The 69,651-nt window shown below is 50.5% G+C and overlaps 4 protein-coding genes and 1 long non-coding RNA gene across 8 annotated transcripts in view; 4 read left to right on the top strand and 1 right to left on the bottom strand.

The window, feature by feature from the left end:
• Positions 1-11,502: 11,502 nt before the first annotated feature.
• ush1g (Usher syndrome 1G (autosomal recessive)) lies at positions 11,503-27,802 on the top strand. Of its 2 annotated transcripts, XM_004918475.4 has the most exons (4): positions 11,503-11,747; positions 21,394-21,777; positions 21,874-22,719; positions 24,336-27,802. In XM_004918475.4, the coding sequence occupies exons 1-4, from the start codon at positions 11,584-11,586 to the stop codon at positions 24,337-24,339; spliced, it is 1,398 nt and encodes a 465-aa protein (XP_004918532.1). In that variant the 5' UTR covers positions 11,503-11,583; the 3' UTR covers positions 24,340-27,802. The 2 variants fall into 2 exon arrangements, with proteins under 2 accessions (XP_004918532.1, XP_012808319.1); XM_012952865.3 differs by lacking the exon at positions 24,336-27,802 and having other exon boundaries at positions 21,874-22,723.
• Positions 27,803-27,863: 61 nt separating this feature from the next.
• Positions 27,864-31,915, top strand: fads6 (fatty acid desaturase 6). Its single transcript, XM_002939561.5, has 6 exons — positions 27,864-28,527; positions 28,648-28,814; positions 30,255-30,435; positions 30,641-30,825; positions 30,914-31,093; positions 31,640-31,915. The coding sequence occupies exons 1-6, from the start codon at positions 28,200-28,202 to the stop codon at positions 31,787-31,789; spliced, it is 1,191 nt and encodes a 396-aa protein (XP_002939607.2). The 5' UTR covers positions 27,864-28,199; the 3' UTR covers positions 31,790-31,915.
• Positions 31,916-35,832: 3,917 nt separating this feature from the next.
• Positions 35,833-46,008, top strand: fdxr (ferredoxin reductase). Of its 2 annotated transcripts, NM_001128055.1 has the most exon segments (12): positions 35,870-35,980; positions 38,886-38,983; positions 40,266-40,361; positions 42,031-42,153; positions 42,233-42,346; positions 43,091-43,192; positions 43,275-43,382; positions 44,480-44,564; positions 44,817-45,016; positions 45,095-45,266; positions 45,335-45,508; positions 45,664-46,008. In NM_001128055.1, coding segments are annotated over 12 exon segments (1,464 nt in total). In that variant the 5' UTR covers positions 35,870-35,919; the 3' UTR covers positions 45,795-46,008.
• A 17,188-nt stretch (positions 46,009-63,196) lies between these two features.
• The window catches only part of grin2c (glutamate receptor, ionotropic, N-methyl D-aspartate 2C), a 19,817-nt gene continuing 13,362 nt past the window's right edge, over positions 63,197-69,651 (top strand). For both annotated transcript variants that reach the window (XM_018089329.2, XM_012952910.3), the window contains exons 1-2: positions 63,197-63,678; positions 66,393-66,801. In XM_018089329.2, coding sequence (XP_017944818.2) covers positions 66,406-66,801 — 396 coding nt within the window. In that variant the 5' untranslated portion in view covers positions 63,197-63,678; positions 66,393-66,405. The remainder of the gene's footprint in view (positions 63,679-66,392; positions 66,802-69,651) is intronic.
• The window catches only part of LOC116407949, a 31,315-nt gene continuing 29,938 nt past the window's right edge, over positions 68,275-69,651 (bottom strand). Inside the window, exon 3 of the long non-coding RNA XR_004220632.1 lies at positions 68,275-68,350. This is a non-coding gene — a long non-coding RNA (uncharacterized LOC116407949). The remainder of the gene's footprint in view (positions 68,351-69,651) is intronic.

Below are 69,651 nucleotides of genomic sequence, written 5' to 3'. Positions count from 1 at the left end.
AACACCTACAGTCACCCACGTTGGGAAATTGACACAGGCTGATTCTTTCGATACGGCGGAAAGGTGGATATGGGATTATACGGGATTATTTCAAATAAAGCCCCACCCACAATTATGATAATAGAATCTAAAAAAAAAGTGTGAAAATAATCCTTTTGGAATAAAAATAAAACTCTGACTAAATGTTGGATAGAATGGACATAATTATTCCACCCTTGCCTGGAGAAGATTCCATCATTAATCCCATAGGAAGGGTTTGGGGTGTGAGAGGGATATTTGGTGCGTGTGGGGAGGGGAAACAGTACAAAGAGGAAGAGGAGGGAAGGCATTTCATACACAAAAAGAAACACAATCGAGAGTTAAAGCGCTGGCAACCAACCAAGGAGAGTATTGACTGGGTAGCAGCGAGGCCATTACACGGACAGCAGAAGGAATGCACAAAGGCCACATTATCCACTTTATATTAATACAGCTCTTCAATTCACTTTTACTCTTTCAAGGAACAATTTAATGGAAACTACTCTCGGGTTGAGCAACGTAACTATGAGCTCAGACGCTTGGCCAATCTCATTTGCCACTTAGGCACACAGTCTCCCAGTTTGCCCATATCCCCCTGCAAATAGGCTGCACCCTGGGTGGAACTAATAGCCCAGTCTCCTGCAATCACTGATACATTACTTACAGTGCTCCCCAAGTCATTAATGAACAAAGGATATCAAATGGGACCCAAGTCAGAAGCCTGTGGCACCCCACTAACATCCCTTCTCCAATTAGAGAATGTTTTGTTGAAAACCACCTTCTGTACATGATCCTTTAGCCAAATCCCTATCCATCTACAAACATTAAATTACCAACGCTAAAGGTCCCCATACACGGGCTGATTGTAGCTGCCGATATTGGTCCCTTAGACAGATTCGGCAGCTAATCGGCCCGTGTAGGGGCACTACCAACGGGCCTGCCCGACTGATATCTGGCCTGAAATTGGCCAGATATCGATCGGGCAGGTTAGAAAATGCAGTCGGATCGGGGACCTCACCGGCTTGTTGATGCGGTCCCCGAACCTACTGCCCCATTGCCGCCATTATAATTCGATCGTTTAATTAACCTACACACTCCCCGATATCGCCCACCCGTAGGTGGGGATATCGGGTGAAGATCCGCTCGATTGGCGACCTCGCCAAGTGAGTGAATCTTAATGTGTATGGGGACCTCAACAGAACATAGAAAGCAGTTGTTTATGTGGCCCTAACAAAAGCCTGATATTGTGGTATATCTGGGTGGAGACAGGGTTCTGTCCAAACGTGGTTGTGCCATGGAGTTGAGCCAATCAGAGAGCAAATTCTGTTAAATGGAAGTTGTCACTAGAGGCTGTAAAATGTAAGTTGGACTGTGAGGTGAGGGTTGTATGGGGCCAGTTGTGAGCATTTTGTTATGGAAAGAGTTTGTGCTGTGCGGGCAGAGGCAATTGTGCGAAGCAGCCACGGTGCATTGAATGGAGCTCCATAAAGCCTACTGTATCGTTCTCCTGTGGGGCAGGGGAAGAAGCTGGAGGTGGCTAGTAAAGGTCAAGAATTGGCCATCATCTACCATGGTCCATTTGAGAAAAGGATTGGCTTAGGTGGCAATAAACAGGCTATTGTGTGGGGGGCAACCAGACTAACCTTTTTGGTCATTTATTGGCCTTGTTAGTCAGGGAGGTTACGCTCATGTATGTGAAGGCAGGTAGGAGGCAGAGGCATGTGTGGCACCGGACTGTGTGCCTCAGGGAATGTACCAGCTGCTGTGTTTGCAAATAACAAAACAAATAACAAATAATTCTAGTATCTGACACAGGGAATCCAAGTCCTAGAACTAAGCAATAATGGATGATAATTGTGTACATTGTTCATCGTATCAGGGGCTGCAAACCGGCACTGATGCCATAACGGGATTATTAACAACAGACTGGGGCACCGGAGGCCTCCAATACAGCACCGAGTGTGAGGGCACAGTAGGGACACGGAGAAGCCATTACTGTCACTCATACAGAGAGGCCAATGCCTGTAGCTGGTAAGTAATGAGGCCTTCTGGGTTTGCTGCAGCGCCGTAACATACAGCTTTGCTGGAACCGCCATCTATCAACTTAATCATCGCAAACTACTGGCGACCATGGGGTTTGTGCTTGTGAGGATCTATCATGGCTGAATTTATAGAGACAGTAAGGAGGACTGGGGAAACCTTGATGCACCTCAACCAGAACCCACATTAACTGCTTTATTACTTAGCACCTTGGGCAGGTTCACCCACGTACAACACTATAGTGCCAGGGGTGTTGGGGGACTGTGTGCCAGGGGTGTTGGGGGACTGTGTGCCAGGGGTGTCGGGGGAATGTGTGCCAGGGGTGTCGGGGGACTGTGTGCCCGGGGTGTCGGGGGACTGTGTGCCAGGGGTGTCGGGGGACTGTGTGCCAGGGGTGTCGGGGGACTGTGTGCCAGGGGTGTCGGGGGACTGTGTGCCCGGGGTGTCGGAAGAATGTGTGCCCGGGGTGTCGGGGGACTGTGTGCCCGAGGTGTCGGGGGACTGTGTGCCAGGGGTGTGGGGGGACTGTGTGCCAGGGGTGTTGGGGGACTGTGTGCCAGGGAAGCGCAGTGAGAAGGGAACTGGTACTGAGAATGGCACCAGGGGCTGCGAGGGACAGGGTACAGGGGACAGGGGAAGAGCCTTCATGTCTTCATAGGAAATCACTGGTGACATTGTGTTTGGCCACTCACCCCAGTTACCCACTCACACCCACTCTCCCCAGTTTCCCATGCACCCCAGTTACCTACTAGTTCCTACTTGCAGGCAATGTAAACATGTAGGCAAGAGACATTGTGGCAGATTCCTGTGTAACTCTCAGTGAATGTTGCTCTAATGGGTGAGGCCTGGGTGTAGAACATGAGAAGCTTGGGAAGCCTCATTGAGTAAAGCTGAGATAGACAATAGCAATAACTGACCCAGTGGCAGGAACTCTTACCCACGGTGCCAGTAATAGGCAAGGAACACTGAATATCATAGTCTTGTTGGGTAGAAGGGTAATAATCCTTCCCCTGCTCTCTTGGGTTGGCTCTGTAATGGTTTAGGTCGGAGATCCCCATGCAGGTTGGGCTTACCCTGTGGGTCGGTTTGTATCCCTATTGGCGCAGGGTTGTTAGGTGGTTTCCCCTCAGGACTCAGTGCAGGAGAGTGGGTGCTGCTGGGAGCCTGGGGCACAGGAGGCCTCAGCAGGAGAAGAGAGAAGGTTGGCACCCAGAGATCATAGGGGTGCTGCTACCACCCTCCGTGTCTCCCTAGGGCCTGGGAATGGGGGTCTTTACGCTGCTGGAGAAGGTGTATCCCGCCATGGCTGAGGAGTGTGTAGGGGCACACAGTGGGGTACAGGGGGCTCCTTTGGGGCAAAACTCGGGGACCTTGTTCTCTGGATCAGAGACCCCTAAATGAGTAGTAACTGTTACCCCTCCCTGTACTGTAACATCGGGTATTCTTATAGCCTGAGAGACCTCCTCATGTGGAATTAGCCTTAAAGGACAAGTCAACCCAAAAAAAAAATTTTGCCTAATAAATGCAACTTTCCATTTTACATTCAATGCAGATTTGGTTTTTAAGTTATTTATATATATAATTGCTATTAAAAGCAGTGTCTGTGCTTCTCTATTCCCTGCCCTGGGGGCTCTGACCGAAACAATGTAACACAAGGAGCAGCCTGACAGATCTGATTCGCTGGAGGAGACCGACCTTTGCAACATTGTTTAAATAGCCATAACCAGGCAAATGCTGCTTTCAGTAGCAATTACATCTACAAATAATGTTTAATAAATTCATATTGGAAAGTTGCTTAGAAATATGTTTTCTTTTATTAGCCAAAAAAAATATTTTGGGGGGTTGACTTGTCCTTTAAAAAGCAATAATGAAATAAAGTAGTTAGGGTTTTGTGTTGGTGTCAGATGTGAGAGAACTGAATTTAGTCGACAGAGAGGTTTTATCTAATAGGAGAAGGAAGTGACAATGTAAAATAATCATCAAATGAATATCAGTAAATAATAGCATACATGGATATAGTCATTTTAGTTTTAAACCCTGTTGGAAGCAGCAGTCCTGCCCTGCTTTATGGCTGAGATTCTAGCTATCTGTATAACAGAGCATTCTGTCACAGTGGCACAGATCCTATCTGATCCCCCCATTGTAAGCAGCAGTCCTGCCCTGCTTTATGGCTGAGATTCTAGCTATCTGTATAACAGAGCATTCTGTCACAGTGGCACAGATCCTATCCCCCCCCATTGTAAGCAGCAGTCCTGCCCTGCTTTATGGCTGAGATTCTAGCTATCTGTATAACAGAGCATTCTGTCACAGTGGCACAGATCCTATCTGATCCCCCCATTGTAAGCAGCAGTCCTGCCCTGCTTTATGGCTGAGATTCTAGCTATCTGTATAACAGAGCATTCTGTCACAGTGGCACAGATCCTATCTGATCCCCCCCCATTGTAAGCAGCAGTCCTGCCCTGCTTTATGGCTGAGATTCTAGCTATCTGTATAACAGAGCATTCTGTCACAGTGGCACAGATCCTATCTGATCCCCCCATTGTAAGCAGCAGTCCTGCCCTGCTTTATGGCTGAGATTCTAGCTATCTGTATAACAGAGCATTCTGTCACAGTGGCACAGATCCTATCTGATCCCCCCATTGTAAGCAGCAGTCCTGCCCTGCTTTATGGCTGAGATTCTAGCTATCTGTATAACAGAGCATTCTGTCACAGTGGCACAGATCCTATCTGATCCCCCCATTGTAAGCAGCAGTCCTGCCCTGCTTTATGGCTGAGATTCTAGCTATCTGTATAACAGAGCATTCTGTCACAGTGGCACAGATCCTATCTGATCCCCCCATTGTAAGCAGCAGTCCTGCCCTGCTTTATGGCTGAGATTCTAGCTATCTGTATAACAGAGCATTCTGTCACAGTGGCACAGATCCTATCTGATCCCCCCATTGTAAGCAGCAGTCCTGCCCTGCTTTATGGCTGAGATTCTAGCTATCTGTATAACAGAGCATTCTGTCACAGTGGCACAGATCCTATCTGATCCCCCCCATTGTAAGCAGCAGTCCTGCCCTGCTTTATGGCTGAGATTCTAGCTATCTGTATAACAGAGCATTCTGTCACAGTGGCACAGATCCTATCTGATCCCCCCATTGTAAGCAGCAGCCCTGCCCTGCTTTATGGCTGAGATTCTAGCTGTCTGTATAACAGAGCATTCTGTCACAGTGGCACAGATCCTATCTGATCCCCCCATTGTAAGCAGCAGTCCTGCCCTGCTTTATGGCTGAGATTCTAGCTATCTGTATAACAGAGCATTCTGTCACAGTGGCACAGATCCTATCTGATCCCCCCATTGTAAGCAGCAGTCCTGCCCTGCTTTATGGCTGAGATTCTAGCTATCTGTATAACAGAGCATTCTGTCACAGTGGCACAGATCCTATCTGATCCCCCCATTGTAAGCAGCAGTCCTGCCCTGCTTTATGGCTGAGATTCTAGCTATCTGTATAACAGAATTGTGTGACAGAAGGCTCTTTTATAACGTAACTAACTAGAAAGAGAGACATAAAGAGAGAAAGGAATGAGAAACAGACACATGGTTACAGAAAATATTTACAAAACTGTATTTAAGAGTTATAAAATTGCATTTATTTGTCATTACGTCTCTACTTTATATACAACTTCACATCCAGACAAAATAAGACCAAACATTACAGTAGAAGTGTATAGAGAAGAGAAACCTATACAGATAGAGTATATAAGGGAGTGCTAAGCCAGGGTAACAGTAACCCTTAGCCATAGCTAAGCAAGTGACAGCTCTCACATCTCAGAGACTGCTCAGGTCCGGGCAGCTTACAGTGTTTGTGCCTAGACAGCAACCATTGCTTTAACCCCCCCAAGTCAGTAGGGACCCCCCAAAGTAACTGCAGACCATAAGGCTATGCACAGACATACAGAACCCCTACCGTTCAATGTATAAATATAATTGTTAGGCATAAATGGGCTCTGCCCAGGATACATCCATTGGAACAGGGGAATTCTATTGTGCTGGGAAGGAAGTACTTACCTGCTGCAGACGAGATGTGTTATGGGCAAGTGCAATCCAACGTCTACATTAAATAGTGACTCGGAGAGTTTCCCGGGGGGAGCCAAGTGGCCCAGCCCTCTCTCAATTGTGTACAGAATTGCTTTTCCCCAAAATAAACCTGGGCTGATTGCTGGAGTGTTCTGGCCCAACAGGTTGGAAGGAAGTGGCACTCCCAGAAGAGAAGCTGTGTGTGTGTGAGCGGCGAGCCTGCATGGTGGGACCCACACCCACTGCCTCAATCCCTACTCTAATCCCTAATCCCAGCCTGGCAGGGGGCTCAACCATAACAGGCACCTGTGGGGGGCAAAGGAGGCACCCCTAATAGGGGAGATTTGCTGCACTGCTAGTGCATAGATATATATATATATATAGATAAAGAGGAATAAACTAGGTGTGTGCAGCAATGTATTGGGATTCATTACTGTAACTTCCATAGGATAAACATGTAACAGGAACACATATACACGTATGGGTACCCCTGGAACTAACAGGGTGACTGTTACCCCAATGTTTCTATATATCTGTAACCTTGTTATGGGCTAAGGGGGCCCAGCCTGAAGGCCAGTTAGGGGGAGATTTGGGGTGAGTGCTTATTTGTGCCCCGGGTACCCCTGGAACTATAGCGGGGTGACTGTTACCCCAATGTTTCTATATATCTGTAACCTTGTTATGGGCTAAGGGGGCCCAGCCTGAAGGCCAGTTAGGGGGAGATTTGGGGTGAGTGCTTATTTGTGCCCTGGGTACCCCTGGAACTATAGCAGGGTGACTGTTACCCCAATGTTTCTATATATCTGTAACCTTGTTATGGGCTAAGGGGGCCCAGCCTGAAGGCCAGTTAGGGGGGGATTTGGGGTGAGTGCTTATTTGTGCCCTGGGTACCTCTGGAACTATAGCAGGGTGACTGTTACCCCAATGTTTCTATATATCTGTAACCTTGTTATGGGCTAAGGGGGCCCAGCCTGAAGGCCAGTTAGGGGGGGATTTGGGGTGAGTGCTTATTTGTGCCCTGGGTACCTCTGGAACTATAGCAGGGTGACTGTTACCCCCATGTTTCTATATATCTGTAACCTTGTTATGGGCTAAGGGGGCCCAGCCTGAAGGCCAGTTAGGGGGGGATTTGGGGTGAGTGCTTATTTGTGCCCTGGGTACCCCTGGAACTATAGCGGGGTGACTGTTACCCCAATGTTTCTATATATCTGTAACCTTGTTATGGGCTAAGGGGGCCCAGCCTGAAGGCCAGTTAGGGGGAGATTTGGGGTGAGTGCTTATTTGTGCCCTGGGTACCCCTGGAACTATAGCAGGGTGACTGTTACCCCAATGTTTCTATATATCTGTAACCTTGTTATGGGCTAAGGGGGCCCAGCCTGAAGGCCAGTTAGGGGGGGGGGTGGAGTGTTATTTGTGCCCTGGGTACCCCTGGAACTATAGCAGGGTGACTGTTACCCCAATGTTTCTATATATCTGTAACCTTGTTATGGGCTAAGGGGGCCCAGCCTGAAGGCCAGTTAGGGGGGGATTTGGCTGTTAGTACAAAGGCACGGGCTGTTAACCTGAGTTTAGCAACAAAATAAAATGATTCATTGGAGGGAAAGAAGAGATTACATCACTTAGGCTTCCAGTTTCCTAATTTATTCAAATGAATTTCTATAGAACAACTTGACTGGGAACTGCTCTTGTTCCATATGAGATATCTCAGAAGTGCAGGTTATATAGATAAGGATTAACTCTTGAGTCACCGCATGTGAAGTAGCAATAGAGTTATTTGAAACCATGAATTCATAAATGACTACAATTAGCCTGTGTGTGGGTAACCATCCAATCGGAATTGTTTCACTCTATTAGACTTTAGGCTTTTTTGGGACAAACATGTTTCCAAAATAGAAAGGAAAAAAGAAGGCTGTATGTATCCAGAAATTAGAAACTAAGAAGCAGAAATCAGGCTGTATCCAGCAGACAGAAGAACCATAGAGTCTTTGTGTAGCAGAGGAAGAAATACAGTGTCTAATAGAGGAAATAAGAACCTGTGAGCAGCCTGTACCCAGCTGATAAAGGAAGAACATCAAGACCAGCCTGTATATAACAGGGGAAGGAAGAACCTGAGAGAATTCAGAGGAAGGAAGAACCAGATAGCAGCCTGGGACTCAGCCATGTCTAACAGAGAAAGGAAGAGCCTGAGACCAAAATCTGTCCAGAAAAGAATGGAAGAACCTGAAAACAGCCAGAGGAGAGAAGAACCTAAGAGCCATCTTGTGTCCTGAGAAAGAGAAACCTTAGGCTCAAGTGTGTCTAATGGAGGAAGGAAGAACCTAAAAGCAGCCAGAGGAAGGAAAACCCAAAGAGCCACCCTGTGTCCTCCTGAGAAAGAGAAACCTGGGACTTGACCATCTCTAAGAAAGAAAGGAAGAACCTCAGTCTGTGTCCTCCTGAGAAAGAGAAACCCGGGACTTGACCATCTCTAAGAAAGAAAGGAAGAACCTCAGTCTGTGTCCTCCTGAGAAAGAGAAACCCGGGACTTGACCATCTCTAAGAAAGAAAGGAAGAACCTCAGTCTGTGTCCTCCTGAGAAAGAGAAACCCGGGACTTGACCATCTCTAAGAAAGAAAGGAAGAACCTCAGTCTGTGTCCTCCTGAGAAAGAGAAACCCGGGACTTGACCATCTCTAAGAAAGAAAGGAAGAACCTCAGTCTGTGTCCTCCTGAGAGAGAGAAACCTGGGACTTGACCATCTGTAAGAAAGAAAGAAAGAACCTAAAAGCCACCCTGTGACTTCCTGCAAAAAGAACCTGTGTCTAACAGAGGAAGGACCTGAGCGGAGACCAAACTTCCGATCAGAAAGGAAAAAGCTGAGACCAGGCAGTCCAGTCCGTGTCCAATATATAAAATGTCAGAATTACTTGAACTGTTTTAGGTATAAGGCCAAAAAAGAACTGAAGTTTATTGAGCTCGCAGGCACTTCTGAACGTGAGCCCCAGAGGCAGAACTGCCCTTAATGCAGTGGCTGAGGAGGCTGAGGAGCCTGTGGGCACCCGACCCATATAGGAACCACTGATGGGAGTCAGGAAATAAGGAAATAATCATTTTTTGGTGAATTAGGGTCCCACTACTCTGTGTAAACTGGAGCACCCTACTGTCTCTTCTAACTAACTGGCCTGTGTCCTATGCAGTAAAGGAGAACCAGAATCTGGAACCCGTCCTGTTAGAACCAGGTGAGAATGTCTGAGACAGGGTACATGTTCCCAAGGAGGGAGAAGCAGAATCTGGAACCCCTCCTTACCTCTGTCAGAACCAGGTGAGAATGTCTGAGCCAAGGAGGGAGAAGCAGAATCTGGAACCCGTCCTTACCTCTGTCAGAACCAGGTGAGAATGCCTGAGCCAGGGTACATGTTCCCAAAGAGGGAGAAGCAGAATCTGGAACCCGTCCTTACCTCTGTCAGAACCAGGCGAGAATGTCTGAGCCAGGGTACATGTTCCCAAGGAGGGAGAAGCAGAATCTGGAACCCGTCCTTACCTCTGTCAGAACCAGGTGAGAATGCCTGAGCCAGGGTACATGTTCCCAAGGAGGGAGAAGCAGAATCTGGAACCCGTCCTTACCTCTGTCAGAACCAGGTGAGAATGTCTGAGCCAGGGTACATGTTCCCAAGGAGGGAGAAGCAGAATCTGGAACCCATCCTTACCTCTGTCAGAACCAGGCGAGAATGTCTGAGCCAGGGTACATGTTCCCAAAGAGGGAGAAGCAGAATCTGGAACCCGTCCTTACCTCTGTCAGAACCAGGTGAGAATGCCTGAGCCAGGGTACATGTTCCCAAGGAGGGAGAAGCAGAATCTGGAACCCGTCCTTACCTCTGTCAGAACCAGGTGAGAATGTCTGAGCCAGGGTACATGTTCCCAAGGAGGGAGAAGCAGAATCTGGAACCCGTCCTTACCTCTGTCAGAACCAGGTGAGAATGCCTGAGCCAGGGTACATGTTCCCAAGGAGGGAGAAGCAGAATCTGGAACCCGTCCTTACCTCTGTCAGAACCAGGACACAATGTCTGAGCCAAGGCGGGAGAAGCAGAATCTGGAACCCGTCCTTACCTCTGTCAGAACCAGGCGAGAATGTCTGAGCCAGGGTACATGTTCCCAAGGAGGGAGAAGCAGAATCTGGAACCCGTCCTTACCTCTGTCAGAACCAGGCGAGAATGTCTGAGCCAGGGTACATGTTCCCAAGGAGGGAGAAGCAGAATCTGGAACCCGTCCTTACCTCTGTCAGAACCAGGCGAGAATGTCTGAGCCAGGGTACATGTTCCCAAGGAGGGAGAAGCAGAATCTGGAACCCGTCCTTACCTCTGTCAGAACCAGGACACAATGTCTGAGCCAAGGCGGGAGAAGCAGCGGGTAAGCCAGGAGAGAAATGATACGCACTGATCCCATGGCAAGGAAAGTGCACATTTGGCCGGCCGGCTGCTTGAGTGTGAGCCCTGGTGCAATATTTGTGCAGCACCACAAACCGGCCCCAAGCCCTGCATAATGTAAACTAACGATACAAGTGATACAGAGCTTCTGCTAAGAACCTCTGCCCCAGGTGCTAGATTTAAAGGGTAACTAACTTGGTACCACTCTGTAATAATCTGCCCAATGAACTCATGAGATGAGTGTGTGGCCCAAGCGGCCAGTAACAGGTATATATCTCATTACCGCCAGGGTCAGGGCGCCCCAACATCATGGGGTGCAGTGTCAGAAATGGCCGGACAGGCACAACTGCCCATGGCGCAACTATACGGAAATGCATGGGTGCAAACGGTGTCATAAATACCCGCAACTCTGCTCCTCCTCCTTCAGCTGCAATCATACATGAGCCCTAATGTATCAGGCCCTGGCCCAGCAGAGCTTACAATCTAATTAGCCCCCCCAGGCAGTGTGTGTGAGTAAAGGGAGACAGGGAGATGCAAGTGTGTAATGTATAGCACTAGGGTGCTGTGTCAGTCTCCTGGGAGATACAGTTGCACTTCCCGCACTACAGCAGGGCATGGGAGGAGCCAGGGGGGAGAGGGAGGGGTATAAGTGTAAGGGGCAGAGGCTGGGCACAGATATGGGGGGGAATCTGCTGGAGGGAACAGCAAGGCTGTATAAAGGGGCCTTGTCAGGGTTACCTCACAGTGTAGGGGGTGTGGGTGGGACCTAGAATATAAGGCAGCTGGGCGGGGCTAATAGAGGAGACAGGTGACTGTGGGCTGGGCCATCTCCAGGATGGGGTCTCTGGGGCTGTGGGAGGGACCATTCGGAAAGCTGAGGGGTGAGTGGGCGGGGTCAGTGGGGGCTAGCGGTGTGTGGGCGGGGTCAGGGCTAGCGGTGAGTAAGCGGCCAGTGGATGCGGAGGGAAGAGCAGGGAAGAGCAGGGAAGGAGCTGAGGGACGGGCTAGGGGACAGGGCTAGGGGACAGGGCTAGGGGACGGGCTGCTCCCCGGGACATGCAGGATGGACGGGCGCTATCACCGGGCCGCCAGGGACGGCTTCCTGGACCTGCTGAAAGAGGCCACCCGGAGAGACCTGAACTCGCCAGACGAGGATGGAATGACCCCGACTCTATGGGCGGCGTATCATGGGCACCTGGGGGCGCTGCGGGTCATTGTCAGCCGGGGGTGAGAGCCTTCATATGTCCCTGTGTCACTGTGTGTGTGTGTCACTGTACTTGTACCCCTATACCTGTCTGTTCATGTCCCTATCCCTGTCCCTGTGTGTCCCCCTGTCCCTGTGTGTCCCCCTGTCCCTGTGTGTCCCCCTGTCCCTGTGTGTCCCCCTGTACCTGTGTGTCCCCCTGTACCTGTGTGTCCCCCTGTCCCTGTGTGTCCCCCTGTCCCTGTGTGTCCCCCTGTCCCTGTGTGTCCCCCTGTCCCTGTGTGTGTCCCCCTGTCCCTGTGTGTGTCCCCCTGTCCCTGTGTGTCCCCCTGTCCCTGTGTGTGTCCCCCTGTCCCTGTGTGTCCCCCTGTCCCTGTGTGTCCCCCTGTACCTGTGTGTGTCCCCCTGTCCCTGTGTGTCCCCCTGTCCCTGTGTGTCCCCCTGTCCCTGTGTGTCCCCCTGTCCCTGTGTGTCCCCCTGTACCTGTGTGTGTCCCCCTGTCCCTGTGTGTCCCCCTGTCCCTGTGTGTGTCCCCCTGTCCCTGTGTGTGTCCCCCTGTCCCTGTGTGTCCCCCTGTCCCTGTGTGTCCCCCTGTCCCTGTGTGTCCCCCTGTCCCTGTGTGTCCCCCTGTCCCTGTGTGTCCCCCTGTCCCTGTGTGTGTCCCCCTGTCCCTGTGTGTCCCCCTGTCCCTGTGTGTCCCCCTGTCCCTGTGTGTCCCCCTGTCCCTGTGTGTCCCCCTGTCCCTGTGTGTCCCCCTGTGTGTCCCCCTGTCCCTGTGTGTCCCCCTGTCCCTGTGTGTGTCCCCCTGTCCCTGTGTGTCCCCCTGTACCTGTGTGTCCCCCTGTCCCTGTGTGTCCCCCTGTACCTGTGTGTCCCCCTGTCCCTGTGTGTGTCCCCCTGTCCCTGTGTGTCCCCCTGTCCCTGTGTGTCCCCCTGTCCCTGTGTGTCCCCCTGTCCCTGTGTGTGTCCCCTGTCCCTGTGTGTGTCCCCCTGTCCCTGTGTGTGTCCCCCTGTCCCTGTGTGTCCCCCTGTCCCTGTGTGTGTCCCCCTGTCCCTGTGTGTACCCCTGTACCTGTGTGTCCCCCTGTCCCTGTGTGTCCCCCTGTCCCTGTGTGTCCCCCTGTCCCTGTGTGTCCCCCTGTCCCTGTGTGTCCCCTGTACCTGTGTGTCCCCCTGTCCCTGTGTGTCCCCCTGTACCTGTGTGTCCCCCTGTCCCTGTGTGTCCCCCTGTACCTGTGTGTCCCTGTCCCTGTGTGTCCCCCCTGTACCTGTGTGTCCCTGTCCCTGTGTGTCCCCCTGTCCCTGTGTGTCCCCCTGTCCCTGTGTGTCCCCCTGTCCCTGTGTGTCCCCCTGTCCCTGTGTGTCCCCTGTCCCTGTGTGTCCCCCTGTCCCTGTGTGTCCCCCTGTCCCTGTGTGTGTCCCCCTGTCCCTGTGTGTCCCCCTGTACCTGTGTGTCCCCCTGTCCCTGTGTGTCCCCCTGTCCCTGTGTGTCCCCCTGTCCCTGTGTGTCCCCCTGTCCCTGTGTGTGTCCCCCTGTCCCTGTGTGTGTCCCCCTGTCCCTGTGTGTGTCCCCCTGTCCCTGTGTGTCCCCCTGTCCCTGTGTGTCCCCCTGTCCCTGTGTGTCCCCCTGTCCCTGTGTGTCCCCCTGTACCTGTGTGTCCCCCTGTCCCTGTGTGTCCCCCTGTCCCTGTGTGTGTCCCCCTGTCCCTGTGTGTCCCCCTGTACCTGTGTGTCCCCCTGTCCCTGTGTGTCCCCCTGTCCCTGTGTGTCCCCCTGTCCCTGTGTGTCCCCCTGTCCCTGTGTGTCCCCCTGTCCCTGTGTGTCCCCCTGTCCCTGTGTGTCCCCCTGTCCCTGTGTGTGTCCCCCTGTCCCTGTGTGTCCCCCTGTCCCTGTGTGTCCCCTGTCCCTGTGTGTCCCCCCTGTCCCTGTGTGTCCCCCTGTACCTGTGTGTCCCCCTGTCCCTGTGTGTCCCCCTGTCCCTGTGTGTCCCCCTGTCCCTGTGTGTCCCCCTGTCCCTGTGTGTCCCCTGTCCCTGTGTGTGTCCCCCTGTCCCTGTGTGTCCCCCTGTACCTGTGTGTCCCCTGTCCCTGTGTGTCCCCCTGTACCTGTGTGTCCCCCTGTCCCTGTGTGTGTCCCCCTGTCCCTGTGTGTGTCCCCCTGTCCCTGTGTGTCCCCCTGTCCCTGTGTGTCCCCCTGTCCCTGTGTGTCCCCCTGTCCCTGTGTGTGTCCCCCTGTCCCTGTGTGTGTCCCCCTGTCCCTGTGTGTGTCCCCCTGTCCCTGTGTGTGTCCCCCTGTCCCTGTGTGTCCCCCTGTCCCTGTGTGTGTCCCCCTGTCCCTGTGTGTACCCCTGTACCTGTGTGTCCCCCTGTCCCTGTGTGTCCCCCTGTCCCTGTGTGTCCCCCTGTCCCTGTGTGTCCCCTGTACCTGTGTGTCCCCCTGTCCCTGTGTGTCCCCCTGTACCTGTGTGTCCCCCTGTCCCTGTGTGTCCCCCTGTCCCTGTGTGTCCCCCTGTACCTGTGTGTCCCTGTCCCTGTGTGTCCCCCTGTACCTGTGTGTCCCTGTCCCTGTGTGTCCCCCTGTCCCTGTGTGTCCCCCTGTCCCTGTGTGTCCCCCTGTCCCTGTGTGTCCCCCTGTCCCTGTGTGTCCCCCTGTCCCTGTGTGTCCCCCTGTCCCTGTGTGTCCCCTGTCCCTGTGTGTCCCCCTGTCCCTGTGTGTGTCCCCTGTACCTGTGTGTCCCCCTGTCCCTGTGTGTCCCCCTGTCCCTGTGTGTCCCCCTGTACCTGTGTGTCCCTGTCCCTGTGTGTCCCCCTGTACCTGTGTGTCCCTGTCCCTGTGTGTCCCCCTGTCCCTGTGTGTCCCCCTGTCCCTGTGTGTCCCCCTGTCCCTGTGTGTCCCCCTGTCCCTGTGTGTCCCCCTGTCCCTGTGTGTCCCCCTGTCCCTGTGTGTCCCCCTGTACCTGTGTGTCCCCCTGTCCCTGTGTGTGTCCCCCTGTACCTGTGTGTGTCCCTGTCCCTGTGTGTCCCCCTGTCCCTGTGTGTCCCCCTGTACCTGTGTGTCCCTGTCCCTGTGTGTCCCCCTGTACCTGTGTGTCCCTGTCCCTGTGTGTCCCCCTGTCCCTGTGTGTCCCCCTGTCCCTGTGTGTCCCCCTGTCCCTGTGTGTCCCCCTGTCCCTGTGTGTCCCCCTGTACCTGTGTGTCCCCCTGTCTCTGTGTGTCCCCCTGTCCCTGTGTGTCCCCCTGTGGGAGGATATGGACTCTCACTAGACATTATACCTGTTTAGCTCCCTGCTTATTAACTCACCGATCGTCTTGGGACTTTGTGGTCCCTCCCACTATTTGAGAGGGGGGTCTCTGGGCCCTGGCACTCTGGGTGAGAGGGGGGTCTCTGGGCCCTGGCACTCTGGGTGAGAGGGGGGTCTCTGGGCCCTGACACTCTGGGTGAGAGGGGGGTCTCTGGGCCCTGGCACTCTGGGTGAGAGGGGGGTCTCTGGGCCCTGACACTCTGGGTGAGAGGGGGGTCTCTGGGCCCTGGCACTCTGGGTGAGAGGGGGGTCTCTGGGCCCTGGCACTCTGGTTGAGAGGGGGGTCTCTGGGCCCTGGCACTCTGGGTGAGAGGGGGGTCTCTGGGCCCTGGCACTCTGGGTGAGAGGGGGGTCTCTGGGCCCTGGCACTCTGGGTGAGAGGGGGGTCTCTGGGCCCTGGCACTCTGGGTGAGAGGGGGGTCTCTGGGCCCTGGCACTCTGGGTGAGAGGGGGGTCTCTGGGCCCTGGCACTCTGGGTGAGAGGGGGGTCTCTGGGCCCTGGCACTCTGGGTGAGAGGGGGGTCTCTGGGCCCTGACACTCTGGGTGAGAGGGGGGTCTCTGTGCTTCAGTCACTGTGTATGTGGGAATAGGAACGTGTAGGGAGAGGCCATTGATCAGTGGGACGTTGGGCGGATGGATCCGTATTGATCCCTACACAGCCCCAGCGCGGATTACAGATCCCTACACAGCCCCAGCGCGGATTACAGATCCCTACACAGCCCCAGCGCGGATTACAGATCCCTACACAGCCCCAGCGCGGATTACAGATCCCTACACAGCCCCAGCGCGGATTACAGATCCCTACACAGCCCCAGCGCGGATTACAGATCCCTACACAGCCCCAGCGCGGATTACAGATCCCTACACAGCCCCAGCGCGGATTACAGATCCCTACACAGCCCCAGCGCGGATTACAGATCCCTACACAGCCCCAGCGCGGATTACAGATCCCTACACAGCCCCAGCGCGGATTACAGATCCCTACACAGCCCCAGCGCGGATTACAGATCCCTACACAGCCCCAGCGCGGATTACAGATCCCTACACAGCCCCAGCTGGATATCGATGGGCAGTGATTTACATTTATTGCCTGACACAGGCCGCTGTTTCCCACTATCCATATAGATTATACAGATCTGTATGGCCGGGGTTCCGTGGGCAGACTGCGGCACGTGGCACTAAGGTGGCAGCGTTACCATAAGTACCACAGGGCATCTCCCAGGGAAAAGATTGGGAACTGCACCCTAAAGCCGCCATAGTCACGGCACACTCAGTCTTGGTTATTAATGTGGCGCAGGGTGAAACACACAATGTATTTTACCCACAATGCAGCTTTTCCCCCCCAAAATATCCAGTGTACTAGCCGCTGTGTGCTGAGTCTGTGGCCTCGGCTCCTCCAGTTGTAAAGCTCCAGCATTGCCCCCTATGGGACGTTTGCCTCCTTGATTTACACACTCGCCCCCCTCTTATGATGTCACAGAGGGGCAGATATGGCTGTGTGAGTGATGGCAGCAGGGCGGGCAGGTTGGGAGAAGGCTTAGGGCCAGACCAGGGGGCAATTTGAGCTTCATGCACTAGCTCTGGATTGGTGGAAGGGCAACATGCCTGAATACTGTGTATAATATATATATAGTCAGCCATTTGTGTATCCAAGGGGAAAATCTGTGGACATTGGCTGTGCAAGTCCTGATGAAGTTGGCTGGGTTATTATTTCCTCAGCAGATAAATATATATATTATAAGCGGATATTGGGTGCCCAGACTACAGGGCTGAAAGGGGAGTCCCATTGGCAAAGAACTGTTGTGTTTGTGCTGCTGTTATTACATGCAACTCTTTACCCAGGCCCAGGCTGGCAATCTGTGGGTTCAGGCAAATGCCAGAGGGGCTGCTGTAAGGTGCCATAGTCACTATTTATTGGGCTGGGGGGGCTGTTTGGGCCTCTGGGTACTGGGAATGCCAGGACCCAGGCCCAGACTGGCAATCTGTGGGTTCAGGCAAATGCCAGAGGGGCTGCTGTAAGGTGCCATAGTCACTATTTATTGGGCTGGGGGGGCTGTTTGGGCCTCTGGGTACTTGGAATGCCAGGACCCAGGCCCAGACTGGCAATCTGTGGGTTCAGGCAAATGCCAGAGGGGCTGCTGTAAGGTGCCATAGACACTCACTATTTATTGGGCTGGGGGGGGCTGTTTGTGCCTCTGGGTACTTGGAATGCCAGGGCCCAGGCCCAGACTGGCAATCTGTGGGTTCAGGCAAATGCCAGAGGGGCTGCTGTAAGGTGCCATAGACACTCACTATTTATTGGGCTGGGGGGGGCTGTTTGGGCCTCTGGGTACTTGGAATGCCAGGACCCAGGCCCAGACTGGCAATCTGTGGGTTCAGGCAAATGCCAGAGGGGCTGCTGTAAGGTGCCATAGACAGTCACTATTTATTGGGCTGGGGGGCTGTTTGGGCCTCTGGGTACTTGGAATGCCAGGGTTTATTTTGACTCTCAGTCCAGACCTGCCCCCCCCCCCCCAGAAGTGTAATATATATATATTGTGTGCCCATGTGATGTGCAGCCGCCCCACGCAGAGCCCTGTACCTGCCTCTATCCCAAGATTCCCATGAAGCATTGGGCACTGAGCCTTGGGCCAGTTTTCTGCTTCAGTACAATCGTGGCACATACCCAGGGCCAGTGTGACTCCCAGGGGGGGTTATATAGTGTCTCAGTATAAAGGCAATCTGCCATGTTATATAAGAGTCTCCCTGGTTTATTTTCCCTTTAATATTAATATTATTAATTCATACTTTCTGCAGGATTTATATAGAGCAGGATTGGCCAACGTGGCTTTGTGGGCTCCCAATCATGGCACCCAATCTGCTTGTCACTAGCACCCTTCCAGTAGGATACAGCGCATCCCATAATGTGCCTAGAATAGTGACACCAGGGGGTGATGTAACGGTACATTTTGTACTGATGGGGGTTGGTCTCCACAACAGAGCACCAATGCATTACTAGATCCCCCTCCCACATACAGTAAGGATCTGTCACCTTTGAGACTGCTGCCTAAGGTGACAGTTGGAACCCGCAGATGTTTTTCAAAAAAAAAACTGCAGGGAGTGCTGGGTATTGTAGTTTCACTACACCTAGAGGGCTGCAAGGGGTTCCTCCGTGCTGCATGTGTGAGTGTATGTGAGATCCGTGGCACACGCGTGTAACTGACTCACGCTGCCCCCTCACCCGAGCTCAGTTACACTCCTGCGTCTCACTAACCCAACAGCATTAATCATTCATGTGCCTGAAAGAGTTATCTCCTGGGCTGGGGGGGGGCCTCGTACTCAGCCCCCCCATAACCCTGCGCCCACAGCTCTGCCATATTGTTATATATATACTGCCCCCCCCGCTTCTGTTATATATACTGCCCCCCCCGCTTCTGTTATATATACTGCCCCCCCCCGCTTCTGTTATATATACTGCCCCCCCGCTTGTTATATACTGCCCCCCCCACTTCTGTTATATATACTGCCCCCCCTGCTTCTGTTATATACTGCCCCCCGCTTCTGTTATATATACTGCCCCCCCGCTTCTGTTATATATACTGCCCCCCCCGCTTCTGTTATATATACTGCCCCCCCGCTTCTGTTATATATACTGCCCCCCGCTTCTGTTATATATACTGCCCCCCCCGCTTCTGTTATATATACTGCCCCCACTGCTTCTGTTATATACTGCCCCTACCTGATCTCCCCCCCCCCCCCCCCATTGTAAGCAGCAGTCCTGCCCTGCTTTATGGCTGAGTTTCTAGCTATCTGTATAACAGAGCATTCTGTCACAGTGGCACAGATCCTATCTGATCCCCCCCATTGTAAGCAGCAGTCCTGCCCTGCTTTATGGCTGAGATTCTAGCTATCTGTATAACAGAGCATTCTGTCACAGTGGCACAGATCCTATCTGATCCCCCCCATTGTAAGCAGCAGTCCTGCCCTGCTTTATGGCTGAGATTCTAGCTATCTGTATAACAGAGCATTCTGTCACAGTGGCACAGATCCTATCTGATCCCCCCCATTGTAAGCAGCAGTCCTGCCCTGCTTTATGGCTGAGATTCTAGCTATCTGTATAACAGAGCATTCTGTCACAGTGGCACAGATCCTATCTGATCCCCCCATTGTAAGCAGCAGTCCTGCCCTGCTTTATGGCTGAAATTCCATCTTTATAACAAATGTATTTCTTTCATTGTCCCCTATTTGTGTTTCCCAGGCCTTATCCCCTAACCCACCCACTTTGGTTTCTATAAGTCACTCACACAGCTGCTTTCTGGTCGGTATATTGTAATAATCGGGTAAAGCAGCAGGAATCTGGCACGCAGCCATTGTGGTATCACTGGATCCTAATACAGCCCAGATCCATTTTGGCTTTTCTGTCCCATATACGTGCCCCCATTAGTGCTCTGCGCATAGGAACGCGTGCCTGCAGCTCTGATTGGTTACCCAGGTTTCCATGCTGCTCTTACGCTGTATGAATGAATAATGGAACTTTGCCCCGAGTCTCAATGGTTTAAAGTAAGAAAACGGCGATTTTGCTGCCTATGAATAAAAATAATTCTCGCGCTTGTAGGTAAATTCCATCTCGTCATAATGTATTTGCATCTCCCCTGCAACCTTATGTATTTGCTTAATGCCTCCCACGCCGCCCAGACTCGCCAATCTACCTGTTTCCCCCCTAAAATACGTGCCCTTGTTGTTCTCAGTTCCCTCATTATTTTCATAACCGTGAAGCGTAACCGGCCCGGCCGAGCCTGCCAGCGCATGGGCTGTTTCATTAGCGCAGCCTGCTGGGTAATTCTCTGCTGTAAGGGCTGCCAATTAATAAGCCCGCTCAAGCGTCGTTAATGTGCATTTAATGAAACACTTCCAGGGAAATGGGGGATAGAATAACAGGACGGTGTCGGCATTGTGATCCTGCCGAACCCATCAAGCGCCGGGACCTGAACTCATTAGGATACAATGGTCTCGCTGATATGTAGAATGCGTTCCCTGGCACTCGGCGTCCCCTTGGCTTCTCTTCAGGTGCCCGTGCCACTCGTGCCAAGCCATTTGCTTTCCTAACGGGGGTCAGAGCTAGCGATTCTAGATTGAGGGGGGCTAACATATTGGGAATAGGGCTTTCCTTGTCCCTCAACAGCAGCCATGGATCCAGACTTCACTTGTTACATAGTTACATAGGGTTGAAAAAAGACCAGTGTCCATCAAGTTCAACCCATCCAAGTAAACCCAGCACACCTAACCCACACCTACCAATCTATACACTCACATACATAAACTATATATACAAACATTAATACTAACTGTAGGTATTAGTATCACAATAGCCTTGGATATTCTGATTGATCAAGAACTCACCCAGACCCCTCTTATAGGCACTAACAGAATCTGCCATTACCCCATCACTAGGAAGGGCATTCCCCAACCTCACTGCCCTCACCGTGAGGAACCCCCAACGCTGCTTCAAATGGAAGCTCCTTTCCTCTAATCTAAAGGGGGGGCCTCTGGTGCGCTGATTGTTGTTATGGGAAAAAAGAACCCCCCCCATCTGCCTATAATCCCCTCTAATGTACTTGTACAGAGTAATCATGTCCCCTCGCAAGCGCCTCTTTTCCAGAGAAAACAACCTCAACCTCGACAGTCTCTCTTTTGACATCATTATTTTCCATTGATACAAAAGACATTCTGAACCTGTGGGTCTCCATGATATTTTGGGTTTGGCTTAAAGATCTCCTACAATACAGTCACAGTCGGACTCCCTCCCCCCCCCCCGGGGCCCTGCAGGTGCCCCCGCCGGCCACGTCCCCTAACCCACCCCTGCAGGGTCCCCCCCATAACCCACCCCCGCAGGTGGGCAGAGGGAGTGCCGGCAAGGGTTGGGTCTGGACAGCCGGAGCCCACCGGGGTTTTTTCCCGGGGGCCCAGTCCGACCCTGAATACAGTATGGTTCTCCTACAGTAGAAATGAGTATCTCTGCTTGGTGCATAGCTGCTTCTCAACCTGATTTTAAACCAGAATGTTTTGGCCTTTGTGCTGATTCTCCCAACATAATTTGAGTCCCCAGTAGAAAGGTCTGTCGAGTCCAAGTGCTTAACGTGGCCCCCAGTATTAATGGAATAGTTGTTACAAACGGACCCTCTCCTTTCAAGCAATATTGCCGCTGGGATATCCCTTTGGTTGCACAGTGAGTCTTCTGCTCCATACAGATATCAGTGAGCTCCGCCCTACTTTCATCACCACTGCCCTCCTCTGATTGGTGTATATATAGGATAATGCCAAGGTCACCTGACCCACTTAGCATCCCTCTGTAAACCATGCTCTAATACATCTAAATCTTGTTTTTCAGGGGTGATCCAGATAAATGTGACATTTGGGGAAATACCCCCCTGCACGTGGCCGCTGCCAATGGGCATCTGAACTGCCTTTCCTTCCTGGTGTCCTTTGGAGCCAACATCTGGTGTTTGGACAATGACTACCACACCCCGCTGGACATGGCAGCTTCCAAGGGCCACATGGAGTGCGTTCGCTATTTGGACTCTATCGCGGCCAAGCAAACCGGCCTCAACCCCAAACTGGTGAGTAAGTTAAAGGAACGGGCCTTCCGCGAGGCGGAGAAGAGGATCCGCGATTGCGCTAAGCTGCAGCGCAAACACCACGAACGCATGGAGCGGAGATATCGAAGGGACATGTCTGACCGTTCCGACACCATGAGCTTCTCCAGCTACTCAAGGTAATGAGAGTTCCCTCCTTGTCCAACAACTCTGTATTTATAGCCAGAACGTCTGTAAAAGCATCATGGCTTCTCTTCTTCTTCTCTTTCGAGCAGCTCGGTGAGCCAGCGTTACCCCAGTGCCACAATGTTTCCCACCATGCCATATTCCCATGCTGCAGGCACCACCAAAGGCAAGACCAAGATACAGAAGAAACTGGAGAAGAGGAAACAGACAGATGGAATGTTCAAGATCTACGAAGATGGCAGGAAGAGCGTACGGTCGCTCTCGGGGCTGCAGCTCGGTAATGATGTCATGTTTGTCAAGCAGGGTACCTATGCCAGCCCCCGGGAGCGAGGGCGCCAACACCTCCGGGACATGTTCTTGCCAGAGGAAGACTCCCTCTCCCGAGCCATCAGTGATCCTGGACTTCATGGGGGGGATTCTGCTCATTCGGAGGTCAGTACAGACTCTGGCCACGATTCTCTGTTTACCCGACCGGGTCTCGGCACCATGGTGTTCAGAAGGAACTATTTGAGCAGCGGCTTGTTTGGGATGGGGAGAGACGAGGGCAATGGACTTCAGCCTGGGCTGGGCGAGGAAGTGAAGTTGCGCAGTCGGTTAAAGCGATCCCCCAGCTTGGATGACAGTATTGGCAGTGCGGGGAGTCTAGCGGTGAGAAATGAACAGGAGCTGCCCTGGGAGGAGGAAGACTTAAGGCTGGATGATGATGAAGAACCAGACACCAGCCCGTTGGAGTCTTTCCTGGCCTCCCTTCAGATGGGCGACCTGGTTACTGTATTACAGGATGAGAAGATTGATCTGGCGGCCCTTACTCTGTGCTCTGACCATGACCTCAAGAGCATCGGCATCCCTCTGGGGCCCCGCAAGAAGATCCTGGATGGCATCCAGAGAAGGAGGCAGGCAATCGATAGGCCCTCTACCATGGGAGACACTGAGCTGTGAGTCATTTATACACTTGTATCACAGCGACTGTACATAAGGCTTCCATTGAATATATTGTCTACTTACTTGTATGGAAACATATTAGATTTTCTGTCTTTCTACCTTAAACTGCTAAACTGTGCTCAGTACTGAGACATACCAAGCTTGGCAGTGTTAATATCATCACTGTACAGGCTATGAGCAAACTTAGGGGGCTGTTCCTGCTGAATTGTGCTTAGTACAGGGGGAAAACTATGCTGCCATAGTTTTATGGTATCTCTCTGTACAGGCTATGAGCAAACTTAGGGGGCTGTTCCTGCTGAATTGTGCTTAGTACAGGGGAATCCCTATGTGCCATAGTTTTATAGTATCTCTCTGTACAGGCTATGAGCAAACTTAGGGGGCTGTTCCTGCTGAATTGTGCTTAGTACAGGGGAATCCCTATGCTGCCATAGTTTTATAGTATCTCTCTGTACAGGCTATGAGCAAACTTAGGGGGCTGTTCCTGCTGAATTGTGCTTAGTACAGGGGAATCCCTATGTGCCATAGTTTTATGGTATCTCTCTGTACAGGCTATGAGCAAACTTAGGGGGCTGTTCCTGCTGAATTGTGCTTAGTACAGGGGAATCCCTATGTGCCATAGTTTTATGGTATCTCTCTGTACAGGCTATGAGCAAACTTAGGGGGCTGTTCCTGCTGAATTGTGCTTAGTACAGGGGAATCCCTATGCTGCCATAGGTTTATGGTATCTCTCTGTACAGGCTATGAGCAAACTTAGGGGGCTGTTCCTGCTGAATTGTGCTTAGTACAGGGGAATCCCTATGTGCCATAGTTTTATGGTATCTCTCTGTACAGGCTATGAGCAAACTTAGGGGGCTGTTCCTGCTTAAGATGTTATTGTATGTGGTTGTGCCTTAAGGTCCCCATACACAGGCCGATTGTAGCTGCCGATATTGGTCCCTTAGACTGATTCGGCAGCTTATTGGCCTGTGTAGGGGTACAAATGACGGGCCTGCCCAACCAATATCTGTCCTGAAATCGGCCAATTATTGATCGGGCAGGTTTAAAAATTTAGTTGGATCGGGGACCGCATCGGCTCGTTTATGGGGTTCTGGAACCGACTGCGCCTATACCCATCTTTATAATTCGAATTAGTCTGAAATAGCCCGATATCGCCCACCCCCGTAGGTGGGGATATCGGGAGAAGATCTGCTCACTTGGCGACATCCCCAATCAAGCGGATCTTAACGTGTACGGGCACCTTTAGTCCCTCTCTCATTAAGGGATAATTGTTCCACCTTGAGATCAACAGAAGCTCATATAAAGCTGGCCGTACACATTAAGGCTGCTTGTTTGGCCCATGGGCCAATGATTGGATTACAATTAGTGCCTATAAAGCCTGTTGGGAGAGGACTGTATCAGTGTGCCAATGTGGCCCCTTATAAATGCGATTTTCATGCCTGTTCGATAGATATCTGGCCAGTTTTTGGGGGGGGGACCCGACCTGGGCAAAAAGGCTGCCAATACCTCCTGGCACATTTCTATCTCTCCTGCCCAGTTGGTTGGGAATTGACCATGTGATGCCTCTCACAGGGGGAATATTCTAACCTCTTCTTTTCTTTTCTTCCAACAGATAACAGAGTGCAGAGAGCAGGACCCGCTCACAGTGCCAGGCACCCTAATGGCCACTCATCGGGTGAATGCTGTGCTCCTTCCATGCCATTGTCAGTGCCACTTTAGGGGATGTTTCCCCAAACCTCACTGTTTTGTTTCTGCTGCCAAGACTACCGAAACCTTCCTGCCTGCAGGGCACAGGGGGAATGTAGCCCTCCCTGGGAACGGGCTGAGTGGCAGGTACTGGCCCCGGGACACACGGTTTGGCCACAAGTTCCTTCTGGACTCCCCTGAGAGCTGGCAGTGCAGGTTATAGCATCAGAAGCTCACATGTGCCATTAGCCTTTAGTAGGGAGGCATTCTGTCACAGGTAACATAGAAATAATACTGGGGTGCTGGGTGCAAAGGCTCTTTCTACTTTGTATTAAAAGTGACCCTAAGGCTCAGTAAAGGTGTGAGATCTGTTATCCAGAATCCTGTTGTCCCATGAAGCAATACACTTATAGCTCACTTTCTGTTTAAGGGGAAAGCTATGGCAGCTCCCGCCATCCCTGTAGCAAAGAGCAGGAAGGTTTGGGGCACACAATAAGCTACAGACTCTTGTTTACTGGCTTTTTAAGGTAATAATGTTCAGTCTGGTATTACAGTTTAACGATATCCCGCCGCTTTCTGTGCTTCTAAGCAGCTGCATAGGGGCCCGTGTCCCCCCCCCCCCGTACCATAAATGATACACAAGGGACCTGCATGAAGGGGGAATTCCTCAGTCCTATGGCACCTTATGATGTAACTCCATTGCTCGTGTTGGTGTCGGCCGTTCTTGGTGTGTGTCTGCCATCTTGTGGCTGCCGGTCTCCTTTACACACTGCAGCATAGCAACGGGATAACTCGCTGGGCTGGTTTCCAGTCGGGTATCCGCTTTATTACAGGAATCTGCAACTCTCTCCCAGTATTGACAGAGGAAGCTGAACATTGTGGTGTAAAAATATGGGATTGCAAATGGCGACATGAGTCTCCACATCCCACCGACTGCTGGATGTGAGCTTTCCCCACCCATCTGTTGCACTGTATATATATCATTTTGTTACCTGTGCGCATATTGTGTATGTGTAAGTCTGTGTGGCTGCTTATAATGATTCATTTGCTTGTTCCTTGCATGTCAGGAAGCTTGGATTTCACTTCCCACCCTGTACACATAATGTACATGCACAATCCAGGATTGGGGGTTCAGCCTGCAAACCCAGTGTATGTTCCGGGGTCTGACTGCTCTGCACCTAGCACTGGTGGGTTACCCTCTGCCCCATAGGAGGGTAAGCACAGACAGCCTTGGTACAGGACATATTGGGAATAGGGGAGCATGAATGGGCATAAACCGAATTCTTGGATATGGAAAGAGGACCATGTCTTGGCCGGGTTGGGGGGCCGGAGGGGGGAGATGGCAGAAAAGGGTATGTGTTATATGTAGGCCATTGGGCAGGAACGTGTATTGGACAAGATAGGGATTAAGCAAGTGAGATGGAAGTGGTGGACTTTAGACTTGGAAGGTTGAGATTGGAGGGGGGATCTAAAGGGGACATGGCAAGTTCTTTTCATTATAGGGGGGGCAGAAAGTTTAAGAGAGGTCTGTGGTCATACATTTATTTTAAGTGAATTGGCTTTAGGGTAATAAAGTGGTTTGGGGAGAAGGTCCAAGACCAGTGATGCTCACCCAGTGGCTCAGGGGCAACACGTTACTCACCAACCACTTGGATGTTGCTCCCAATGGCCTTAAAGTATGTGGCTCTGGAAACTCCAATCAGAACCTCCTGCAGGCCAGCAGTCCCCATGGAGCTACCCAATAGCCAATCACAGCCCTTATTTAGCACCCCCAAAGAACTTTTTTCATGCTTTTGTTGCTCCCCAACACTTTTTACATCTGAGTGTGGTTCACGAGTAAAAAAGTTTGGGGATCTCTGTTCTAGATAAACCTGCTCAGCTTGACAGTAAGTTGGGTTGAGAACATATTTGCTGCCCTAGATATTCTTTGTTACTCCAATAATTTGCTATACCTGTAACCTTGAGTTTGGGGGGGGGGGGGCTGATCAAATGCTGGACCTCCAAGTGGGGCTTAAAATAGAAAGGTTTGGCCAGAGTCTAAGCCAATCATCTTTGGAGGTGTTTCATCTGACACAAAGCTTCAGAGCAGTGCTGGCTTGGGAATCGGAGAACGTACTCACCATGACTAGCACTAAGGGTTTTTTCATCGACAGACGGGCATTCTCTCTGGAGTTGAGACAGTATTCTCAGGTCTCTCCAGTTTGAAGCACACTCCCTTTCAGGAATCTGAAGGCTCTCTCTTTAAAATCCTGTATAGGCCAAACAACACAAAAAACATGAAAAGTTTCATAAACTTCTGGTATGAACCTGATGCCAGTGAGGGCCCATATGTCTATGTTGCCCCAGAGCTCCATGCAGAATTTCCTTCTTGATTCCTGATGGTGACACCCATAGGCCAAGCAGTGTTTGCACCTCACTGATCCACACCACCAGCCCTGACAGTAGGGAGCAGCCATGCCAAGACCCAGATGGTTTGGAGCTGCCAGGACATCTTCTTAGGTATCCACTGTCACGGTCTGCTTCACTTATGCCTCTAGGTCATCAAACCCTATGGAGCTGACTGTTGAAAAGCTTGTAGAGGGGGTCTCCAGTACATTTAATAGACCTGTAGGCATCGGGTCAAGTCGGTATTATCCACATGAAGACCTGTAGGACACGTATTTCATGATTAAGCCTATGATTAAGTGCTTAATAGCACAAAATGCGTCAGGCTTTTTATGGACATGTATTTTGTAATAAAGATATATTGATTTTATCATACCCTGTTAATGTTGGATTAAGTATGTGCCTGCCTATCTTTGCATTCACTGCTCCTTTGGTTGTAGGTTTGGGCCTGTGGCACCCAGACCCAACCTTTCTACCGGTGAGTTACTGTTTCCACTGCCCTCTAGTTCATCAATTCTAAACCCTATGTTGAGTTGAATCAACTTGCAGAGCGGGTCTCCAGTACATTTAATATACCTGTAGGCATCGGGTCAAGTTGATATTGTGCAATTGAAGACCAGAAGAACACGTATTTCATGGCCTTTGAGTTCTTTTTTATGGTTCTCGGCATACCCAAGGGTTTAATAGACTTCAGTCACATGACTATAATTCAACCCATGTTGGCTATTCAACCCACTCTATGGGAAAGGTTGGGCAGTCCTGTGTATGGAGGCGCATCACATGCACCCCGTGTGTATAGGAATGGTGGTCTGTGTACCTCTGTCAGCCATCTCCATGTGTCTATAGAAGCAAGGTTCCTATTTACCCATAAATCTTGACTCTGCATAATGTATAAATAAACACAAGTGGAGAGCTTTCATCACTGTTCAACCATATTATACGCAGGATGAGGCATCATACAATTTATACTGTTACAACAAGGAAGTTGAATAAATTATTTTGAATCATTATTGTCTCTGTGAATCCATGCTACTCCCTTCCTTGGTCTCAATGACTCCTTCTTATACCCCGCCCCCTCTTACTAAGCAGCCTCCTCCCTGCCTTGCCATCCAACCTTTCTTGTCCGGTGAGGGTGTTGATAACATATGAAGAAGAAATAAAAGGTTTGGGTAGCCACAAAGAAGCTTGTGGGTTATGAGACGCTGAGGAGAAGGAAGATAGATGTAGAGGAAGACTTACCAGTCCATGTGGGATGGAGATTTAGCAATGGAAGTTCAATCATAAATCCATTGGACCTCGTCATCAGTGACCGGTTGAGAAATGTTTTGAAAAGTCTCAGATTTTAGCCAGTTGGGACTTTTATAGCAGCCTGGGTCTTTGTCCCCTCTCCTTTTGTCCAAAGAAGATGGATGAGGAGGTGGAGAAGATCACCTGTAAGGATGTAAGTGAAAAAGGGGAGGATGGAGCAGTAGATGATCCATCCCTTAGGAAAAGGACGGCCATAGTTCACAGGTCGATTAGTAGCGACCCAACCCCGCAGGCTGGCATCGCAGAGGACAATCAGGAGCCTGGTGATGTTGGGTCACCTCCAGAAACCAAGGAAGGAGATGATGGTGGGCAACTGCTGGAATTGTCGCGGCTCATTTGGGAAGAATGGAAAAAGAGCAGCTGGTGGGACAAACATGGGGCAGACTGGGCCATAATTGGGCTGGCGATGTGCAGCGTACCTGCGGGTAAGTAGGATCTGTAGATAAGGAGTGGGTCAGAACGACACTAACATGGAGACTGGGCTTATAAGGAGAAAGCAAATTTCATTTGGGGAACCCCTTAAATTACCTATTAATCTTGTTTAGGTTTCCTATGTCTGGGGTCCGGCAGCCTCTTCCTCTTTGTGTTGGGCATCCTCATCCTAGGACTGGCCAATTCAGCCATCACTGTGAAGGGCAGTCACCTGGCAAGTCACCGCTCATTGTGCCAGTCATCCCAACTGGGAAGGATTTGGGCCACTTTCTTTATTGAGGTACAGTGTGGCCACTGAGAAAGCCCTTATTTGTACTTGCACTTCCATATGTACTGCTGTATCGATTGTCAGCGAGTGGGCCGGCTCCTCTGGGTCATAGCTATCCAATAGAACAGACTCCTGAGCTCCATCTGCTTGTAGGGGTAACAGTGCTACACAAGATGGAGCATCAAGGTGCAAGTTCTAGTCTCAATCTAGAACAGAGATTCCCAATTATTTTCCCTCCGGTAGGGATCTAAATTAAGCCTCGTTTGTTAATAACCTCAAACTATTTCCTGACTTACAGGCTGAGCCTCTCAGTCTGCCTGACCTATTTGCTAAAAATACCCGTGAATGTTAATTAACATGTAATATATCACGGCACAGCATACAGGTGCTTAATATAGCCAGCTAATTTGGCCTGACTCAGCCAATGTGGGCATGGCACCGTGCTTTGTGATCCTATTGGATTCCAGTCACTCTGATTGGTCAGCATGCCCATGGGGGAGGTGCACAAGTGATCTTTTCCCTTCCATTTAGATCTGCCTGCTCTGGCCGCAGCCCAAAACACACAGACTATTGCAACTGATTGGTCAGACACAGTGATTGGCCATGAAAGGCCACTGTAAATGGAAGGGCGAGTTTCATGATCCATTCTAACGCAATGTATTAGGTCTTAGTCCTGTACAGGTAACCTGTCCTGCATACCTGTCTGGCCTGGGGGCCAATGGCAGCCCAGTGTTAATGTTAGACCCAATGTATCTAGCGGGAGCCAGCACTGCAGAGCATTGTGCTTGTAAGAGGGAATAGGGGCCATTTATAAAAACATAGGGCATAGCGCCCCATTGTGGCCTGTGTGTGCTTCTAGATATAGAGCTGCCGAATGCAGAGGCCCCACGGGTGGAACTCAAGGTGCCAAGTAAAAAAATGGTGCAATGCTCTGTCTTTAGCACTTTCCACCCTGCCTTCCAAACCCACTATCAGGGCTCCGTTTGCTTCTGCCACTATTAATTACCCTTAAATATCCTTTTCATAGCAACTTTACAATTGTTTTTTGTTATTTATTTTCTATAATTTTTTAATTATTTGCCTTCTTCTTTCAACTCTGACCCCGGCAGCCAAAAAGAATTGCTCTGTAAGGCTCCAGTTGTATTGTTATTGTACTTTTTGTTACTTATCATTCTCTGCAAGCCCTCTACTATTCATATTCCCATCTCTCTCTGGTTACTAGGGTAAATAAGACTCTAGCAACCAGATAGCTTTAGAAATACCAAAGTGGAGAGCTGCTGACCCAAAAGCTTAAATAACTAAAAAAAACACAGAAAATACATAAATGAAGATCAGTTGCAAATTGTCTCAGAATTTAAAGGTGAACTACCCCTTTAAAGGGCATTCCTGTAACCTCTTTACTAATGACCCTACAGCTGTGCCATAGAAGAATAACGTGGCTGTTTATTGCAGGTGTGCAGCTGGATCCCGGTTCCGTGCGGAGAGAAGGGCCACGTCAAGCAACATCATGGCCACACCAATGTCATTGGCCTGGGGGACTCGAGCGTATGGAAGGCTCCGTTCCTAAGCTGCGCTGTGTACATGTTCCTGGCCCCACTGGCACTGCCAGTCGTTACCCTGTTTGTGGGACTCAGTAAGTGCCAGCCTTCCTATCCCTTAACATGAGTGCTATTCTCTCTGTACAGTACAACCCCCTCCATTACTAATATCTGCTACTGGATATATATAGTGTAGCTATAGACTCAGCTCCCTGCATCAGTGGGTTGGTAGTTATAGTTAAACAAAAGCTGAAGCACTATTGGTTGAACAGAGCTGCCATTGTTCTTATTTCCATACAGGATACATGTCGCAGATGGCAGTGCCCCGAGCCCTGTGCAGCCTGGCCTGCATCTCCGTGGGCCTGTGGGGCCATTGCTGGTTACTTGCTCAGATCTCTGGGTTGGGCGCAGGATCGGCCATTGTGTGCGTGTTCCTCTCACGGTCCGTGATGGCCATTCCTTTCATACATGTTAATATATTTCAGGTGAGAAACGTCTATTTATATATATATATGAAGTATATGAGTTATGGGCCAACGCGGTGACACCACTGTTTCCATGTTCCATTCACAGCACATAGGGCTCCCCATGTTCTCCCCAACTCAACGCCCTCGGCGCCTCATACTCATGGCCCACTCCGTGCTGAATTTGCCTCGGAACCTGATCCTGGACTGGACATTTGGCCACTCGCTCATCAGCTGCCACGTGGAGCACCACCTCTTCCCAATGCTGTCGGACCACATGTGCCTGAAGGTTAGAGGCTGTGTATAAGCCATCCCTGTACAGAAGGCAGTGAGACTGTGTATGAGGAGCTCAGTGGCACGGGATGAGTTGGGCGTGGGTGTACATTGCCTTCCTACATTGCCTCTATCAAAAGAAACACAGGATTTCTTGTCTCTTTTTTTGTAAACATGATGTTCCAGTGTCTGACTTCCTCTCTCAGAAACAATCTTAATTCCCTGGGCCAGAGTCTGTGTAGTTTTCTCCTCTCTCCTGCTCCCCCCCCCCCCACTAAAATGCTAAGAACTCCCTCCCCCCTCCCTTAGGAATGTGTGATCTCAGCTATAACGGCTAGACTGCAGGCAGGAAGCTACTTAAAATGGCAGCTGCTATTTTAAGCAAAGGGAGAAAGCTTCTAAAGCTGTTTACTCAGGCATGGTAGAATGACAGAATAAATATGTTGTTCTAGGTGGCACATCTATTGGCAGTAAAATGCCAAAATGACTTTCCTTCTCCTTGAACTACTTCATTGTTCTTCATTTTATGGTCGTCCCTCTTCTCAACTCTCCTCTCCTACAGGTGAAACCCACGGTGTCCGGGTTTCTGCGCACTCACAATCTGCCATACCAGGAGGATACGTACCTGTCCCGGCTACAGCTCTTTCTGAGGGACTACAATGAACTGATGGTCCAGACTCCTCCCATCACCCAGCTGGCAGAACTTCGATAAAGTCGGCAGCGCAACGGCGGGGAAATCGGGCGCCCATCGGAACCCAGACATTTATATAGAGTTCTATAGAACAACTGTATCCCCTGCCCCATGTAACTATGAAATAGAGAATATTCATTTACTGGATGACATCTCTGAGATTTTTACATAGTTATAATTCCATCATGCCTATAGCCATGCAAAAGGATGCTGGATAGGCCCGAGTCATCCAATATGGCGGCTCCCTTGGCTAGACCAAGACTGTGGGAGGGGGGCTTTGACCAAACTATAGACCTATAAAGTTACAACCCTATGGGCAGAAAGTCAGTTTACATGGGATCCTGCACAGAGGTGCCTACCTGGTTCTGAACTGATCCGTTGCATCTTGGTTCCAACTGTTGCCCCCAACCCCGTCCCTGCCCCCCTGATTGTGCTTCTTGCTTGGCAGTTTCAAAGGATTTCAGGTGATGTTTCTATATATTTCAATAAGCAGGTAAGGAAGGGTTAACTTACCTGTTGGGTGACTGGGTGTGAGGGGGTTAATAAGGGGTCTCCCATAAATGTGGGTGAGTTCATGTCTGACTGCAAGAGTGTTAGAAATGTTATTTCATTGTGGGGGGCTCAGTCTCCCCACAACCACAGGGTCTGCTGCCCCACTTACGCCGCTGGTTCAATGTGGGTGATGGGGCACCCAGTGACCTCCCTAGTTGTACCCCTGTAGTTAACCCACTAGGCCCCTGTGCCATAGGAGTCTCGTGGGTTCCGCGAGAGTTAATCCGTTCTTGCACGGAGCCATCAAGCCAGAAGGATCACCTTGGATAAAAGATGGAAAGAGCTGCGCATCCATCTGTTCCGCATCACCTCCCTTAATAGAGAAAGCGGCTGCCCCCTGTGGATTAGGAGTTCAGGTATAAAGCACCGCGTGGATACGGTATAAATCCCTGCCGCCATTTATCTCACGTCCCCCCCGGGGAGTTTCATTCCAGTCAGGCTCTTGTTAAAGGGAGAACCCTCTGCTTATTGAGTGATTCCTTCCTACTCGCATTGCATTGTGGGGGCCCCGTTGGCTCTGGGCTACAGTCGTGCAGTTTGTCTGTAGGTGAGTTATCTAGCGTCTTCCCCGCCGCCCCAAGGACATTCCTTATTTACTTTCCCCTGTGTTATCTCTCAGCCTCTTCGCTTCATGTCTCATCATCAGGGGCAGATTAATGCCTAGGGATCCTCAGGCTATAGCCCAGGGGCCCATTGTTTGCTCCCCAAATCTCTATTTACTAGGGTAGCTTGGCCCCACGGGCAAACGACTAAATGTGAGTGATGGGTATATGTGTCCGTCAGTTTGGGGACCGCATCGACGAGCCAGTGCTATCGGACTAATTTTTAAACCTGCCCGATTTCAGGCCAGATATCGGTCGGGCAGGCCTGTCAGTAGTGCCCATACATGGGCCGATTAGCTGCCAAATGGGTCTAAGGGACTGATATCGGCAGCTAGAATTGGCCCGTGTATGGCAGCCTTTAGGCGAAGAGGAGTACAGATCATCCATGCATGTATGAGCCCAGCCCGGCACGGAAAGCTTGGGTGCACACGCGTGTTGCCTGCACGGATGACCTGTACGTCTGGGCGCAGTGGCGCACTCCTTACGTACGTTGCCTTCTCCTAGGCCAGCTGCATTATTTTACTAATAATTATTACTAATAGTTAACATTTTGAAAGTTAATCGTGGTATATTTGTATAATTGTTGGAAGTGGGAGTGGCCTGGAAGGGGGAGGGGCCTCACATATCATTAATCCGCCACTATTTATCGTGTCTCCCCATCGCTGCCCAGCCACCCGTGCCTAATGGCATCTGCCCATCATTCATTTAGAAATGTGCAAAACAATTTCAGACTTACCCCAGTATTCCAGCCCATGGGGGGCTTAGTACCTTATGGCACATTGAGCCAGTCAGACCCTCTGCACTCTCCCTCCTGCCCCGTCCTCTTGGTGATCGCTGCCGATCAGTGGGTTCTCCCTGGCAGATTTGCTGCTTAGATATCTCAGTGTAGGAATAATGATCAGCTGAGCTCACTTGTAAGCAGCAGTCCTGCCCTGCTTTATGGCTGAGATTCTAGCTATCTGTATAACAGAGCATTCTGTCACAGTGGCACAGATCCTATCTGATCCCCCCATTGTAAGCAGCAGTCCTGCCCTGCTTTATGGCTGAGATTCTAGCTATCTGTATAACAGAGCATTCTGTCACAGTGGCACAGATCCTATCTGATCCCCCCATTGTAAGCAGCAGTCCTGCCCTGCTTTATGGCTGAGATTCTAGCTATCTGTATAACAGAGCATTCTGTCACAGTGGCACAGATCCTATCTGATCCCCCCATTGTAAGCAGCAGTCCTGCCCTGCTTTATGGCTGAGATTCTAGCTATCTGTATAACAGAGCATTCTGTCACAGTGGCACAGATCCTATCTGATCCCCCCATTGTAAGCAGCAGTCCTGCCCTGCTTTATGGCTGAGATTCTAGCTATCTGTATAACAGAGCATTCTGTCACAGTGGCACAGATCCTATCTGATCCCCCCATTGTAAGCAGCAGTCCTGCCCTGCTTTATGGCTGAGATTCTAGCTATCTGTATAACAGAGCATTCTGTCACAGTGGCACAGATCCTATCTGATCCCCCCATTGTAAGCAGCAGTCCTGCCCTGCTTTATGGCTGAGATTCTAGCTATCTGTATAACAGAGCATTCTGTCACAGTGGCACAGATCCTATCTGATCCCCCCATTGTAAGCAGCAGTCCTGCCCTGCTTTATGGCTGAGATTCTAGCTATCTGTATAACAGAGCATTCTGTCACAGTGGCACAGATCCTATCTGATCCCCTCATTGTAAGCAGCAGTCCTGCCCTGCTTTATGGCTGAGATTCTAGCTATCTGTATAACAGAGCATTCTGTCACAGATCTCTACGAAACAGGATGGTGGAACATAGATCACAATGTACAGAATGTACATGAAATAGTTACTATGTTAATTATATTCAGAATTCCCCTCCCTGCCAGTTCTGCCTCTAATATGATGCTAAAAATACCGGGGATTCTTCTCTCCCTGACAAGTTGCCCTTGAGACTCTCCTTCGGAGATGTAGACATGTATGACTGCTAGCGGCTGCCGGAGCTACTGGGAATTTCATACCAATGAATCTGCTTTTCCCCAACGGATTCACGCAGGAGGCGCCGCCATGAAAACCCGGGCCTGCCAGCAGCTGGGATCAGTCACTTGTTGCCTGGGGAGGCCGCTGCTTGGATACAAAGGATGTGCATGTTACAGGGGGCTCTGTGGGGACGGGCTCAGTGAGGAGGGGCTCAGGCACAGAGCGAGGAAGCAGGGAACGCTGATCTAGTTTCCCTTTATATATTAAACCTGCCTAATTACTTAGGGGTAACAGCTTAGAGATATCAGATTTGTTCTGACTCTTGAAACAAATTAGCAAAAGTCAGCTCTGAAGTGTTGATCTGTGCATCCCTAGTGCCAAGCCGACTCCTGAGAGCCCAATTAGCTGGACCCCAACCTGCCGGGCTGTGCTGCTGTCACTTACACCCCTGTGCCCCATTGGCCCATCTCTGACACTACAGGAGGGGCAGGCAAGGCTCAGGGCCTATAGAAGGAGTGGCCACATCATGGCAGAGGTGGGTTAGTTACCTCAAATGGGAAACCTGAACACTAGGGAATGACAAGTTTAGCAGCACAGAAACCCCACTCATGAGTCAGAACCAGCAGTGCAGAGACAGACAATACTGCAGTCACATTTACTAATAACTTTAAAACCACTGAATATTTTCAATAAATATATTGGAAAGTTGTTCATTATTACAGTTTGTCTCATTAAGCAGAATAAAGGTGTGTTCTCCTTTAAGATGTGAATGAGCCAATGAGAAGCAGCAGAGGATTTAGTGCCAGCTGTGTGTGAGCCATAGAGCATCATTCCTACTGCGCATGTACCCGCTTGTAAACGTCATCAGCGAACGCCAAAGGTGGTTTCCATAGTAACAAGATGCGGCCTTGGCAAAGTCCACAGCTCCGCCGCTGAGGGGCGGGGCGTGGGCGTGGCTAATATTCCAGCGCCAGAGTTCGGCCGAGGCTGTCAGTGTGTGTATGAGCCCCATGTTGGTAGGATGTGGGGGCTGTCCCGCTGCCTGAGAGTTCCCCGGGGACGGCTGCTGCTGCTTCCTGCCGGTGAGAGACACACGGGGGGCTTTGTGTAGGGGGGCAGTGAGAGCAGGGGCTGCTGTGGGGAGTAGGGGGTATTGCCCTGCCGGTACGTACAGCAGCCAGCTCTGTGTAAGGTGCGGGCAGTGCAGGGGGATAGTGGCACCTTGGTGCTGGGAGTTGTACAGTTGTGAATGAAGTGGGTTGGGGGGGGGGGGGGGTTATGTTTGTGCCCTGTAGTGACTGGGAGAAGGGTAGGATTGTGCATGAAATGCGCTGGGGCCAGTAAAGCCATGTAGGGAATCGCATGGAGTGTGTCGGGATCAGTATTTACTAATGAAACTATACATACATACACACATACACACATACATACATACATACATACAAGTGCGGGGAGTTGGGAGAGGTGTGTTGGGATAGGTAAGGCTGTGTGTGAGGTGCACTGGGGAAGAAATATGGGCAGGGAAGGGCATGGAGTGTGTTGGCGTTAGTAAAGGTGGGCAGGGAAGGGCATGGAGTGTGTTGGCGTTAGTAAAGGTGGGCAGGGAAGGGCATGGAGTGTGTTGGCGTTAGTAAAGGTGGGCAGGGAAGGGCATGGAGCGTGTTGGTGTTAGTAAAGGTGGGCAGGGAAGGGCATGGAGTGTGTTGGTGTTAGTAAAGGTGGGCAGGGAAGGGCATGGAGTGTGTTGGTGTTAGTAAAGGTGGGCAGGGAAGGGCATGGAGCGTGTTGGTGTTAGTAAAGGTGGGCAATGAAGGGCCTGGAGTGTGTGGGTGTTAGTAAAGGTGGGCAATGAAGGGCCTGGAGTGTGTTGGCGTTAGTAAAGGTGGGCAGGGAAGGGCCTGGAGTGTGTTGGCATTAGTAAAGGTGGGCAGGGAAGGACATGGAGTGTGTTGGCGTTAGTAAAGGTGGGCAGGGAAGGGCCTGGAGTGTGTTGGTGTTAGTAAAGGTGGGCAGGGAAGGGCCTGGAGTGTGTTGGTGTTAGTAAAGGTGGGCAGGGAAGGACATGGAGTGTGTTGGTGTTAGTAAAGGTGGGCAGGGAAGGGCATGGAGTGTGTTGGTGTTAGTAAAGGTGGGCAGGGAAGGGCATGGAGCGTGTTGGTGTTAGTAAAGGTGGGCAATGAAGGGCCTGGAGTGTGTTGGTGTTAGTAAAGGTGGGCAGGGAAGGGCATGGAGTGTGTTGGTGTTAGTAAAGGTGGGCAGGGAAGGACATGGAGTGTGTTGGTGTTAGTAAAGGTGGGCAGGGAAGGGCATGGAATGTGTTGGTGTTAGTAAAGGTGGGCAGGGAAGGGCATGGAGCGTGTTGGTGTTAGTAAAGGTGGGCAATGAAGGGCCTGGAGTGTGTTGGTGTTAGTAAAGGTGGGCAGGGAAGGGCATGGAGTGTGTTGGTGTTAGTAAAGGTGGGCAGGGAAGGGCATGGAGCGTGTTGGTGTTAGTAAAGGTGGGCAATGAAGGGCCTGGAGTGTGTTGGTGTTAGTAAAGGTGGGCAATGAAGGGCCTGGAGTGTGTTGGCATTAGTAAAGGTGGGCAGGGAAGGGCCTGGAGTGTGTTGGCATTAGTAAAGGTGGGCAGGGAAGGACATGGAGTGTGTTGGCGTTAGTAAAGGTGGGCAGGGAAGGGCCTGGAGTGTGTTGGTGTTAGTAAAGGTGGGCAGGGAAGGACATGGAGTGTGTTGGCGTTAGTAAAGGTGGGCAGGGAAGGGCATGGAGTATGTTGGCGTTAGTAAAGGTGGGCAGAGTGTGAGTACCCACTTTTATCTTCATGTTGTGCTCTAGAGTAGTGCCGTGCACTGTTTGTGCTGGATTATATTACAATGATAATGTTATAGAAGGAAGTGTGTGGGGCCCTTAAGCAGTCTGGGGGCCTTACAATCCCCTCGCAGGGCCAATAACAGCCCATGGGCCTCTAATTGGACTGCCCTGCCCTACAGCCTCAGTAGGGCGCCGGCCCAGCTTTGGAGCAGGGTTACATGTACATACACCTCTTCAGATGTTGTTGAACTATCCTGTGGCAGGGGTTGGACAAGGTAATTGTCTGTAAACATGGGGCAATGTGCTGATAAGTCAGAATCCCATGTAGATGGGCCATAGCAGAGCGCCCCCCCCTGGAGGCCTCAGTTTGGGACATGACCGTTTGTGACATTTTTATGGCCCCAGACTGCTCCAATGGCCACTTTGAATGAGGATATCAGTGTGTTATTATCTGGCCCATAACACAATATTGTGACTAACTGGCCCACTGTGTGGAAATGGTGGGACAGCCTGGGTCTGTATATGATGTTCTGCTGTGGGTAAGGAGCAGGGTTGCTCAGCGGGGTAGCGCTGGCACAGGGGCCACATTGTTCTCTAATCAAATGGCAGCAGGCTGGGGCTAACGGGCTGAATTAGCAGAATTAATACTGAGCCTATTATAATTCCCTTGTTCCTGATCTTGTGGGGGAGCGCTTAGGGTGCATGATGGGTGCTTAAGCATTTCCAGCACCGGGTGGCACAAGGGGGAGATGTAAAGGAATGTGCCCTCTTGTGTAAAGCCTTTTGGTGCTTAGGGCTAATGCCTTAAGATTTCATCCCAAAAGCTCTCAAATACACACCTTGTGAGCAGTGGAGACGCATCAGAGCAGTATTTTGCCAGGTAGTAGTATTTTATCTGCCATTGGTCTCAGAGGACAGAGACGGGTAAAAGCCCCATGTGCCAGGGGCCTTAGGTTAATGTTATACAGTGCAGGTGTAAGCTCTTTGGCCAAAAGTACTCAGACTTGTGTTTCCTGTTCAACTGCATGGGAACCGTGGGAGACAATCGCTCTCTATGTGATGCCCTGCAGTGGCACAGTGACATTATACCCACAGGCAGTATTGGGCCTGTACTGTGTATCCTGCAGGATCAGTTTGGTACCGATTTGCCCTAAAGGAATGTACCTCTCATTGTTCCCAGGGGTGCAAAGGTCCTTCTCCTCCGTCTCTCCCACTCCTCACATCTGTATCGTTGGGAGCGGCCCGGCGGGGTTCTACACAGCCCAGCACATCCTCAGGGTAAGGTTCCCCAGTCTTCTAAAATGGAAAAAATGCACCGTTACTGCAGCACTCAAACTCAATTTCCTTTAACCTGGGAATGCCTAGAGCATCCCTTCTATTGGCATCATTGCTTGAGCATGTTTATTTGTAATGATGTACCCCCTACTGTAAATGATAAGGATATTAGAAGTCACTGAGGGGTTCTGTGCCCATATAAAGGCACAAGGCTGCAGGCTGAGTTATACAGGGAACTCTGAGTATCACTCATGTATTATAAGGGATAATGTACCCCCTACTGTAAATGATAAGGATATTAGCAGTCACTGAGGGGTTCTGTGCCCATATAAAGGCACAAGGCTGCAGGCTGAGTTATACAGGGAACTCTGAGTATCACTCATGTATTATAAGGGATAATGTACCCCCTACTGTAAATGATAAGGATATTAGCAGTCACTGAGGGGTTCTGTGCCCATATAAAGGCACAAGGCTGCAGGCTGAGTTATACAGGGAACTCTGAGTATCACTCATGTATTATAAGGGATAATGTACCCCCTACTGTAAATGATAAGGATATTAGCAGTCACTGAGGGGTTCTGTGCCCATATAAAGGCACAAGGCTGCAGGCTGAGTTATACAGGGAACTCTGAGTATCACTCATGTATTATAAGGGATAATGTACCCCCTACTGTAAATGATAAGGATATTAGCAGTCACTGAGGGGTTCTGTGACCATATAAAGGCACAAGGCTGCAGGCTGAGTTATACAGGGAACTCTGGGTATCACTCATGTATTATAAGGGATAATGTACCCCCTACTGTAAATGATAAGGATATTAGAAGTCACTGAGGGGTTCTGTGACCATATAAAGGCTTTCATATTTGCTATCATTTTTAAAATGTCGTTTCTATATTTGTCATCTGTTTTACACTTTCTATCCCCACTAAGGGCCCATAGTGCTGACAAATCCATGTTCCAACCTGAGCAGTGGGAGGAGAGCAGCCAACTAACTGTTCCTTTGACCCACTTCACTGCTTAATTAGATTTTCTCTGTGGTGCAGTGTTTTATATAGTGAGCCATGTTTTCCTGGCCAGTCGGACATATTGTGCTGTATAGATTGATAGAATAACATACCTGCGAGGAAGTATTGGCTGTTAGTACCATGCAATACCTTCCCCGTGCCATAATAGTCTCAAAATGAATGGCTCTCACTAGTTTCCATGCTATTAAAGAATGCAGGCCTTGATAGATACCATTTATGGACTCACAAACCTGTACTGACTGTGTTTCTGTCCTCACAGCACAACCCTCAAGCTCAGGTCGATATCTATGAGAAACTGCCAGTTCCCTTCGGCCTGGTGCGCTTTGGCGTGGCGCCGGATCACCCAGAAGTAAAGGTGAGTAAATGGAAAGAGTGGGGCACAAAAGCCAGTCATTACTGTGGTAAGATGCCATAGGCAGTCACTATTTATTGTGCTGGGGGGGCTGTTTAGGCCTCTGGGTACTTGGAATGCCACGGCCCAAGCCCAGACTGGCAATCTGTGGGTTCAGGCAAATGCCAGAGGGGTTGCTGTAAGGTGCCATAGTCACTCACTATTTATTGGGCTGGGGGGGGGGGGGGGCTGTTTGGGCCTCTGGGTACTTGGAATGCCAGGACCCAGGCCCAGACTGGCAATCTGTGGGTTCAGGCAAATGCCAGAGGGGCTGCTGTAAGGTGCCATAGACAGTCACTAACCTGCAGTTGGTTGGCTAAAGAGTTCAAGCTCTTGCTTTAGACAGCCATGGCCTAACTGGAAGTGACAGCCTCACCTACCCCAGCTCACACCAAGCAGGCCACAGGCAACACCGGCACTGTATATGAAAGCTGCTCATCAGTCGGATACATCCCATAATGTCAAACCAGGTGACTGAGCTCTTGGATAGCTATGACGTTGGCAGCTTCGTATCTCTGACAGTTTTAGCCCCAAGGCAGGGGCAGAGGGGAGACCTGGCCGGGGGGGGATACGCAGTGATTGCTCCCTGTGGCCGGGATGTAGGGATGGCAGGGTTGGAGGCAGACATGAAAGAGCCGGCGGAGAGTGAGAGATAAGCGAGTCCTTGAGGCGACTGTAGATAGCGCAGCCTCGCAGATAAGAGAGTTGTGGCCCCGAGGCCGCGGTGTCCCACAAGTGCACGTGGCGCATTGTACAGAGGGTTAAATCCGAAGGTCTCCCAGTTGTCTGTATCTGCAGTTTATCTCTGAGAAGTCTGGCCAAATAAAGCGTCACATTGGCCAAAAGGGAGACTCGGGATCTGATAGCGCAGCAGCGGCTTGAGCTTAATAAATCTGCTCCAGGCTCGCTTTGATACTGTGTCAAGGATTTTACTTTCAGCCACGTATGGTTCCCACTCCTGACTGATCCTCATATACATTCAGCTACGGCTGCCGGCCGAATGGATCAAACCTGCACTGCCCATTGTCCTGTAAGGCAGCTCAGTCATTTGTCCCTTTCCTGCTGTGGGGCCCAATACCTTGTAGTTATGCCCTCAGTACAGTGGAACTATATATATCTCCATTAATTGCCCTAGTAAAAGGAAACTCATGCTCTATTAAAGAGCCCCACACAACACAGAAACCCCTAATATACCTATTCTTGTAATCTGTTCCTTCAAAAAAGTATAACTAAATACCATTTTTATATGCTGAAATCCAGCTGCAACACAGTTCTACTTTTTCTGCATCATTTGAAATCCTGGCAGGGGAGGAGGGACTAAAACATTGGTGTTACAAATTGTAACAGCTTCTCCACAGCTTACAGACAGCATACAGGAACTACATAACCCACAATGCATTGCACTGTGATGTTCCTTTCCTTACGTGTGCAGGGGATTGTGGGAGTCACAAAGTAGTCAGCCAGATCAGCAGGGGAACAGGGGGTGGGGCTTAGGGAACTGTTCCAAACCAGATTATTACATTAACAATCATGAAAAGGCTGCATAGTCTTTAATTGATTTATATAGCAAAGTTGCAATGTTGTGTTTGGGTGTAGTTGCCCTTTAATTTCCCTTTTTCCTGTGCCATTACAGAATGTTATTAACACCTTCACGCAGACAGCTCGGTCGGAGCGCTGTACATTCCTGGGCAATGTGACGGTGGGCCGGGATGTGACAGTGGAGGAGCTGCAGGGGGCCTATCACGCTGTGGTGCTGGTGAGTATCCTGTGAGGGGATGGTTTATATGTATATACAGTAAATCTATATATTTCCTACAAGTCTGCCTGTCTCACAGAGTTACGGTGCTGAAGACAAACGTGAGCTGGGGATCCCCGGAGAGGAGCTGCCCGGAGTCCATTCTGCCAGGGACTTTGTGGGCTGGTACAATGGGCTCCCTGACAACAGACATGTGAGTCTCGGTACATGATTAATGTGTCGGTGCTGGCGGATTCCGTGTGATCAGACGGCCATTTATACTGTGACATGAACAATAGCACCAGGCTGGGGACTACACACGCACTGTATGGGGCTGATTATGGGCTCCCAGAGGACTGTGATTTATTAACCAGTCCTGTTTGCAGTCTGTGAGGCCACACAAACAGGTCTGGTGTTGTAAATGACCCCTCGTTTGTTTTAGGCTTCTGTACCAGCCCCCCCTAAACGCAACCCCTTAGCAGGGAAGATCTGTTCCTTTGAAGATGCCCCCCAGTAGCCCCCATCTTCTTTTCTATTAATTCCCAGTACGTGCTCTGTGCTGCTGTCACTTCCCTGAGCTTAGGGACCGACTCACAATAATAACAGTATATAGAATTCATGATACAAGGCTGATCAGCAATTGATTACATGGCAGTTTAGTAACCAGTGTAGTCTGCATCAGAATTGATAATTAGCCGTGTTGCATCAGCTTCTATGGCTAATGTTTTCATGATTTCTAGCAGCCCCTAAGCTTAGCTTCTCGACAGCAGCCCAGAACCCACTGAGTATAAAAAATACAGAGCCAAATTTTCAGCCATTTTCCATTTAAGTCACATTTGAGTCACATTGAGGCTGTGAGAGTGCTGTGAAGGGGGATTTTATTCCTCGGGCGGTGGGGCAGTAAGCATGGCATGTGTTACTAGGGTAACCAGTACTGACATGTATGTTCCATGTTTAGCTTCATCCAGACCTGAGCTGTGACACGGCGGTGATATTAGGGCAGGGGAACGTGGCTCTGGATATTGCTCGTATTCTCCTTTCCCCAGTCGACATCCTGCGAGTGAGTGACTCTCCTTACCCATCATGCCTCTCTGCCCCTTCTACACTGTGCCCACCGTGTGCATGCCTTTATCTTTATGCAGAAAACAGACATTACCCAGACTGCCTTGGATGCTCTGAGCCAAAGCCGCATACGGAGGGTGTGGATGGTCGGGCGCCGTGGGCCTCTGCAAGTGGCATTTACCATAAAGGTACAATTTAGGGTTAAAGTGTCAGCTAGAAATCTCTATTGTTATATTCCCCCCTCCCTCTGCTCCCTGCCATAACTGAGGGTCGGGGTTCAGCTCACAAGCAGTAAATAGTAGTTGTGTGTCTGGGTAGTTGTGAGTCTCTTTCTCTCTGTCCAGGTAGTGGCCTCTCTCTGCCCAGGTAGTTATGTCTCTCTCTGCCCAGGTAGTTGCTTCTCTCTCTTTCTGTCCAGGTAGTTGCGTCTCTCTCTCTCTCCCCAGGTAGTTGCGTATCTCTGTGCCCAGGTAGTTGCGTCTCTCTCTCTGCCCAGGTAGTTGCGTCTCTCTCTGCCCAGGTAGTTGCGTCTCTCTCTCTGCCCAGGTAGTTGCGTATCTCTGTGCCCAGGTAGTTGCGTATCTCTGTGCCCAGGTAGTTGCTTCTCTCTCTGCCCAGGTAGTTGCGTCTCTCTCTCTGCCCAGGTAGTTGCGTATCTCTGTGCCCAGGTAGTTGCGTATCTCTGTGCCCAGGTAGTTGCGTATCTCTGTGCCCAGGTAGTTGCGTCTCTCTCTCTCTGTCCAGGTAGTTGCGTCTCTCTCTCTCTGTCCAGGTAGTTGCGTCTCTCTCTCTCTGTCCAGGTAGTTGCGTCTCTCTCTCTCTGTCCAGGTAGTTGCGTCTCTCTCTCTCTGTCCAGGTAGTTGCGTCTCTCTCTCTCTGTCCAGGTAGTTGCGTCTCTCTCTCTCTGTCCAGGTAGTTGCGTATCTCTGTGCCCAGGTAGTTGCCCCTCTCCCTCTGCCCAGGTAGTTGCGTATCTCTGTGCCCAGGTAGTTGCGTCTCTTTGTGCCCAGGTAGTTGCCTCTCTCTCTGCCCAGGTAGTTGCGTATCTCTGTGCCCAGGTAGTTGCCTCTCTCTCTGCCCAGGTAGTTGCGTATCTCTGTGCCCAGGTAGTTGCGTCTCTCTGTGCCCAGGTAGTTGCCTCTCTCTCTCTGCCCAGGTAGTTGCCTCTCTCTCTCTGCCCAGGTAGTTGCCTCTCTCTCTCTGCCCAGGTAGTTGCCAGGTAGTTGCATCTCTCTGCCCGCACCACTTAGCATGGATTCTGATTCTTCTCTTTCTTTGTCACCAGGAGTTGCGGGAGATGATAAACTTACCAGAGACTCGGCCAAAGCTGGACCCCGCTGATTATGTGGGTTTGGAGAAGGCAAGCAAAGGTGGGCCAACAGCAGAACGCTTCTCCTTCCCATGGCTGCTCCTCTGTCTCTCCTTCTTGCCTTCATTACTGAGCCTGGTTACTCCCCCCTCTGCCTTATTCTCTTGTGGGGGCTCTGCCATCAGCAAAGCAAATGCATCATTCCTTCTTTTGCTTGCAATAACTTCCTTTTCTTCCTCCCTGCTGCCCTTTGCTCCGGCCATCATTAGAGCCACAGTTCTGATCCTTCTGATCGTTCTGTAATGTTCCTCAGACCTCCCTCGGCCAAGGAAGCGCCTCACCGAGCTGCTAGTGAAAGCTGCACTGGAGAAGCCTGGCCAGAAGGTGGCAGCCAATTGGGCCCAGGCTGAGAGAGAGTGGGGCTTGCGCTTCCTAAGGAGCCCCCTGGCCGTGTTACCCAGTGAGGATGGGAAGAGAGCAGCCCGGATCCGCCTGTCAGTGACTCGCCTGGAGGTGCGAGAGTGCCCTTAAGGTTATTTGGGGTATGTTGCACAGGGTAACTGTATATTTACTTCCTCTGTTGTTACTTAGGGTTCAGGAGAAACCGCTGTGGCAGTCCCCACAGGGCAGGTGGAAAACATATCATGCGGTCTGATCTTTAGCAGCATCGGGTACAAAAGTGTCTCCATCTCTTCGACTGTCCCCTTCCTGCCCCAGCAGGGTGTAATCCCAAACTCTATGGGCAGAGTTGAAGGAATCCCAGGTGAGCGCTGTTCCTGCCTTTAGACAGAAGGAGGCTCCTCAGTAGGCTTACAGCTCGTCTCTCTCCAGGCCTGTACTGCAGCGGCTGGGTGAAGAGAGGTCCCACCGGAGTCATAACCACCACAATGACAGACAGCTTTGATACAGCACAAGCCATTCTAGAGGATGTCCAGTTGGGAGCCTTGAATTGGTCGGAACCTCGGCCAGGCTCTGTAGCTATCCGAGAGCTGCTTCACCTTCGGGGTAAGCTGGGAGTCTTACATGTTGGGTCTCTCTGTTTCTATTGGCACCTCCAAAGTGTATCCTTGCAGTAACATCCATCACTTTCCATCACTAGCCCATGTACCTGCACCTTAGCAACATTACCCCACTCATACTATCCTTCTGAACTTCCACAGGGATCCAGCCTGTCTCTTTCTCTGACTGGGAGAAAATCGATGAGGCAGAGACTGCCAAAGGTCTTGCAGTTGGGAAACCGAGAGAGAAGATCCTAGACACGGAGGAGATGCTGCAGTTGGTCTGTCGGTAACTTGCACTTTAGCACTTTGCACCGTGACTCCTCCTCACACAGACACTGGAAGTCTCTTGCTTATCAGGTCACGCAACAGATTCAGTGGTGCCTCCAAATGATCTGTAGACTTTACCTCAACCCGCCCAATGCTCAGTCTTGGGACCTAATTCTTTTTATATTATGTAAAGTAAGTTTTAAGTAATTTAATAAATGAACCAGGAAAGTTGTAGAACTGTATGTGCACAGAGTAGTTATGATTTCAGGAAACAAGACGCCATTTCTGAAGCCAAACTCCTCCTGGCAACCGGCAAATAGGTCAGGGCTTTGTTCCTCTTCATTTCCCCCTTCCTTCCATCAGTGCTGAGAAAATATAACTCTAACAGCCCCTGCTCTTCTGGGAAGGTTCCCATTGGATGTTGGAACAGGGTTGCTGGGAGTTGCTTCCATTCAGTCCCAAGAGAATTGGGGTTCCAGTTCTTCCCACAGGGGTTAATTTGGGTTGAGGTCGGGGCTCTGTGCAACCCAGTCAGGTTCTTCCACTCCCGTCGCCGCAAACACAATATTATTGTACTCTGTAGCCTTAAGGTTTGTCCAATTGGAGCAGGGGCCCAAACCATGGTAACAGCCCCTGCTCATTATTCCTCCTCCAAACTCCATTATGCTTTCAGGCAGGTAGTGTTCCACTTGCTTGTGCCAAACCCAGACTGGCAGATGGAGAAACGCCATTTCCCCTTCTCCAACGGCAGTGCCCTTTGCTCCTCTCCAGCTAATGCTTGGCATTGCCTAGGTTAGATTTGTTTGCCTCTGGTCTCTAAAAGGTCATTACGCTCCCTACAAATAGTTGACAGTTTGGGGCAAGTCAGCACTGAGCATTGCCCTAGCAAAAGTGTGACTAGACGGAGCTCCCTGATAGTTTGGGCTAGATGTGTGCAGCCACAGAATGGAGATTCCGCCAATTAGATCATGTTGAGCCACTTCCTGGGAATTCTGCTTTAGAGCTCGCTGGGATTGACTGTTCTGTAGCAGCAGGCCCGATTGGAATGGGACTAATAAAAGAAAGGAATAATGTGTATGTTTCAGCCGGGGGGAGGCTTATATTAAAGCCCCAATCCATTCTGTGAGTTTGTGCCAGATTCCCTGTGCTTTGAAGGCAACATTAATGCACGTATGAATTCCTTTTCCTCTTTCTTCTTTATCAAACGGCAATCAAGCCACAAGCCCAAAGGGACTATTTCCCCTGTATATGAGGCAGAATAATACAAAATGCGATTGCTCTGCGCCTACAGATCAGCGGCGTGCAACCGGTGGCTCGGGGTCCCGCGTCACATGAATCAGATTGTTAGCATATTTCTATATTTAATAGCTGAATATGTTACCGATCCCTGCATCTGCTTATGGACCTGCTACAATAGGCACAGCTCTGTTCCTGGGGGAGGTTACAGAAAGCTAAGGGGGGGGGGAGATAAAAAAAAAATAGGGTCCCAGAAAAAAGATTTGTTATTGTGCAGTTCCTATTTCTAACAGATGGTGGCGCAATTGGGAGGAAAGCAATTGGGAGGTTTAGCAGCTGTAATAACTGGGGGTGCCTAAATAAATGGTTCCTCCAGTGATTTAACCCTTTCCTTGTCCTTTAAAGCACCAGTTGTCTTCCTCTGTGAAGTCGCAATGTTCTGGGAACAGCCCTGAATGAGCTCACTGGATACTTGACTAATGACTTGGCCAATCATATAAGGATGGGTGCCACATATGTGCATTCTGTAGAACCACAGCTCCCAGCATTCCCTGATAGCCACAGGCCAGGCATCCTATCCCTCCAGAGATGTGCTTTGTTTTGTGCCAACTCCAATAGGCCCTCTGTGTACCCCATGGGGGTGCCTACCATTGGGTACCCACTGGCCTATAGGTCTTTTGTGTACCCCACTGGAGTGCCTACCATTGGGTACCCACTGGCCTACAGGCCCTCTGTGTACCCCACGGGAGTGCCTACCATTTGGTACCTACTAGCCTATAGGCCCCCTGTATACCCCACGGGAGTGCCTACCATTGGGTACCCTCTGGCCTATAGGCCCTCTGTGTACCCCACGGGGGTGCCTACCATTGGGTACCCTCTGGCCTATAGGCCCTCTGTGTACCCCACGGGGGTGCCTACCATTGGGTACCCACTGGCCAATAGGCCCTCTGTGTACCCCACGGGGTGCCTAACATTGGGTACCCACTGGCCTATAGGTCCTGTGTACCCCACGGGGGTGCCTACCATTGGGTACCCACTGGCCTATAGGCCCTTTGTGTACCCCACGGGGGTGCCTACCATTGGGTACTCACTGGCCTATAGGCCCTTTGTGTACCCCACGGGAGTGCCTACCATTGGGTACCCACTGGCCTATAGGCCCTCTGTGTACCCCACGGGAGTGCCTACCATTGGGTACCCTCTGGCCTATAGGCCCTCTGTGTACCCCACGGGAGTGCCTACCATTGGGTACCCTCTGGCCTATAGGCCCTCTGTGTACCCCACGGGAGTGCCTACCATTGGGTACCCTCTGGCCTATAGGCCCTCTGTGTACCCCATGGGAGTGCCTACCATTGGGCAGGGAGATTGCATTCCAGTGGGGCCATCACTCTCCTGTATGGCCCTCTGCTCTCTCCTCCCCAGTGGGCACCACGTTGGCCCTAGCCTGTGACCTTGCAGTCTCCTTGCCATTTACAGTAGCCTGATAAGTTTGTGTTCCCCAACATTGTCCCTATTACTCATTAGTGTGTCAAACCAATGTGTGACAGAGCAGTAAAGTGCGGCCCAGCCCCATGGGAAGGCAGAGAGTGATTTAATGATGGGCAGAACAGTATAACGACACGCAGAGCGAATGTGATAATGGGCATAGCAATGCAGAGAGACGCAGAGGAGTGTAACGGGCCGGCCCAGTATAATGGCATGCAGAGCAGGGTATTACTATGCACAGGGTACGTCTCTGGCTGCCCTGGAAGCCGAGTGCTTATTAAAGAGCTGCGTATGGCACCGACGCGCTTTGGCTTCACTTCTTGTTCCGAAAAACCCTCTCAAAGTGGCGCCTAGACGAGCCGTGCAATTCCTCTTGTTGACATTAGGGGTCACTGTGACATTGACTGACAGCAGGCTTGAAGGGCATTTGCAATGAGCCTGGCGCGCCCGATGTGGGGAAGTACCGTAGAGACTGGTACAAGGCTGGTACCATTAGATCCCAGTCAGCGCTTCCTCACCTGTCTCTCCCTCAGGATACACTCGGGGGGCACAGGGAAATCAATAGTCATTCTTACCTACCCCCCCTGTGCTGCTGCCTCCGCCTGACCCATCTGTGTTCCTGAATACAAGCCCTATAGAGGGGCCCCAGAACCCATTAATAACCAGTGACCTGGAGCTGCTCTGGGTTTGTTTGGGAGAAGCTACAAATGACTCTGAGACTCCCTGCTGTGGGGTCTCACTCACTGTCTCTCTTTATTCACTGACTGATAGCCAGCACAGTAACGCTGCTCTCATTAACGTGTAACGGGCTGCTCTCCTCCCTGTGTGCCCCTCTGCATTCCTGCCTGCCTTTATCATATTCTGGCCTACTTCTATCTATCTGCTGGGGGGCCCAGCCTGAAGGCCAGTTAGGGGGGGACTTGGGGTGAGTGCTTATTTGTGCCCTGGGTACCCCTGGAACTATAGCAGGGTGACTGTTACCCCAATGTTTCTATATATCTGTAACCTTGTTATGGGCTAAGGGGGCCCAGCCTGAAGGCCAGTTAGGGGGGATTTGGGGTGAGTGCTTATTTGTGCCCTGGGTACCCCTGGAACTATAGCAGGATGACTGTTACCCCAATGTTTCTATATATCTGTAACCTTGTTATGGGCTAAGGGGGCCCAGCCTGAAGGCCAGTTAGGGGGGGATTTGGGGTGAGTGCTTATTTGTGCCCTGGGTACCCCTGGAACTATAGCAGGGTGACTGTTACCCCAATGTTTCTATATATCTGTAACCTTGTTATGGGCTAAGGGGGCCCAGCCTGAAGGCCAGTTAGGGGGGGATTTGGGGTGAGTGCTTATTTGTGCCCTGGGTACCCCTGGAACTATAGCAGGGTGACTGTTACCCCAATGTTTCTATATATCTGTAACCTTGTTATGGGCTAAGGGGGCCCAGCCTGAAGGCCAGTTAGGGGGGGGATTTGGGGTGAGTGCTTATTTGTGCCCTGGGTACCCCTGGAACTATAGCAGGGTGACTGTTACCCCCAATGTTTCTATATATCTGTAACCTTGTTATGGGCTAAGGGGGCCCAGCCTGAAGGCCAGTTAGGGGGGGATTTGGGGTGAGTGCTTGTTTGTGCCCTGGGTACCCCTGGAACTATAGCAGGGTGACTGTTACCCCAATGTTTCTATATATCTGTAACCTTGTTATGGGCTAAGGGGGCCCAGCCTGAAGGCCAGTTAGGGAGAGATTTGGGGTGAGTGCTTATTTGTGCCCTGGGTACCCCTGGAACTATAGCGGGGTGACTGTTACCCCAATGTTTCTATATATCTGTAACCTTGTTATGGGCTAAGGGGGCCCAGCCTGAAGGCCAGTTAGGGGGGGGATTTGGGGTGAGTGCTTATTTGTGCCCTGGGTACCCCTGGAACTATAGCAGGGTGACTGTTACCCCAATGTTTCTATATATCTGTACATTCATTATGTTTGTTCCTATGCTATTAAACCATTTCTGTCACTTTTAGGCCCAAATGAAATGTTTGTGCCCGTGTCCCTTTAAACATGGGGGTGGGGATTATCTCAGTATAGTGGCATATGGAACACATCCAGTGGCTTCTATACAAGTAGAATATGTCGGCAGGAACATAGAGGCCCATCTGCTCTGTCCGTTCCTTGACTGCCTGAGAAATCTCACCAACCCAACTGCATCTTGGGCAACGACTGACGAGGGGTCCAACCAAGTGCGTCTTTGCCCGGGTCCCTGTGGGAGGCCTTTTGTTATATTTTACAATAGGAAGTGCATTCATTTTATTTTTCTTTTATAATGCACAGGTTACAGTGAGTCATGGGGCAAAAATGACATCACTAAGCACCAATTACAACCGATGACATCACTAAGCATCAATTTAATTTACAGGATATTGACAGCTCCGGTTGCACAGTATAATTACACCCCCACATGGTGACAGAAGGGCCCAAATCATCCCTTGTTGCCCTTGATGTAAATCTGCTGAAAGCTCTCGTTCCAGTGCCCGCCGTGTCCCTCAGCGGTTAATAAGATACGTGGCCCCCCCTGCCAGATAGCCGCCTGGGATATATATCTCTCCATATGAATGGTTATTAATGTGCATTAAATACCCCCCCTGGGGGTAGGATTAAAGGGTTATGATGAGCGGAGGACCCATTGGACGGCAGTACCTTTAGGGAGGGCTGATCCATTATTCATGTCATTGCATTAGAAATGCATCTGCTCTTTATTAGAATATATATGAATCGATCCCCCCCCCCCCTTCCCATCATGGAGAGGGATAGAAAACAACATTAGTTATTGGGTCTCGGGAGTCCGTTGCCTAATTGAGCGGCGAGTGGCCTGGCATGATTCCGGGCTATTTATTTGCCCATTTGACAGATAATAGAAACGCACGGGGATGTTATCTCTGTCTCCCCTAGAGAATCTTGGGAATTCTCCCCCATCGCCATTTGTCTTCGTACGGCTCAGCCCTGTCATTGCCTCGGTGTCAGTCACCGGATCTCAAGGGACGGATAAAATCCCCACGGCAGAACCTGAGAGGGGGAACCGAGCGCAGGCTCCGGGGGCAACTCATGAACTGGATCAGCCACATTCACACTTGCACTTCCCTTGGAAAGGGAAAGGTATTTAAAGTGCCCCCCCCAAAGGTAAATAGAACGTCCCACTAATATCCTGTATCACAATAAGTTACATTGCAAATGGTTCTTCTCATGATGCAAATGTGGTCCCTCCAGCCCAAGTCAGCATCTTATTGGCCTATTTATTGGACCCGCTCCACAGCCGGCTCCCATTGGGCAAGGACCCACTGCCCGTCTCCCTACAGGTTTCCCTAGGTCCCTGTTTAAAGGAGACATATTGGATAAATGGAAAAAACGCTTATTTTGTAGGCAATTATGAATAATATCCGGTGCTGGTTTCCCTTTGGGCTAAACATTAATCCTATCTGTAACAATGGCCCCTTTATTGGAGCTCCCTATAGATCCTCTCACTTCTCCGTCCAGTGTGAAATGAAGAGTGGGCATGTCCTAACGGTCCCAGCCAGAAGCACAGTAGGAGGGGGAGAGCCAATCACAGCCCTGCAGTCACACAAGCACAGACAGGCTTCAGTTCCCTATCAGGTCAGCCTAGCTGCTGATTGGTTCCTATCCTACAGTGCCGCCGGCCCCCCTGCTCATCCAGAGAATTCAGCCAGCAGGAAGTGGCACAGATGGGCGGGGCTAGTGGGGTTTTTGTGGAATTTCTCTATAAATCAGTCTGAAACACAACTTTTTAAGCACAATCCTTCTATATCTAGAGGAGTATAATTCACTGGTACATTCATAATTTTTATAGGATATGTCTCCTTTAAATCTGATCACTGGATCCATTGGATCATCCCAATATGTCCAAGAATGTTGGTAGTCCAAACAGCAACAGATTTTCTGCTTAGTGACCTCAGTGCCGGTCCAGCACCTAATGCCACCCAAGGCAGGGCCCCTAAGCAGTTGCAATGTCTGTGGCCCCCCAAGTTCCGCAGCTGGGCTTTGGGGCGCTGCTCATGCTCATAGGGTGGCTGCTGTATAATTACTGACATAGCACTGTCAATACATCTGCCTTTATGAATGGATACAGGGTTAGAAGTGGAGTGAGATAAGAAAGCTCAGCAAGGCAAGGGGAAACAAAGCAAGGTGAGTTGAATGGGTGAGTGTTTGCCCCTTGCCAGCCTGCCATAGCCGCTCGGTACCCTGTTGGGTTCAGACATGGGCAGTGCAGGGGAAGGGGGGAGGGTGTCGATGGCGAGAGGCCGTTTTGTGTTCCTTTCTATAGGCCGGCGGTCGATACAGCACAGAAAGGGACCTGACAATGAATTTGCTTGAACACAAACGGGCCGGGTCACAGGGAGCGGAGCTGTCTGTCTCACACAACTGATAACGAAAAAGCAATTTATCAAACAAAGGCTGCTTGTCCTCCTCCCTGCGTATCCTCTGTCAGCTCATCCCGTCCTCATCTACCCCCCCCCCCCATACCAGCCTCATAGGGCACAACTAGGACTTAATGCCAAGGCGGCATGGGCCCGACCCTTCCTACAGAGCCGATAGTCCCACACTATAAACAGAAGCCACTCACATCTCCTATAGCAGTCCCATTGGCTATTACCTTCCAGATGGACTGCAACTCCCAGCACTCCCAGCCGCCTGCAGTGTTACCCTTGTGTGTGACTGTGCGCCTGATCCCCTTTAGAACATGATTATGGCTGCCTTGCTCAGGGTGCCACTATTCCACATAGAAAGCCATTCTGCACCATCAGCAGAGTTTGGGGTTCTTTCCCATAAAACCTGCTGCGCTGCCGGGATCTGAGCCCATTTACATATAGAATAGTTTCTCCCTCTCACACACACCTGTCCTTGTAACGGGGCAGCTCTCTGCTTGTGAGACTGGATTGGCCCCTCTGCATTAACCCCTGCCCTCCCATAATCACTCATCTCCTCATTTGCCAGCTATACTGAAAGGGATATCTCTAGCACAGGAACTCCCTCAGGCACAGCCTCTGTCATGTCTAATATGGGAGTGTTACTCACACCCTGGGGCCAGCCCATCCGGAGCAGGTACCGGGGTGTTTGGGGGACCCCAGCCTGAAGGCCAGTTAGGGGGGGGATTTGGGGTGAGTGCTTATTTGTGCCCTGGGTACCCCTGGAACTATAGCAGGGTGACTGTTACCCCAATGTTTCTATATATCTGTAACCTTGTTATGGGCTAAGGGGGCCCAGCCTGAAGGCCAGTTAGGGGGGGATTTGGGGTGAGTGCTTATTTGCGCCCTGGGTGCCCCTGGAACTATAGCAGGGTGACTGTTACCCCAATGTTTCTATATATCTGTAACCTTGTTATGGGCTAAGGGGGCCCAGCCTGAAGGCCAGTTAGGGGGGGGATTTGGGGTGAGTGCTTATTTGTGCCCTGGGTACCCCTGGAACTATAGCGGGGTGACTGTTACCCCAATGTTTCTATATATCTGTAACCTTGTTATGGGCTAAGGGGGCCCAGCCTGAAGGCCAGTTAGGGGGGGATTTGGGGTGAGTGCTTATTTGTGCCCTGGGTACCCCTGGAACTATAGCAGGGTGACTGTTACCCCAATGTTTCTATATATCTGTAACCTTGTTATGGGCTAAGGGGGCCCAGCCTGAAGGCCAGTTAGGGGGGATTTGGGGTGAGTGCTTATTTGTGCCCTGGGTACCCCTGGAACTATAGCAGGGTGACTGTTACCCCAATGTTTCTATATATCTGTAACCTTGTTATGGGCTAAGGGGGCCCAGCCTGAAGGCCAGTTAGGGGGGTATTTGGGGTGAGTGCTTATTTGTGCCCTGGGTGCCCCTGGAACTATAGCAGGGTGACTGTTACCCCAATGTTTCTATATATCTGTAACCTTGTTATGGGCTAAGGGGGCCCAGCCTGAAGGCCAGTTAGGGGGGATTTGGGGTGAGTGCTTATTTGTGCCCTGGGTACCCCTGGAACTATAGCGGGGTGACTGTTACCCCAATGTTTCTATATATCTGTAACCTTGTTATGGGCTAAGGGGGCCCAGCCTGAAGGCCAGTTAGGGGGGTATTTGGGGTGAGTGCTTATTTGTGCCCTGGGTGCCCCTGGAACTATAGCAGGGTGACTGTTACCCCAATGTTTCTATATATCTGTAACCTTGTTATGGGCTAAGGGGGCCCAGCCTGAAGGCCAGTTAGGGGGGATTTGGGGTGAGTGCTTATTTGTGCCCTGGGTACCCCTGGAACTATAGCGGGGTGACTGTTACCCCAATCTGTAACCTTGTTATGAGCTCAGGGGGCCCTGGCCAAAGGTAAGACCTTTAAAAGATGCTTGAACAAGGGAGGTGCCATAAGCACCACTCTATGGGAATGGGTAATTTATTGTAGTATTATACAGCGCTACGGAATATGTTGGCAAATACATGTTAATAATAATAATAATGATGCACTGTGTGACAGTTGTGTAACTCTCCAGGCAGCAGAAGGCAGTACAGGGAGCTACTTTTATTGGGGGTAACTTGCTCTCTTGCCCCCCCACAGCGGTGCAGAGCCCATGATGACTAACAAGCAGTAAATCCCAGTAACACAAGTGAACGCTCCATTACACATCACTGCTCTCCCAAAACACGCTGTGCTCCCAGGTAGGCTGATCCTCATAGAAAGATTTTTTTTTTCTTTAGAATCAGCGCCGGACCCTTGAAGGGAAACCAGTCAGATTAAGTCAGAAAGAAGCTGCTGATCTGAACAGGGCTGGGTGCCAAGTGTTTTTAGCCAAACCCGAGAAAGCGCCCTGTGACCAGCAGAGAGAGAGGGGAGTTTGGGTGGGAGAGACCTCAGAGGTGAGAGACAAATCAGAGACAATCTAAAGGTCCCCATACACGGACCGATTGTAGCTGCCGATATCGGTTCCTTGGACCGATTCGGCAGCTTATTGGCCCGCGTAGGGGCAGAAACGACGACCATACCCGACCGATATCTGGCCTGAAATTGCCCAGATATCGATGGGTCAGGTTAAAAGATTTAGTCGGATCGGGGACCGCATTGGCTCGTTGATGTGGTCCTCGAACCGACTGTGCCATTGCTACCGTTAGAATTTGATCGTTTGGCCCAAGGGCCATTTTCCCGATACCGCCCACCCGTAGGTGGGGATATTGGGAGAAGATGCGCTCGCTTATCCTAACGTGTATGGGCACTTTAAGTGGCAGGTACAGAGCAGGAAATATGAAAACTTCTTACATAAAACAATGGCAATGAGTATGGGCTAACTTCCTATCTTTAGACCCTTATAGAATAATGATTATTTGTTTAAATATTTGTTTAAGTTATTTGTACTGAAAAGGAAGAACCCCTTGAGGTGGTCATGCAGCAATATCCACAGCCATGATGGTTTGGGGCACAAGAGATTGACAGCCCTTGTTCCCTTCTCATTACAGTTCTTGCCCTGTCGCCATTATCCTACAGATACGATCATCAAATTTAGATGCAATTCACCATGTTTTTTTTACCCAGAATGCAATTTCTCCCCTATAATTGCAGCGGTGAGGGGGGATACGGCTGGCACGGTTGCACTAAAAATTTGGGACATTGCGTCATTCCTGCTGCTCAGTGTCAAAATAACGATCCATTAGGTGCAAATATCCTGTGCCATTTGAGGCAGACCACTGTTGAGAACCTGGAGCAGCCGCCATCTTGAAAGTGGGGTTCCTTTTTGCCAGTGGGCACATTAGTCCCAGAGGAGACGGGACTGGCGCAGTGTGGTGCAAGGTATCACTTTGGATGCAGGTACCTTTAATAAATGGTGTTGGAATGCACAATGAGTCCATTTTTGCACTACAGGGACGGTACTTGCAGTCATAACATACCTTTAGAATGGAACGTCCCACCAGGTATGTATATATAGGGTTAAAAAAGGGAAACTTTCCCCTCAGTGCCGAAGGCTGCTATGGGGATCAGTATGTCTCCTTTTTCTTGCCACTTTTGGACCAATCCCGTTTCAGAGTTGGTGGATTTTTTTTTTTTCAAACTAAACCCCCAAAGGCGAGAGATCAGAGAGAGAGAGTGGCAGTATTGGGTGGCACAGGGGGGGGCTCAGCCCTGAGAGAAGCTCTGTAGAGAAAGGAGTGGAGTGAGGACAGGAGGGGGGAGCCGCCTTGTCAGGAAGAGAGAGAAACAATTCGCTGTGCCTTGTGTGCCCCGGGCAGGATCTGTCCACATCAGGCAGAGAGAGCGCTGAGTGACAGCCTGTGCCCTGCGCTCACACACCCAGCCCCACGCACTCTCACACACGGGGAGGCTGAGCCAATCGGGCATCTCCCTAACACTGGCAGGGAGGAATGTAACAAGGGCAATGATTGTTTAATCACTTGGATGTTAGAGTGCCCCCAAGGTTCATTCTGTCCGACTCAGCGAGCAGCCGCCGCTATGTGGGGGAAGCGAGATATCTGGGGAGTATGGCATCAGCGCTGCGCTACTGACTATGTGGGTGATTCCTCAAGAAGTTCCATAGAAGGATACTGAAGGATCTGACTGGGGGGCAGAGGAAAGGTGTTTGGGGGTTGGACAGGTTACAGGCACTGCAGCTCTGAACCCCGACAGCTTCCCAGGCCAAGGGAGGGACACGTCTATACGTCATGTGCCTTAATTCAGGGGCAATTATTGGTGTGTGTAATCTAGCCAATCAGTTTGTTCCTATTTGCCAGCCCTTCCTTGAAGCTGTGTAATGTATCTGCCAGTACAACTTCATGTCTTACTGTAAAAGGACTTTTAGCACCTACATTTTCCTGGTGAATATGGCAGCAGAGCTTACTGTTTGGTGCACTTATATATAGTGTCCCCTTTCCTGGAGTCTCTATATTACGGCTATGGCCCCTTTCCTGGAGTCTCTATATTACGGCTATGGCCCCTTTCCTGGAGTCTCTATATTACGGCTATGGCCCCTTTCCTGGAGTCTCTATATTACGGCTATGGCCCCTTTCCTGAAGTCTCTATATTACGGCTATGGCCCCTTTCCTGGAGTCTCTGTATTACGGCTATGGCCCCATTCCTGGTGTCTCTGTATTACGGCTATGGCCCCATTCCTGGTGTCTCTGTATTACGGCTATGGCCCCATTCCTGGTGTCTCTGTATTACGGCTATGGCCCCATTCCTGGTGTCTCTGTATTACGGCTATGGCCCCATTCCTGGTGTCTCTGTATTACGGCTATGGCCCCATTCCTGGTGTCTCTGTATTACGGCTATGGCCCCTTTCCTGAAGTCTCTATATTACGGCTATGGCCCCATTCCTGGAGTCTCTGTATTACGGCTATGGCCCCATTCCTGGTGTCTCTGTATTACGGCTATGGCCCCATTCCTGGAGTCTCTGTATTACGGCTATGGCCCCTTTCCTGAAGTCTCTATATTACGGCTATGGCCCCTTTCCTGGAGTCTCTGTATTACGGCTATGGCCCCTTTCCTGAAGTCTCTATATTACGGCTATGGCCCCATTCCTGGAGTCTCTGTATTACGGCTATGGCCCCTTTCCTGGAGTCTCTATATTACGCCTATGGCCCCATTCCTGGAGTCTCTGTATTACGGCTATGGCCCCTTTCCTGGAGTCTCTATATTACGCCTATGGCCCCATTCCTGGAGTCTCTGTATTACGGCTATGGCCCCTTTCCTGGTGTCTCTGTATTACGGCTATGGCCCCTTTCCTGGTGTCTCTCTATATTACGCCTGTGGCCCCTTTCCTGGAGTCTCTGTCCCATTTTCTGGAGTCTTTGTATTTTAGCAATGTCGCCTTTTCTTAAGTCTCTGATCTTCAATGTCCCATTTTTGGGGTCTCTGATCTTCAGCAAGCCCCCTTTTTTGGAGTATCTGTTTTAGCATTGGGCTCCCTTTTCAGTTTAATCTTCATGTAATAATGTATTATAAAATGATTATTGTAGGATAGGCCAGATGTAGTTATTCTCAGGTACCGCAGTCCCATGCAGACCAAATGACCCCCTAATGCCCATTACTTACCCCCATAAGGAGTGCTTATGCAAGGCATTAGCTGCAGTGAGCCACAGTATATGTGGGTAGGACTAATGTATCCCCGGGAGCTACCCTATTGGCTTCCCCTGTACCACTGAAGGGTTACTTGGCACGCTGCTATACCTGCCGTGCTGTGGGTTCCGGTCCTGTTGTCCCATGCTCTGGGTCATGTCTGGATGGGCACACTACCTGCTCTGTGGCTATGAGCGAGTGATAAGTAGATCACAGTTCAGTGTCACATACTGGCACCGCGCGCTACTGTCTCGTGCCACAAGGGAATAAAGGATAAGTTATTTTTGCCAGCCTGTGTTCAGAAGCTGCCAACCGGGCTGTGATTGCTTGTCTCTTTGCTTGCTGAGGGCAATTCTGATTAAGTGAGTGACAGGGGGCAAATTGTGTCCCAGAATGTGCTGTACATGCAGTGGAATAGAGCCAGTACCAGTGTGCTACACACAAACCCACATACACAGTATACAGTATATATATATAGTAAAAAACACACGTTGGAGGGACAGAGCAGGCCTCGACTGGGAGTCAAAATAGGCCCTGGCATTCCAATTACACAGAGGCCCAAACAGCCCCCCCAGCCCAATAAATAGTGACTGTCTATGGCACCTTACAGCAGCCCCTCTGGTATTTGCCTGAACCCACAGATTGCCAGTCTGGGCCTGGGTCCTGGCATTCCAAGTACCCAGAGGCCCAAACAGCCCCCCCAGCCCAATAAATAGTGACTGTCTATGGCATCTTACAGCAGCCCCTCTGGCATTTGCCTGAACCCACAGATTGTCAGTCTGGGCCTGGGTCCTGGCATTCCAAGTACACAGAGGCCCAAACAGCCCCCCCAGCCCAATAAATAGTGACTATGGCATCTTACAGCAGCCCCTCTGGCATTTGCCTGAACCCACAGATTGCCAGTCTGGGCCTGGGTCCTGGCATTCCAAGTACCCAGAGGCCCAAACAGCCCCCCCAGCCCAATAAATAGTGACTATGGCACCTTACAGCAGCCCCTCTGGCATTTGCCTGAACCCACAGATTGCCAGTCTGGGCCTGGGTCCTGGCATTCCAAGTACACAGAGGCCCAAACAGCCCCCCCAGCCCAATAAATAGTGACTGTCTATGGCATCTTACAGCAGCCCCTCTGGCATTTGCCTGAACCCACAGATTGCCAGTCTGGGCCTGGGTCCTGGCATTCCAAGTACCCAGAGGCCCAAACAGCCCCCCCAGCCCAATAAATAGTGACTATGGCACCTTACAGCAGCCCCTCTGGCATTTGCCTGAACCCACAGATTGCCAGTCTGGGCCTGGGCCCTGACATTCCCAGTACCCAGAGGCCCAAACAGCCCCCCCAGCCCAATAAATAGTGACTGTCTATGGCACCTTACAGCAGCCCCTCTGGCATTTGCCAGTCCCACAGATTGCCAGTCTGGGCCTGGGTCCTGGCATTCCAAGTACCCAGAGGCCCAAACAGCCCCCCCAGCCCAATAAATAGTGACTATGGCACCTTACAGCAGCCCCTCTGGCATTTGCCTGAACCCACAGATTTCCAGTCTGGGCCTGGGCCCTGGCATTCCCAGTACCCAGAGGCCCAAACAGCCCCCCCAGCCCAATAAATAGTGACTGTCTATGGCACCTTACAGCAGCCCCTCTGGCATTTGCCAGTCCCACAGATTGCCAGTCTGGGCCTGGGTCCTGGCATTCCAAGTACCCAGAGGCCCAAACAGCCCCCCAGCCCAATAAATAGTGACTATGGCATCTTACAGCAGCCCCTCTGGCATTTGCCTGAACCCACAGATTGCCAGTCTGGGCCTGGGTCCTGGCATTCCAAGTACCCAGAGGCCCAAACAGCCCCCCCCCCCCCAGCCCAATAAATAGTGACTGTCTATGGCACCTTACAGCAGCCCCTCTGGCATTTGCCAGTCCCACAGATTACCAGTCCGTGCCTGGGACACAGTACAAGTTTATACATTAGCCAGTTTAGTTGCATCCAGTTTAGTACAGGTGGATACTATACAGGTGGCTGCTATACAGGTGGCTGTACATGTGTATGGATACTGTTTGTTTGGGCAGAAGTGGAGGCTGGAGCCACAGCTTCCTTCTGCTTAGCTACAGAAATGTTCCAGCAGGACAAATAAATCCTTCATCCACCTGGAACCAAAATGGCTGTACGTGTACAGAGCCACTGGCACAATGCTGACTTTTTATTGGTCATACCATTCCCCACGCAGGGGAAATACTAAATCCCACAACTGTTGCCCCTGCTCCCTATCCCTTCTCTCTTGGATCCTCCTGAAAACACAGGCAGTGATCGCCCCAATCGGATCAGTACATCCCACACCTGAAACAGAAGCTGGCCATACACATTAAGATTTTTCTCTCCCTAACGACCAATTTCAGTGCGACCTGCCAAATTATAGTCAGGTGATTGGACAAGGAACGATTGGACAAGGAACGATTGGACATCTTTGTATTTTTCATCCGACATCAGTCAGAAAATCGATCGGGCAGGTTTGTAAATGTCCGTCGTTAGCAATGAAACTTGCCCATTGTCCAACTGTTTGCAGGACCAATCAGGTAGGTTTCCTACCTTCAATTAGATGATTGCTTCAAATGGTCGTTTTCGTTGATGGACAAATCGTACATTGAAATGGTCGTTTCATGATAAGCCTGGTCCAATGGTAATAGAAAGATCTTTTCGAAATTTTAATGTGTATGGGAGGCTTAACACAATGTGCAGAGACAGGCAGACACACACAGCCAGAGACTGCTGGGGTCACATACACAGTCTGAGACAGACATCCCGATGCTACAGACGCACACAGCCAGGCAAAGGCATACACATACAGACGCTGTGACCTTGCCTTCGCTGCACGAATACTGTTGTTATTTGCTTTCAGATATTTGGGTTAAAAATGAGATTATTCCGGGCAGCCATGCAAGCAGTGTGAGTCTATGGGAAGAATCAGCAAACAGGCTGCTACCTGCAGCAGTGCTCTCTCTGCTATTGCCCCTTTGTACAACGCCGCACACTAGGTTTGCTCTTTAGGGAAAAGCCCTAATAATAAGGGCAGATGCACCGGAGCAGATACATGCAACATGCACGCAGCAGGAGGGCCACACACACATAGCATGCTGCCAGCAGACACCTGTCACCCGCAACAGCAACAAAGTTAGAGAGCGTCTAGCAGGTGGGTGTGCAGGAATGAGTAAGAGACATCCCAGAGATAGGGGCAGTTAGGCGGGGCAAGAAGCCACAGCTAAAAAGACACAGCTGGGATAAGACTAGTTTGAGGGCTGAGAAAGTGAGAGGGTAAGGAACACTTATAGGAGAGGCAGTACAGAAGGTGAGGAGAGGGCAGGTTTGATAAGAGACAGTAGAGACAGTACAGAAGGTGAGGAGAGGGCTGCCTTGATAAGAGACAGTAGAGATGGTACAGAAGGTGAGGAGAGGGCTGCCTTGATAAGGGACAGTGCATTGGTGGGGGGCTGCCTTGGGATGAGCAGTGGGGAGGGAGAGGACCGCCTGGAGATGAGAGAGGATTGCCGTAAGAAGAGACAGTGCAGAGGATAGGGACTGCCTCAGGAAGAGACATTGCAGGGAAATTGAATTCTCTACGTGATGAGAGGTATCAGAGTGTAAGCATGTCACAGACTGCAAAAAGAGACAGCCCCCCGTGTAAGTAGCGACAGCTCTGTGTGAGAGTGGCAGATGCTCCGAGTTATAGAAGAAACATACATGAAATTGCCCCATGGGAGAATGAGCCCCAAAAAGCAATGACAACAGTGCAAGAGAAAAGTGAGCGCTCCCAAGAGAGAACATGATGAGTGAGGAGAGACAGCCCTGACACAAAAAGAGAAGCCTGACCCAGAAGAGAACTCCATGAGAGAGAGAGAGAAGTGGGAGATTAAGAGGCATTTAGCAACAGCTGTTGAACAGGTAAGGACCTAATCACTTGCACTACGTGAGCCTCTCCAGCATGCCCCCCAGAGAGAGGGAGGGAAGGGGCCCCTGGGGGGGGGGAGAGACAGCCACAGAGACAGTTAGCCCTTTCCGAGAAGGGAAAGTCATGGCATGCACACAGGAGACATCCCACAACATAGGAGACATCCCACAATGAGAGTGCAAGCACACACAGAAAAGAGAGTTAAGCAAAGGAACTGGCCAAGGGCAGTGGGTGCCCAGAGAGAGATACGGAGGAGGCAGCCAGGGTCGGGCAGTGCACAGCTCTCTCTCTCTCGGGGATACTGAGCTCTTCTCTGTCTGTCCCCCTGTGTCCTTGATTCTGTCCTTTCTCTTATTGCCTTTATGGCAGTGCTAATACCTGCCTATTCTATCCATGCCAGTGTTCCCTATCTGTCCCTCTTCGTGCCTCCTGTACCCCTTACCCTCTCTCCTTCATCCCTCAGTCTCCCTCCTCTCGCCAGCACCACATCCCACCCTCCTCCCTCTAGCTGTCTCCTCTCTCACTCTTTCATTTCTCAGGTCTCTCCCGTTGCTCTTTCCTGCTGCCACTTAATCTTCCCTCTCTCGGTGCACTTCTCCTTAGCTCTGCCAACCTGTTTCTCACCCCCCCACTCACCCCGTTCAGGGGAGTCCTCCTCTTCAGGGCTCTGCCCCCTGCACAGTTTGCTGTGTGAGGCACGTCTTGCAATCTGCTGCCTGGGTCCGGCTCAGCCTGTGGCTTGGGGCAGGTAGGAGAAGAAGGGCAGTAGCTGCCAACTCCATCTATTTCTGCCTGGCACATCCTAAAGACAATTAGCAATGTCTCTTCTCTCAGTCCATGCCTGGTTTGTGCCGTCCTCTCACTTTCTTTCCAATTTCTCTCCCTGCTTCCAGGTCTCTCTCATTGTACGAGCATCGACTGGCACTCATTCATCTCTTTCATTGAGACAAACAGGCAGCAGGTATCTCGGAAGCTTGGAACATGTGAGGCTGCCAACTGTCGCACGTACGGTGCCACCCTCCTGCTGACTCCATGTCACCGTCGTGTCACACTTCCAAGAAGCTCTGGGTTTGCCCCCCATTCCTGTGAAGTTCATCAGGTGCTGCTCAGGCAAGCTCTGCAGTGTGCTGTATTCGTGCCAAGCCACTTGTACCAAGTACCCACCAAGCCAGCCACATTGTGCCTCAGTCCCAGAAACCAACACCTTTAGCATCATTCCAGGTGAGACAACCAATCTGCCCTGGCAACACGCACCATGGTAGCTCCACTCTCAATGGAACCCAAAGGGAGTCAATTCTCATCTCAACCTTCTCATCTCATTCCATTATTTGGTCATACAGATTGGTCCCTTGGTTACTGCTGAAGGTCAATGGAGTTCTGAAAGTAAACCTGGCACAACCTGTGCCACCCTTACCCCTAACTGGCAGCCAACTGTGGCTTGGTTCTCTATAGATGTGATACAGAGCAGGTGTCTGCTGTTTGGGAGCCCGGGTACTAGGTGCCATCTTTCTTTGTTTTGGACTGGTCCGTATTGGACACATTGAATGATAAAGGGCATATCTACCTTCAACTGTAATTTTTTTTCCTGCTCATTTGCTCAAGTTCTAAAAGAATCTATGGTTTGTCAAGAATGTAGATTGGTAAAGAATTTCCTTATTGCAGATTGCCCAGGTCAGTCTGGGATTTGGCTCTTATTTACTTTGCCCTAGGGATGGTATAGGTGAGAGAAGCGGGTTCTGCAGAGAGAGAGTCAAGGTCAGGTGCTACACTGATGTGTTCTTGGAGAGAGGGGGTCTAGATCCAGCATTGATTGGCTACGGCATTTTGGCAGAGAGAATCTGGGTCAGCTGCTGTTTCCATCCAGCTTTCTGTTTGTTGTACTGAGGGGCCCTGGTTCGGAAATTCTTTACTGGGTTTTGCAAAAAAAGCGTAAGTTATACTTAGTTTCCTTTACATTTGCTTAAAGAGACAAATTTGTCATCCCCCCCCAAGATAGTCTCCAGTTCTTGATTTTTTTGTTTTCTATAAAATCTTTTTGGTTCTAGAGGTCCTTGCCGCTTTGCTTGCTTTTTAGGAGCTAATTTACTTGACGCAAACTTGCATGTTTTTATTTACTTGGCGCAAACTTCCATGTTTTTATACCCATAATGCAATGTTTTCTTCCATAGTTCCAAAATATTGGCGCCACATAGGGAGCTACGCCGATTCCTTTGGTGTAAACCTTCTGGCCCTGTTGGTGCAACCCACTGTGGGAACCTTGGAATAATTGTCGCTTTCAGGTTGGCAGTAATTCCAGGGTCCCACAGCATCAGTAGGAAGCACTTGCATACTGTATAGCAGCTTGTGTCACATATGAAAGTGTATGGCGTGTTTGGACACGAGCACCTTTAAGGAATGGCACTAATAAGCGTAACATTTGCACCCACTTCAAACAGGCGGAATGCCCCCTGGTATCTATGCTTTATTTCTCTATGACATCTATGGTGTAGATGAGGCACTGCTTTGGTGTGTACTCTCCCAGATCAGAGATGTGCAAATACAATGACCCCAATATTAGTACATGTTAGCAACCCCGCCCCTCTACGTGGAGCCACGGCAGCCAATTACCTTTCATCTTAACTGTGTGTTTAGAATAACAAAGGCCAATTGCTGATCGTTATGGGTGCAGAGTGGCACTTGTGTGAGTCCTGAACTGCTTGCTCCTGCGACAGATCTGATTGGCTCATGGGATCACTATAATTGGTATCATTAGTGAGGATCTGAGACCCTGATGTTCTGGCAGAGAAATCCCCTTTGCTAGACAGAGGTTCTGTTCTGAGCAGCTTAGAGCAACAGCTGGATGCGGATGTAGCAGAGCAACACGTTGAGGAGAGTGAATGGCTCAGATTAGACCCTGGCTGGCATCCAGCTGCTGGCAGCAGTAAAGGTCACTGAGTGGTTTAGTTTCAGCTCACAATGAAGTTTAGGTCGGATCCCGGCAGTTCTTGCAGAACATCTGACAGGAGCAGCAGAATGTGGGTTTGGGTGCAGCTCTGGCACAGTAGTTCCTAGGTGTCAGGGCACGGTGCGATGGTGCCGATGCTGTGGCCCTGGCACTGCGTGTGCCCTTCAGTCTGTGGGTGAGGGCTGCCTGGGTGCTGTGAGCCTGACGTATGCTGCTCACTCAGGAGTCACAGGATCGCCCGCCACATCCACCCATGAATAATTCATGCTCTAACTAAAAATATTTCACATCCTGGCGTCTTGTGTGTGTACTAAGCATAGCCCCCCCCACCCCGTCCCGCAGAGTACTCCCACATTCACTACTCCCCGCACCCTCCGACAAAGCCCATCTGCTACTGTCTTTCCACGCTGCCCCATTCACTGCTATTAGCCTGCCCCCCCCCCCCACTGCACACACAATTAAAGGGCAAATACATTCTAAGTGGATAAACAGAAAAGGGCCGGTGGGATGGCATATCAGGGAGATTTGTCTCGGGCGACTAATCTCCCCGTCTGTAATGGCCCTTAGCCACATTGGACCACATCAGTAGCCTGTCGTCCCATGCATTCTGCCAAAATGACAGCTTTTTTTAATCGCCTGCCCAGTCTCCAGTGCAAACGTGGCTGCCACCCTTGACCCGGGCATTTGTAACCTTCCCACAAAGCAGGGCCCAAGTGTCAAACAATGATACCAACCCAGTTTGGTGAAGTAGCTAAATCATTTGAGTTTGGCCTTCCTGCATTGCCCCACAGCTTGGCCATCAACTCTTTCCATGTCAAGTGACTTGCCCTTTGGGTATATATCCATAGGTATGATATATATTATGTGCCATCATGTGCCCCCCCCCCATCACCCCATGTTATAAACCAGATTGGGCACCCCAAAGCTGTGCTATTAGATATTGGTACATACAGTTCCACTGAGACCGCATTTCCCTTGCTTCCTCTTGCAGTTCATACCGGGACATGATTTTGGTCGCGTGGGGGCTCCTGTTGACCGTGCTTGGCTGCAGTGCAGTGGTGATGGAGACCTTGCTCCCCCGAGCTGGAGGACCCGCACTGAATGTGGCCCTGGTTTTTGGGGGCTCCTTTCCATACTCTGAACTTGTCGGACCTATGATGCCAGAAGGCTCCCTTTCCCTCCCTTTGGATATCCACACAGTGACTGTGCTTGTGAACGACAGTGGTCCTGGTCCACTTCTGAGACAGCTGTGCCAAGCACTGAGAGGGGCGCACGCCGTGGTATTTCAGGATAATATTGGCACAGAGGCTGTGGCGCAGATCCTTGACTTTATCTCTTCACAGACCCTGGTACCGATCATCAGCATCAGTGGCGGCTCTGCTGTGGTCCTGAGTCCAAAGGTGAGTTAAGCAGAATGTTTCTGCTTTTTGTGGGGATAAAAGGGCAGTATCCCTCCTGTTCAGCATGAGTGCAATGAATAGGGCCTGTGCCAAACAGAGTTTTTGTCTTTATTTAATCACCAAAAAAAAAAGTTTTTTGTTATTTTTGAAGCTATATAGGGAAACCAACTACATGTTTTGTCTTTGTCAGGAAGAAAATTGGATTCCAAGTGCTCAGATAAGCACAAGTCCATTATGCAAGGGGAATATCTGACCCGGGGAATCTCTCTGGTACTTAAAGCAGAACAGGACTGCTGCTTATAATGGAGGGATCAGATAGGATCTCTGCCACTGTGACAGAATGCTCTGTTATACAGATAGCTAGAATCTCAGCCATAAAGCAGGGCAGGACTGCTGCTTACAATGGGGCGATCAGATAGGATCTGTGCCACTGTGACAGAATGCTCTGTTATACAGATAGCTAGAATCTCAGCCATAAAGCAGGGCAGGACTGCTGCTTACAATGGGGGGATCAGATAGGATCTCTGCCACTGTGACAGAATGCTCTGTTATACTGATAGCTAGAATCTCAGCCATAAAGCAGGGCAGGACTGCTGCTTACAATGGGGGGATCAGATAGGATCTCTGCCACTGTGACAGAATGCTCTGTTATACAGATAGCTAGAATCTCAGCCATAAAGCAGGGCAGGACTGCTGCTTACAATGGGGGGATCAGATAGGATCTGTGCCACTGTGACAGAATGCTCTGTTATACAGATAGCTAGAATCTCAGCCATAAAGCAGGGCAGGACTGCTGCTTACAATGGGGGGATCAGATAGGATCTCTGCCACTGTGACAGAATGCTCTGTTAAACAGATAGCTAGAATCTCAGCCATAAAGCAGGGCAGGACTGCTGCTTACAATGGGGGGATCAGATAGGATCTGTGCCACTGTGACAGAATGCTCTGTTATACAGATAGCTAGAATCTCAGCCATAAAGCAGGGCAGGACTGCTGCTTACAATGGGGAGATCAGATAGGATCTGTGTCACTGTGAAAAAATGCTCTGTTATACAGATAGCTAGAATCTCAGCCATAAAGCAGGGCAGGACTGCTGCTTACAATGGGGGGATCAGAGCCACTGTGACAGAATGCTCTGTTATATACAGTAGATAGCTAGAATCTCAGCCATAAAGCAAGGCAGGACTGCTGCTTACAGTAAGTCTATACTGGGGTGCTATGGCATAATGTAATCCCATTGCTACCAAACTGTAGGACTGGCTGCGTTAGTGTGGGCTTGGATCACTGATAAGTGGGGTTCAGCACTAATGCAATGCTTTTCCTTTATGTATAACCTTGTTATGAGTTAAGGGGAACCCAAACCAAATGTTGGGGGCTTGAACTGAAAATGTCAAACAAACACTGGTTTCATCTCCAGGACTGTAATCTTTTGCTGGGTGAGCTCCCAATCTGACGGGTTGGTTACCCACTTACCTTTATGATCCTGGAGTGTATCACTATCATCTTCCCTCCTCTGGGTCACTTCCCCTGTTCTTTTAATGTTGCAGATCTGTGATAGTAAAGTAAAAAAAATACTTAGTTTCTCTGTGCCCTTGTGTGTCTGGCATAGCTGCCACTTACAGTGCCATTCTAACATCTATACCCTGCCAGTTGTACAACAATTCACACCTCCAGTCCTGTAATTTGTGCAATTAACACCTGCCCCAGCCACTTCCATGGGACCATGATGATTGGTTTAAGGTGATTTCATTCGCACTTCAGTCAAATACGGTGGATAATTAACACCTGCCCCATGGCACCGTGGTGATTGGATTATGGTGATTCTATTAAATGCCAGGGAATTCCCTACCTCTTACTTACCCATATATTCATTTTTCTCTATATCTGTCACCTTATACTGTTATCTAAGGGCTGGAATCCCCACAGCCTGTAACCCCTGCAGTTAGGGACTATAAGTGTGTACAGAATATTCATACTTTGTATTCTTTGTATTATAGATATCACTATCTGTGTCCTATGCCGCTGTTAAACTGCACCTCTATACTGTATTGTGTAAGGGAAGGATTGTTCAGTAATCTATACCCTCATATAGGCACCATCTCTCCCTACTATACCTGCTATCCCACAGCCCCAGTCCCTTCCCAGAGGCTATTATCCCCCCACTGCTACTATAGGCACCATCTCTCCCTACTATACCTGCTATCCCACAGCCCCAGTCCCTTCCCAGAGGCTATTATCCCCCCACTGCTACTATAGGCACCATCTCTCCCTACTATACCTGCTATCCCACAGCCCCAGTCCCTTCCCAGAGGCTATTATCCCCCCACTGCTACTATAGGCACCATCTCTCCCTACTATACCTGCTATCCCACAGCCCCAGTCCCTTCCCAGAGGCTATTATCCCCCCACTGCTACTATAGGCACCATCTCTCCCTACTATACCTGCTATCCCACAGCCCCAGTCCCTTCCCAGAGGCTATTATCCCCCCACTGCTACTATAGGCACCATCTCTCCCTACTATACCTGCTATCCCACAGCCCCAGTCCCTTCCCAGAGGCTATTATCCCCCCACTGCTACTATAGGCACCATCTCTCCCTACTATACCTGCTATCCCACAGCCCCAGTCCCTTCCCAGAGGCTATTATCCCCCCACTGCTACTATAGGCACCATCTCTCCCTACTATACCTGCTATCCCACAGCCCCAGTCCCTTCCCAGAGGCTATTATCCCCCCACTGCTACTATAGGCACCATCTCTCCCTACTATACCTGCTATCCCACAGCCCCAGTCCCTTCCCAGAGGCTATTATCCCCCCACTGCTACTATAGGCACCATCTCTCCCTACTAT

Source organism: Xenopus tropicalis, chromosome 10, assembly GCF_000004195.4.
Source record: "Xenopus tropicalis strain Nigerian chromosome 10, UCB_Xtro_10.0, whole genome shotgun sequence".
NCBI classification, from domain to species: domain Eukaryota; kingdom Metazoa; phylum Chordata; class Amphibia; order Anura; family Pipidae; genus Xenopus; species Xenopus tropicalis.
This window is presented reverse-complemented; position numbering and strand designations above follow the sequence as displayed.

Coding starts and splice junctions, on each gene's coding strand:
- fdxr (XM_018097673.2), top strand. CDS start 35,920: ATGTGGGGGCTGTCCCGCTGCCTGAGAGTTCCCCGGGGACGGCTGCTG. Junction 38,984..40,265: donor CAGCCCAGCACATCCTCAGG/GTAAGGTTCCCC, acceptor CTGTCCTCACAG/CACAACCCTCAAGCTCAGGT. Junction 42,154..42,232: donor CCTATCACGCTGTGGTGCTG/GTGAGTATCCTG, acceptor CCTGTCTCACAG/AGTTACGGTGCTGAAGACAA.
- fads6 (XM_002939561.5), top strand. CDS start 28,200: ATGGATGAGGAGGTGGAGAAGATCACCTGTAAGGATGTAAGTGAAAAA. Junction 30,826..30,913: donor TACATGTTAATATATTTCAG/GTGAGAAACGTC, acceptor TTCCATTCACAG/CACATAGGGCTCCCCATGTT. Junction 31,094..31,639: donor CGGACCACATGTGCCTGAAG/GTTAGAGGCTGT, acceptor CCTCTCCTACAG/GTGAAACCCACGGTGTCCGG.
- ush1g (XM_004918475.4), top strand. CDS start 11,584: ATGGACGGGCGCTATCACCGGGCCGCCAGGGACGGCTTCCTGGACCTG. Junction 11,748..21,393: donor CGGGTCATTGTCAGCCGGGG/GTGAGAGCCTTC, acceptor CTTGTTTTTCAG/GGGTGATCCAGATAAATGTG. Junction 21,778..21,873: donor AGCTTCTCCAGCTACTCAAG/GTAATGAGAGTT, acceptor TCTTTCGAGCAG/CTCGGTGAGCCAGCGTTACC.